This window comes from Haemaphysalis longicornis, unplaced genomic scaffold, assembly GCF_048455015.1.
Source record: "Haemaphysalis longicornis isolate Haplotype H1 unplaced genomic scaffold, Haemaphysalis longicornis Haplotype H1 scaffold_6, whole genome shotgun sequence".
Classification (NCBI taxonomy): domain Eukaryota; kingdom Metazoa; phylum Arthropoda; class Arachnida; order Ixodida; family Ixodidae; genus Haemaphysalis; species Haemaphysalis longicornis.
In genome coordinates this window covers 92,857,706-92,929,794 of record NW_027526407.1, presented here as the reverse complement: position 1 = coordinate 92,929,794, position 72,089 = coordinate 92,857,706, and the positions used below count along the sequence as shown (strand labels likewise).

The following is a 72,089-nucleotide window of genomic DNA, read 5'->3' as shown; positions in this document are numbered from 1 at the left end:
AGCACGAAAGTTTGGAAGCTGTTGGTACTTTAGTGCTGTGATATAGTTTCACTGAACTAGGACTGTGCAAAGCATGAATTCCAGGGAGGAGAAAACTGTTCGTTCTAAACTTATTTTGCACCGCGTGAAAGGAGAACAATTTGTTTTATTGTATCTACTAATACAGACCCAATCCTTCCTAGTGGTTGGTGCGTGAAAACTTCAGCCAACTGTAAAAGCAAGCTGGCGCGTATACCAGAGTGCGTTTAGTAGACGTATAGCACTCACATTCTCAACACTTCATTATAAACGCACAAAGTGCGAAAAGAGGCATTGCCCCTCCATTCACTTCTCTCCATACAATTTGTGACATCACCCATCATGAACGATAAAACCACTTTGGAACACTTCTGTATGCATTGATGTAACGCGAATACTGTGGCATGGGCATGCAAATATCTATTGTATGCGGTAACTATAGTTGAGAAATTTTTTTTGAAACACAGGAATTTTGGGTAGCAAGCATAAAATAGGATGGCTTAAGACGAAAGCTTGGTTTTCTTTCAGGTTTTATTTAAGGGGAATGCCTTCCCCTGTAGGATAAGAGCAGTGAAATTGTGCTTTTGCGTAAATGAGAAAGTCTAGCATACCCTACCTACCACTAGCGCATTTGTGCAGACAGCCAGTGCAGAATATGAACCCCGTCGGGTACTCTACTACGAGCCAGTTATAGTGTTTTTGACCAATTGCAAATGCAATTTATCTGCCCCTTTTCAAGTAGCAGCGCCTCACTGGAATGCTCGGCTGTATGTGGCCTGGACAGATGAGGCTTTATAGTAGTCCGGTCTGCGGTGTCACTATACCAAGATAGCCTAAAGAAGAACCGTTATGATTGGCTTATCATCTTTGTAATATACGTAGAAGACAATCAGAGCATTCTTTTAGGATTGAGATGCTATCAAGTAAAGTCGAACATAGTGCTACGTCTCACTCAGAGCACTCGGTGAGGTTCTATTGAACGTCGCCGAAGATGGCAGGAAAACTGGGGAGATAAATACCCACTTTCGAAATTTTTCCCAGCAGACCATACATCAATGGTCTTCCAGCAGAAGTTTGAAGAGCATTGATACTTGGAATCTTTTATTAGAAAATTATTTTGCGGTTTTTGTATTTGGTTGGTTTTTATAATTTTCTGGTTCAATTTACATAGACGAGGAAGCCGCCCATGATCAAAGCGAGAGGCACTGTACCCGAACCAAATGCGTCACCTCATGTTGAAACAGTGGACAACCGTGGCATCGCGTTGTGGCCATGAAGAAAATAGTTGGGTCATTTTAACAAACAGTCATCTGCATTTTGGACGAGCGTAGACAAACCGTTCGTGGAAGGTATAGTATAGTAGATAGCAAAGACTACAAAAAAACACACTCATTTCGTGTTAAGGAAACAACTATTTTTCAATCTTTTCTTTTAAAAGCTACGCTATGGTGAACACGTTTTAACCAGAAAACATAAAAATACTACGCATGGCACTTTATCTCTTGCTACTTCTGCCAGTGCTGTATGCTTAAGAGTACAGAATGCCAAGCTAGGTCATCTAATAGTACGTCTTGCTGTACGTAGTATTTTTGTGAGAAATGTTTTAGGTGTTACGGCTTATTTCAATACATCAATTTTTCAACGAAGCCCCATCGTTGTAATTCCTCAAGCCATATACCTGGATACCCTATATTCAAATAAAAGCTATCGCGCAATCCACTTATCCTAGAAGAGGTAAAGTTTGCTACAAAAATAAATGAGGGGGCCACAAGAATGGTAATGGTTTTTTGTAGCGACGTTCGAACAGAATCATCTCCGTTGAATACTGTTCACTTGTACAGTGCTCTCTTCAACTAGTGTGTGTTTTTTGCTTAATTCTTGGTTCGTAACTTTCAATATTTACCCTAGCACTCTTGCTGCTTGAAAAAGAATTTCCGCTTAATTTATTCTGGTATAGCTCCTTCTGCAACATCCCAGTTCCTGTTTAATTCTCGGTGCAGTTTGTTGACCTCAGTCAATCGCACCGGGCTGCCCATAATATGACGTACATTCACTGCGTAAAAATATCTTGGGTTTCGCATGGCTGGTGGCTAAAATACTCATTATATAGCTCATTTTTTAGAAGTTCTGGTTACACGTGGGGTAAATGTTATTAAAATAATGCAATTGTTAGAAGTAATAGATATTTTAAGTGGTCCTTCTGGGCACAATAGTGGGTTAGTTAGCTTGCGTATGCTTGATCTGAGCATACCTCCCTCAGAAAATGGCTGTAAGTGTTTTCGGAGGTTTCTAAAGCCTTTCCATGGCTACTCGGTGGTTACCACCATGGCAGCGGGCGTCTCGTGCCACGTTTACCTCCCTATCTCGGCGACACTCCCGTTTTCGAGTAACAGTGCTCAATTGAACTGACAGAGGTTGGCCCTTGGAGGAAACCACCCAAGCATACTTAGGGCCCTCGATTTCGACCAGCTGAATGCACAGCAACTTTGCAGAAAACTTTAAAGCATCCAACGAAGTGCAGGCTTTTGAGTGTCTGTTAATGAGCTGTTATGCAGTGTAAGCGCAAGAATGCCGTGGTCTGTTCTAAACCACTTGGCAAGACTCCACGACGTTGAGATACTCTATAATGGCGTTTTGGACAAACAAATGGTTAAACTCATCAGGTGCTATTTATACCATAGCAGCCAACTCGCACAAAATTTTTGTAAAATGTACGAGGGTTTATTTGTACAACAATGTTAAAAACTGATGAAATTTCACGAAATCTGTCGCGCGAAATTTCGATGCAGACGAAACGTAATGAATCACCCGTAATACAAATTTGTTGAGGTACTAATATAAGAATTCGTGTAGCCAATATACTTGGCATCCAATGGCTTAGTTTCGACGATGACTTAGTTCTTACTGAACGTGTCCGGACCAACTACATCTAAGCTTTCTTCTAAAATTGAGTGTGAGACCAGTGCAGGTGTCAACACAGGATGGAATGTGATGGATGGACGTTAAACGCCTGGCCTACACCAAAAAATAACAGTCAGCCAAATCTCTGGATAGAGCGAGCAAAGATGGCCACTAAGACAGTCCGCTTGCAAAACACAGTTGGTAGAGTGCGTAAGAAACGTGTGAGAAGGCCGGTATTGCAGGCTTATAAGCCGGGGAAATGTGTGCGCCTTGAGTCAATATTTATATTTCTCGATGAGGACCAAACGAACTCCGAATATTCCTAAATATTCGCGAGTGGACATTCTATATTTTTCCGATGCCTAAAACAGAGCTTATGCCTTCAATATCTGCCTTTGCCGTGACGGTCAGTAATTTTTCAATGCACTAAATGAAATCGATTTAACAAACAATTTGAAATGCCATGCTGTCCAATGTACCCACGGTATCTAATAGTTTTAACTTTCAATTCATTACTTGCACAAAGTTAAATTTTCTTTGTGTGTATTTCCCTCTCATTTTTTTGATGAAGTGCTTTCACCATGGAAAGCAGCTGCAATAATCATAAGCGTAGTTTATTCATTGATGCGGTCAATCATGGTAACATTAAGCGCATAGGAACGAGTACCACAAGAGGGCACAGGACACCGCGCTACAAAATCATTTTCTATTTTCAGTGTAATGTTGCCGATTTCGTACACCAGGAACTGCAAAACAAAACTCAAAGCACAAAGCACATAATCTAGAAAGTTGAGAGCAAAGGTGGGGATCATTCTAGCTCGGCTTTGGTTACTAGATGAACCATTGAGGCCTACGATGTAGTTTATTCAGATAACAAATGCATCAACACGGCTTCCATATCATGAATACAAAAACCACTGCCGTTGTTATCGGATAACTTGGTTTCACCAAGTATAAGCACCTTATAACCTTGTCCTTTTTATGTTACTCACCATCAACTACAACATTTTAGATTTTATCTTGTAGGAGCTTCCAGATTTGTTTCTGCATTTACACCTATATGAACTCGGCGGAAACGCTTTAGAAATAAAAAGTTGTTGGCGTTGCTGTGTCACACTTTCTCTGTACCTCTTTGCCCTTCTGCGTTTAATTTTGCAGTAAGTACGATTGCGACAGCCTTAAAAAACGAGAATGTATTACACTTTTATTTGTGCGCAAATATTTTTACTGGAATATGTTTTTTGCAAGAGAATGCCTGCTTGCATTCATCACCATTATAATTATCATCATCATAAGAAACTATCGATGCCCACTATAGGGCAAAGGCCTCTCCCATTATTCCCCAATTACCCCGGTACTGTCCTAACTGCGACCAATTTATCCGCGCATACTTCTTAATCTCATCTCCCCATCTACCTTTCTGCTGCCCATCTACCCCTCTTCCCCTCTACCCATCTACCTTTCCATCTAACTTGGAGCGATGTACACGTAATAAACGACCAGGTTTAGGGGGAATTCCCAGGTTGGAGGAAGTTTCTGCGAATGAGATTTTGACATCCAGCTCAATGCAGCCGTATAGCATCAAAGGAAATACATGGATGTTCCTCAGAAACTTCGCAGTTAAAAAAACATTGTGCTGGTCCAAGATTCGAACGAGGAACCACAGTCGCTTTACCCGGACTCTGCGAAAGTACCCACGCAGAGAGTGCTTGTGTGCCGTCAGCCACATTCTCCTCGTTGTGCAAAGACGTTGGTCGTCTCGCCACTGACCAGAAGTGCCCAGAACGGGGACGAAGACTGCAGCGTAACAAGGAACGAGTCAAAAGGAAGCCACGCAGCCGGTCCCGCAAGCGCACCATAAACACACAACTGAACGACCTCAACGAATTTCCCCAGTGCCTGCACCAGCAACTGCTGATACTGCAGTCAGAGGCGTCAGCCCCGGCCCGGTCAAGACCGTTACCTTCAAAGCTAACCCGGAACCCGGAACTGGCGCAGTTGCTTTACAAACTGAGCTAACAAGCAGGCTAGCCGTTTGCAGAACGAGAGGGAAGTGATAAACATCTTGCAGTGATGAATAGGTTTCAACTTCAATTCGCACTGGTGCTACGAATTTTTCTTCAACTGCGAATTTTCTGAAGAAGCGTATAGCTTTCCTTTGTATTGACTGATTGTAGGATTTAAGGCGCGGATGCAACACAGGCGATGAGGGGCGCCATAGTGGAGGTCTCTCTATTAATTTTGTCCACCCGGGATCTTTAACCTGCGCCGAAATCTTGTACACACGGGCGTATTTGCTTTTCGCCTCCTTCAGAAAAGCGGCCGCCGCGATCAGGAATCGAACCCACGACCTTGTGTTCAGCCGCCCAACGCCTTAGCCACCAACCCACTCCGGAGGGTAGCTTTTTATTGTAGCCGTACGGCTGCATTTAGGTGGATGTCAAAACTTCCTTAGCAAGCACATCCAGGTAAAGATATTGTTCAAGATTTCAGCCACCGCCCGGCCGGTAAATAAACAAAACATTAATGGCGCACAATTGCGTGCGCGTGCCTCGCGATGAACGCCAGCGTTCCCACGAACGTTTATCTAGGCAAGCTTACCTACTTATGTTGAATTCCAATGGCAGATCCGGAGCGGTCACCGTGCTCCACCGCGAAGTGCGCCGACTCCGCGAAGAGCAGGTACTCCGAAGCTTCCTTTGTAACGTAGCCGCTCCCGCCGGAGCAAAGTGCCGAACCGTGACGGGAACAGGAAATACCCAGCATCTTTTGCGTCGCGCCCAAGGTGGAAGCTTCCGCCGTGGTCGCGCCTTCCCCGAAATCGTCTGGTTCCCGCGGTCGCGCTCATCTCGCGCTGCGCGGCTGGAGGAGGCGTAGAAGGTGAGAACTGGGCGGAAGCGCAGACGGCGGCGACATTGGCAACGTCACGCGGCAAACGTAAGCACCCTAAGCAGTTCCGGCCGACTACGCAGATTTCGGCGGAGCAACTTTGCTTGCTCCACGGAGCAATCTCGGCTGCCACGGCGCTCCCGATCTGCCATTGGAACAGGATTTGTTTGCTCCCGATCTGCCATTGGAACGCGTCTGCTAGAGACGGAGCAAAAAAGTTGCTCCGAAAATGCTCCGGATTTGCCATTGGAATTCAACAATAGGGAGATTGGCCAAAATTGGCCAAAAAGGAAAACAAACTTCATTGTTCACCGTAATCGTGGCAAAACTTGCTCAGAACGTGGAAAACACGTCATAGCATACGCCCCTCCAAGGTGATGCCCTTTGGTTATCACTCCCCGAAAAATGAAGATTAGCTCACACCTATAATAACCGTTATAGCGCAAAGGTTGTTGCGGCAGCAAAAGCATGCAATTCGGCAGCAATCGTGGAGTTAAACCTTGGTGATTGTCGGGACGCTTGCACGCGTCTTCGCCACCGTCAAGTATTACGAGTTAGTGTGAGCTTCTAAGTATTTCACCAACAACCATACTGACCGTTATACACTCTTTGCAGGTGCAACAAACGGGCTTGTGAGTATAGCAACTCCCTTCAAAAGAGCCGTTGGTAGCAGAAAAAGAGACAAACTGTCAATATTGTTGATTTCGAGCAGGAAAAGCATTTTAAATCTTTCATGTATTCTACAGCACTGCAAATGTCGCGAGCTTTGTTGATTGTATGGAGGCGTTAATGGCTAAGCGGTTGAACCTTGATCTAGGTCTGGTGGCGTATGAAAAAAATCAAGAGGAAGCACACGACGCCTTAAAGTAACGTAGAGTCGCCGTAGAGCAGATCACACGCACAGCCATCTCTAAGCAGATGGCCCACGCTGGACGTCCGGTTGACTTTCCACTAAATTATTGCCTGTTGGTAAGTGTAGAATGTAGCACCTCCAGACCTGCACATGACACATCAATACCAACACTGCTACATTTGGAAGTTTGATTTCCAAATAACACTAATTTGAGTACATTTTTTAAAACAACGGGTGTCGAAAGGAGCCTTGCTCTATATCTCATGGCGACATCCCAAAATACATTACACATCGCGAAATCACAAACAGCTTATTTAACATGCATCGCCGGGTCTCCATTGCATGACCTGGGTACAACCCATACACGGTGAATTTTTACTAGTTCTATTGCAGCAGACTGGGTAATTTCCGGCTTTATCTATAAAACAGAACAAAATTACATGTACATCAGCGTGCAAGTACGGAAACGCCCTCTCATTATATTTACAACAATCGTTGCACAATCATTTACGTAGGCACCTACTAACAATAAGCCTGTGTCGCTTATGGTTTTTGTACAGTGGGACCCTGCGAAGTCACTTTGCTTTCTCCGCGAGTTTACAGCGATGCAGACGCCTCTCCTATCAAGACTCAAAACTGCTGTGAGCTACCCAACAAAAAAGAAAGTGTACGCTTTTTCACGTGTATTTCTAGGGCGCCTCCTCTCCAAGTTCTTTCTTGGTACACTGCGGATATCCACGAGCATGTAGTGCTGACAGTGTTATGCCACACACGCTGAATTTTGTTTCTGTCCAAAGCGCTAAAGGCAGTTTTTGACAGACGCGACACACAAACTCCACCGTCCTAACTAACCTCGCTTGATATAAACCGTTCCGTAGACCTGTACTATAGCGTAAGCGTCGTAGGCATGGAGTTGCTTCAGCGTCATTTCACGCTCACTGCTGGAAAACGGTTATATGGTTTATCCAAGATGCCCAGCAGATATAATAGGCCCCTTGGCTTTGAGAGCGAATTTGTAGGGTTCAACATAACTACTGACCTATAAACATTGGATATCTCTCCAACCAAGAGCAAACCTGTAAAAACGCATGCGCACCCAAGTAGAAATGGCGTTAGCACCTTGAAATCATTCTTCACTTGTGTGTTCCGCTTGTGACCACACTACAAGATTTTCGAATGCCATTCATGACTGTTGATACGGTCTTGTTTGAGGTGATTGTTCTTACCATGCTGGTTTGTTCAACACACGCGTAGGTCAGAACCGCAGACATCATCTTATAAAATTTCTTTATACAATGCTAGCTATAAATAGAGATATAAAATTTACAAATCTTAAGATAGCCTGCCAGCACCGACAAGAGGGATAAATTCACACACAAAGTACATAGAGAGCGTTGCCACAGTGCAAAAGCAACACCTCTACGTTTCACGAAAGTCATAATATAGGTAATAATATTCGTTTTCAAGTGTTATAATAATTTTATTCCCTAAATAATCTTAATTTTGAAGCTTTCGGATTCATTATAAATATTTTATTACTGTCAAATTCAAGCTGCTGTTAGAAAAAAAATTATTGCTTCATTGTCTCCACAGCGGTAGTTTCCTTGAAGTGTTCGACACAATATTGTAGTTTACTGCAGTTGTGGCCAAATACTTTTCAGCGTCGGTAGTAGTTAGAGGTTTTCACCGGCGTGCCTGAATATCTGTGGCCCTGTTGATGTGCGTGTGTGTGTATGTGTGAGTGCGTTCGCGTCAACACAGACGAATTTGCTTTGCACGTGACTGGGATTAAGATATGATCGTCAGCGAATAATGAGCTGACGGTGCTGAATAAATAACGCGGAAGAAATCGAGGCAAGGGTTTAGTAAACGTCGCTTAATCTTTTCCCTCCCACCTTCCCGTTAATCTGGGGTCATTTCTAAATCGCAACTCCTCCAGGTGGGAGGAGTCTGTGTTGATTGTATGAAACCGGCCAAATTGCATTTGCTAACGGCTAGCCATAGTGCCGATTACTGATTGATTACTTATTATTGTTTTACTTGAATCTTTGCCCAGATGGTGCAGACAAAAAAAAAAGAGTTTCTATGAGTCTCTTCGAGGGGTATCTCCTCGTCACAGAATTGCCTGCACCAGGACGCTCTTCGCGGAGACACGCGACTCTTATTGAAAAAGGGTCACTCATATCTCATTACACGTGAGTCACAGACTGTGAGAGACTACCGTTCACAGATTCTGTAGCGGTTCTGCCATGGCGGTAATGTAATGAAAAAAAGTCAGGGGACACGGGACTCGTTCCCAATGGTCGTCACTGCACTGTAGCAAGAGTTTGGAGGACGCTCCTTTTATGCAAATTCACGTGATTATTAAGCCAAAAGAGTCGTGCCAGTGTATGAGTTGCAAATCAAAAAATGATCAGTACTACTGTCATTAGTTATTGCCGTATATGAGCAATTACGACGAAAGTTTTCACCACGGACCCTCTAGTTACCCCTATTGTCCCAAGAGAGTGAAATGATTCTTGCTACATGACCAGTCTCCCTGTCTTAAGAAGGTACGATCCTTATGGCAGCCAGTCAAATACTTGTGTCACTTTTTCAAGCAAAGGTAGTCAATATAGTCATGAACAGACTACTCTGGTGCTTTTGGGATTTAACTTCAATTATTCCAGCAGCAGCAGCAACATTACCTGAAGTATAAAATATAAACAGTAAACCTCAGTTTCCCATAAATCCGGTCATATTACCATAGCTCACGTCACTGCAAATTAAGCCCACGTGCATGCAGCATAATGAGCCCTTTCATACAAGTGCAGCAAAGCAAACCACAGGTATTTGAAAGATATTTTACTAAATGTGAGTGAGAAGCACATTTAAATAAAAAGCCCACTTAGGCTATCTCCGCTGTTTTAAATTGCTAACGAAGTACCAAGTACCCTAAAAATAATACAGCTACACAATGCCCGTTTCTCTGTTTTTAGGCCTTGTCACAACGGATGTTTCCTAGAATAATAAAATTGCAAATAAACTGCGAGTTTTGTAAAGCCCGGCTTTGCACACCTGCTGCTGCAAGGTTAAACTTGTTTGAAAAATAATGCAATAATTTTGTAGGCTTGATTCTTGCTTGCTGTTTTGCTAACGCAGTGCTCATACATAACAAGAAGTCAAGGAAGTCAATCCAAAGATCTTCACAGACCACGCACCCACTGCCAGGTGTTCCGAGGTCCTTTCCAGTGTGCAGTATCATCGGGTTTGCGAAGACCTCTTCACGGACCTGGCAGAAATAGCAACGAAAAGAATCAAAAGCATAAGTTAAAAAAATGTAATTGTAACAAGCTCTGTACAATTATCAGTGACATGCTAAAAGCCCAGGGTCTGACAAAGAAAGGGCGGGGAACAAGCCCCGTTCCTTCAGGTTTGCTTGCTTCAAACATTTTTACCTTCTTGTGAAATGTTTCATAGAAAGGATCGTATGTACAATATATTAAGGTGCACATGGACAACCCAACAATACAAAGACTTCAATAAGTATTGGAGCCATTTAAAAGACCCTGCTAAAAGCCCAGTGTCTGCGAAAGAGAGGGCGGGGAACAATATTCTGCCTTCAGGTTTGCTTGCTTCAAAAATTCTTACCTTCTGATGAATTGTTTCATAGAAAGGAACGTATGTATAATGTATCAAGATGCACATGGACACTCCAACAATGGAAAGGCTTCAAAAAGTATTGGAGCCTCTTAAAAGGTCCTAAAGCACGAGGGAGGCATACAGATTGCAGGGGTGTGAGAGGCTACTAATATTCACATTTGATGGTATGAAAACATACTTAAACGAAGCTCGAGTAACAAACCTGGAAGTGCGCTGAGGCCCTTCAAGGAGAAAGGGCTGTTCCGTACTGCAAAATTGGAGTGGTGCAACTCAACCTTTCCACTAAAAAGAATTGGGCAAGCTAGTACACAGTTATGAAACAGTCAAGTGTAATTCACACAAAACAGAAGACAATAGGGCAAGCGCACTTTTGCAAATAGGTTTATTGAACTCATCGTCTCAAACAAATACCCTTTTAGTCTGGGCAGCACAATAGTGACACCGGTATTATAAAAAAGGTTTTAAATGTTTGGGTTGATTGTCACTGTGTGCACTTTTTATGATGTAATAAACATCCAAAAACTCCGAACCCATTGCTTTCCTTCTTTTGCCAAGTTAAATTTGACCAAGAGAGGCCTGTAGAAACATCATTCGCAACGAGTGGGTACATGTCAAAGGCCGAATTGCCTAGATAGAAATAGGATGTAGACTTGTCAACATTCAAATGGCACATCATAAATCCATCTCGATTTCTGGACACAAATTGCTAATCGTACTTCTCCTCGCACTTATCCATTGCCTTTGGGCTGTATAACAATTGGCCTGCAGCTTCGATGTCTCCTTAAGTGAGCAACTTTTTATTCAGCAACACTGACTATATTTTCTACTCTGCGTGCGATGTTGGCACTCTTTTAGTTTATTTACTTGAACAGTTTTTATCTTCAATTATGCACGAAGCACTAAGTACTGCGGCTACTTAAGGCTATCGTGATCACACCTAATACTCATAGAAAAGGAACCCGAGTTGTCAGTACAAAGGGCACCACAGCCTTGTTATGTGCGGCTGTTTTCACAAGTTTTAGTGGCACGGAGAAAATAAAGTATTAAAGCACTTGCCTATTTGGATTCATGTCAATGTATTTATTTTTCTTATCCCCATTATTTCTAATTTTTATGGCCTCAATTTTGTATAAAACTTGTTCTCAAGTTTTTCTCCGCCTAGAGAGGCTTTTCTGCATAAATGGGGAGCTATGCGGTAAAGCTGGAACAAAAGCTTTGAAAGGACAAGCCACGATAATTAGCTCTCCCATCCTAACTTATTAAACATACACTCACGTTTTTCTGCATAAAACATTGTACGAAACTCGAAGTTGTTCACCTTGTGTCTTGAATAAATTGCACTTTAGGATCACGTTACCTTCTCCTACAGTTGAACCAATGTACAGGGTACTTTAAAAAGTAATTGAAACAGGTAATAATAAATATCCCAATATATTTGTCTTACCAGCTATTTAAAACCAATAACGGTTTACAGGAACCTTTTCTATTAACGACGACTCCTTTAAAAGCACGGTAATGCACCCAGGAAGTTTTCGAAAGAAAAACAATCATGTAAATGCACCAGACTGTGTTTCATCATTTTTGATGGCCCCTGCATGTCCATAATCACCTTGTCTTCAACTTTAAAGAAGCAGCATGTACGTTCTTGCATGGCATGGTTCGTGTGAAGGGAAGCAAATAAAGATGAGTGCCTGAGCTACATTCACATAGCTTTGTTGTCGGCTAAAAACAAAAGCAAGTACGCGACGCGCACCTTTATTGTTTTGACAGAAAACCGAAAAAACTGCTAATTTTGTTGACATCGCCTGGTACACATTTTAATAAGCCAACAATAACGATTTAAAGATCGGCATAATAAAGTGTTGTTATCATGCAACGTTGTGTGGTTTCATAAATTTCCTGGAATTAATGTGCAGTATTATGCACTGGTGTAGGCAGCATTATCATAATAAGTAAAATGTTTAGCGTTTACTTGTTGCATATGCCTAAACAAATCAGACGACCATAACAGTGCCAAAACGCCACAGTGTTCTTGCAGTGCTCCACGTTGCGCGTTCATGTGACATCATATATTCTGCAGCATTCACTACTCGGCTCTATGCCGTGCATGTGGTGTGTTGCATGTTACACTTGTCAGCAGCATCAATGGCGTGTGATGCTAAACACTACCCATATTTCCCGCTATATATAGCGTGATGTGTGCTGCATGTTACACAGATCAGCAGCCTCAACAGCGTGTGATGCAATACGCTGCACATATTTCCCGCTTTTGCCGGCGACGCCAGCTGGACGAGCGATGCGGGTGCGCCTCCTATTAACGGGTTAACCGTTTCCGCTACACCCTACGTCAGCGAATGCCGTGACCCCCAGGGGGCCGCTCGTCACCCCCTTCTGACGCCCCAGAACTTCCCTGAGGTTCCCGTCACAACCTACGTCACTCTCCTTCGCCCTATTTTCGCTCTCTGTCGCCATTACTGCCCGTCGTGCATGTTCTTAACCAGCCACCGCAAAACCAGACACTGATGTTTTTCGAGGAAAAACCGCGTTGTTTTATCGCCCACAATTCCTCTTGAACTTCCGTCTAACATGCTGTCTGTTTCTGTCGAAAGGAATTAAGCAGAAACTCTTGTGGATACCGGAGCAACTATTCCTGTCATTCATGATGACCTGTGTTCGCGTCTGAGGAAAGTCAAGACTCCGTATGTTGGTCCTTGTTTACGTGGGGCCAATCGGCACATCAAGCCCGCTGCATATCGTAATGTGCGTGTTTCGATTAGAGGATTCCGCCATGGTATTCAATGAGGAGTGCTTTTCCCGTGTGCTCAAAAAGTAATCATAGGATGAGACTTCCTATTCTCTACCTCAGCCATTATTTCCTACTGCCAACCTGCCATTCGAATTGCCAACACTGAAAATCTAAGTTGTCAGGACTTACCACAGACCTTCCTGAAGTTGAATGCCCACCCTAGCTTGGCAGCTGGTAGTGAGAAAATTCTCTCCGTCGTTTTAGAAGAAATTGCAAAAGGCGATGTGGAGGTCATCCCGCCTGCTCGATTTCTTCCGCAAGGTATTGCCATTGTAACTAGTCGTGTCCGATTGGCTATTGAATCAGCAGCACTCAAAACAGTCAATACTACCAATGAGCCCTTCTTACTGCACCGACGGACCACCATCGCTTTGGTGGTCGAGAGTGAGCATTAGTCCGTCGTTTCGGATGGCACCCAGTCCTCAAAATAGCCCTTGTTTGCTTCGCCTCAAGACCTGACAGCTCTTGCTAGCCCCGTAAGTTGCGACCTTGCGCCTCATCAAACGAAACTATTATTCGATGTTCTTGCAGAGCACTACACCTCGTTTAACGTACATGCACCCGCCCTCAAACAAACCACTGTAGCACAGCACTGAATCGAAACAAACGGGTCCACCATAATTCGCGGCCTAACGCACCGCGTCTTCTCGTCTGATAGGAAAAATATTAGAAGGCAATATGGCTGATAAGCTCAAGAAACAAGTTATTCGACCATCGAGGAGTTAGTGGACTTCGCCTATTTTTCTGGTTCGGAAGAGGGATGGTTTCGTGAAGTTCTGTGTTGATTACCAGGCTCTAAATTGGATGCCTCGCAAATATGTGGATCTTGTGCCATGAATAGACGATGGTGTAAATGGCTTGCTGGGCGCAGAATATTTCTCGGGCGTAGACCTTCATTCGGAGTAGTGAAAATTCCTCGTGGCCGAAGCGGAAAAAGAGAAAACAGCATGTACCACTGGAGATAGCCCGTTATGAATTCAATTTATTGCCCTTCGGCCTTTGCAACGCCCCATACCTTTCGAAAGCATGATGAACACTGTGCTCCATGGCTTCAAATGCAAAAGGTGTTGGTGTTATCTAGATGCGATTGTGATTTTTTCGTCCCATTTTTCCAACATTTGGAGCACCTAGATGAAGTACTTTCGTGCCTTTCGATGCGTTTTCAAAGATTATTAAGAAATGTCGATTTACTAGTACAAGAACCAAAGTGCTCGGACATCCCAAATATGGGATTCATCCGGACCCCGGCAAAACAGCCGCTGTTATCAATTTTCGTTTTCCACTTACTCAGAAATACAAGACAAGATTACTTGGCCTGTCATTCTATTTCCGCCGTCGTATATGAAACTTTGCCACCATACCTTCTTCTTTGAAGAGGGTTTTACTCGCCAGTATCTTTCCCCCTAGACGGATGAGTGTCAACAAGCTTTTGAAGCCCTCAAGAACTCTGTTACGTGTGACCCTGTTCTGCGTCACTTCGGCAAAACAGCACGTGCCATAGTGCATACTGATGGAATGGCGGGTGCGGCATTGGTTCTGTTCGTCTACAGTGTAATGCTGTTCTTCGTGGAAGAGTAATCGCGTACGCTATTGGTTCGTTGATACCCGCTCATCAAAAAACACGATCACAGAAAAAGAATGTCTCGCTGTTTTTCGTCTATTCAGAAGTTCCGCCTATACCTACCTATACCGCCGACATTTACCCACTGTCACTGGTCACCAAGCCCTGTGTCGGCTATCAACGCTAAAGAATTTTTCTGGGCCTATAGGCCGTTTGGTCTTGCATTTGCAGCAGCATAATTTTACGATTACGTGCAAGTCCGGCAGCAAGCATTTGAATGCTGACGCCCTTTCGCGTTCTTTCTTATCCTACAGAATTCCCCCTAACTTCTTAAAGTCCCGGCCGGCAAGTTCACATCCACACCCCTCAACTATGCTCCAATGCGCCAATTCTCCACAGTGCTAAGATTTCAGCGGGAAGATACCTCGTGCCGTATTTCGATTAACCGAATCAAAAGATCTGTTCAGCCGCACAGCAGGCGGTTACGACGCAAACTTCGCCTCTTTAAAGTTTTAAACGGAATGCACTACCGCGTAAATCACCATCTTACCGGTAATAACTTGGTGCCTGTACTTCCCCATCGACTCCGTCTTTGCCTACTTAAAGCACTTCATGATCACTCCTTCACTGGCCACCTTGGCTTTGAAAAAACTTGCGATAGTGTTCGCAATCGCTTTTTCTCAAAAGGCCTTTTTTACTTGGCCAGAGGTCATCAAGTACGTGGCCTCCTGTTTCGTTGTCAGCACCGAAAACGATCTGCGTCCACCACCGGCCGATATGATTTAACCACTTCCGTGTCCTTATGCTTCATATTAAGCACGCGGATTTAATTTATGGGCCTTTACCGTGAACATCAGGTGGCTGCCGTTGGATTACAACTGCTGTAGACCTTTTGAGTAGAAATACGGAGACCAGTGCACTCAGATCTTGTTGTGGTGAAGACGTTGCTGAATTCGTGCACCCCAACATCATCCTGCGGCATGGAACGCCTCGAATTTCGTTGAGTAGCCATGGCCGAGCCTTGCTTTCACACAACCTTCGTGAAGTTCTTCAAGCGGCAAATACTGTCCACAAAACAAGTTCGGCTTCGTGCTTTTTTCTACAGCTGAGATACGCTGCAGTGTCTGTCGTATAGTAAATAGGCGTTGTAAAAACTACCGACAGACGCCTAGAGCATGAACTGGTGGCCTTAACAGGACTTCATCGCTAGGTAGCAAAATGGGGGCTTGACACCGCCACAAGCACAATGTACAAGTTTCTGCTCTGCTTCCAGGCAATCGTGTCCTGGCTACCTGACGCCGCCCCTCCCGCCTTGGATACGCTGTCCGTGACCGGACCTCTCCCTCCGTCCTCAACACCCCCCTGGATCCCCTGCGCGCCGCCATGCTGTCACAGCTTCTCCGGAAATCCGTTCTTGGTCGAACCAGGCGCCTTCGCCTGGCAACAACCCCCAACATCGACGTCATCAATCACGGGACCCCAGCAAATCGCATTTAACCCGCCCGACAACACCGGCTGCTTGTGGCTCGACACCGCCACAAGCACAATGTACAAGTTTCTGCTCTGCTTCCAGGTTAGTTATCTCGACTGTGCCAAAGAATACCGTAGCAGTAACCGTTTCCTTTTCGCGGTGGCTAGCCCCAGGGCTCTGCATTGTATTGCTGTTGTGCGATTGATCTCCGATGCGGCGCTTGTCTTGTACTGTCAAACCTGCTCTTATTGCTAGCTGGTGACGTAGAACTCAACCAAGGCCCACGCAAAACTACCTCTGACCCTATCCTAACCGCTATTCAAAAGCTAGAAGCTGGGCAAGCCACGCTACGTACCGAAATAGAAAAGCTCAAGCTAACCCATGAAACACATTCCAACCAGTTGTCCACTCTAACAAATCGACTGCTAGAACTCGAATCCCCACTAAGCAACCGTAACACGAATACCGAAATGACCACTGACGACCAGTTAATCCAGGAAATAGCAACGTTAAAAACCGAAAGCACCGAGTTAAGCAACCGCCTCCTAAAGCAAAACTAAACTTCCAAATTAACGAATGTAACCTTGAAAGGGCTCATCGTATCGGAAACCCCTCTCTCAACAAAAAATGGCCTATCATCGTCAAGTTGAATAATGTCAAACCAAAAGAGAGCATACTATCATGTGGGCCAAAACTAAAAAATACTGACTACGCGATTAGGGAAGACTTCGCATAGGCCACACGCCTAGCCCGGTCCAAACTACTAAAATTCATAAAACCTAAAAATTGCGCGTTTTGAACTAAGATTAGACTAGCTGCTCCTGGGTAAGAAATGCTACATGTACAACCCTGCCACCGATAGCATTAGTGAATGCACAAAGTTTTCGGTTAGCTCTGCGGGTCTTGACGAGCCACCTTTTGGAACTAACAATGGCGTCAAATGACGTAAACCACATTGTTCCACCAGCTTCCCAACTCAACGGCGACGGTTGTCATTCCTGCAGCTTAAGGTCATGTTCACCAACATTTAAAGCGTAATCCCAAAACGCATCGAAATTAACAGTTTCATTGATGACACTGAAGCCGATCTCGTAGTACTAACCGACATTTGGCTGCACAGCAACATCAGTGAAAATGAGGTCTTCCCTTCTAACAAAAATTTTAAACTGTTTCGTCGGGATCGTGTCGGTCGCAGAGGAGGTGGCGTCCTCATCGCTTTCAAAAACACTGTCATCATCGCGCGTATTATAGGACGATAACCTTGAATTATTGTCCATCGTCATACAAAGCCCCGCGATCAAAGCGATTTTCAGCGTCTGCTACCGGCCATCTGACAGCCAACGATCCTTTTGTGATTCCCTCATACGTGCCCTAACTGACATAAAAACCAAACATCCTGACACTCCCGTTTTCTTATTTGGCGATTTCAACTTCCCTGAGATAAGCTGTACTCTGCTTTCGACACCGAACAGAACCACTACTAATGACGCCAACCAATTTATTATTCTTGCTTTAGACTTTACCCTAACCAAATTATATCATGCCCAACACGGGGCAACAACACACTCGATCTATTACTAACCACCTGCCCTGATGACATTAAAAGTGTAAACGTTTGGCCCGGCATTAGTGACCACAGTCTGCTCGACATCACCATACCCCTTCCGTTTGCAAGAAGATCCCCTGGCACCGAACTGATTACAGACTACAAGCGTGGTAATTACGACGCCATTAACAATGAACTTATGCGATTTTATTTTTCCTTCTGTAAAACCTACGAAACACGCACTCCTAATGCTAACTGGGAATGGTCCAAAAATGAACTAATAAACTTAAAAATAAATTTATTCCTTGCCTACTTGTGAAATCTGATTCCAATAACCCATGGTTCATTAACTGCCTAAAACGCCTTCGTAATAGAAAAAAAACGCCTCTACCGAACAGCCAAAGCAAAAAATGAACCACTATCGCGGGACCATTACCAGTCATGTGCGACTCAATACGTAAAAGAAATAGCAGATTCCAAAGATAAATTCTTTTCAACGGACATACTATTCATACTGAAAACTAATCCCAACAAGTTCTGGTGCTTCCTGTCCCCCAAGTCGAAGACTAATCATCTTGAACTCACAAACACGGATGGTGAACTCATAGACAGTGACAAATGTGCTACATTTCTCAACGACAACTTCACATCTGTGTTCACTCCCGTTAACAACGCATCTATCACAGCTCGAACATACACACCATCCAGGGCACAGCCCGACATCCAATTTAGTCTTAAAGGTATAGCCGAAATATTTAGTGCACTGAAGCTAACATCATCTGTGGGTTGCGACGAGATTAACAGTAAGTTCTAAAAAATACTATCCTCGTCTCAAGTGAAATCCTATTTCTAATATTTGATCAATCCGTACGCAGAGGCCTGGTCCCAGACGACTGGAAAAAAGCAAAAATAATCCCCATCTTTAAATTAGGCAATCGCGCTTCACCAGCTAATTACCGCCCTATTTCCCTTACGTGCATATCGTCCAAGCTTCTCGAACACATAATAGCATCTCATGTCATGAGTCATCTGGAAAGCATGAATTTCTTTTTTCCATACCAAAATAGATTTCGGAAATTGAAACACAGCTCGCTGAGTTTGCGCACGACATTCTAGTTAACATGAATAACAACCTTCAAACGGACGCCATTTTCTTAGACTTTGCAAAGGCATTTGATCGCGTCCCACATAACCAAATAGTCTCAAAATTAACTTGCCTTGGTTTACCTACAAACATAATGAATTGGATTCAGGACTTCCTTACAGGCCGCATGCCATTTACGTTCGCAAATAACAACCAATCACCGCTTACAGCTGTTACATCGGGGTTCCACAGGGCGCCAGTCTGTCCCCACATTTATATCTAATTTATATAAATGATCTGCCAACTAACATAAAAAGTAAACTAAGACTTTTTGCCGACGATTGTGTCCTCTACTCTGTAATTAAATGCCCCGACGATAACAGCACCCTGCAAGATGACCTAACACAATCGCATTATGGTGCAATAATTGGCTCATGCCCCTTAACTTATCGAAATGCAAACTAATCTCATTCTGTCGTAAACGCTCCATCAGCCACCACAGGTACAATATAATGCTGTTCCCATATGCTCTGTAACATCGTATAAATACTTAGGTGTTCACATGTCACCATCATTATCATGGGAATCACACAGCGACACAATCTGTTCCGAAGCATCAAGAACTATTGGTTACCTCATACGAAATCTAAAATGCGCGCCAATAGAAATAAAAAAAACTTGCTTATCTAACATTCGTAAGACCAAAACTCGAATACGGGTCATCAATGTGGCATCCATCCCAAGTATATCTGACGACTAACCTAGAATCTATACAAAATCGCAGAGCTCGCTTTATCACCTCCCATATTCCTCCGGTAGCGGCGTCACATCTTTAAAACCGTCCAAGTCTCTTCCGTCACTTCTATGGCGCGGTTATTCGCACGTTTATGCCTCCTTCATGGGGCCTACTATCATCCAAAATCCAGGCATGAATTGTTAAAACCAGCCAACCGCACGTCAGCGCGCCTAAATCACACCCAGCCAATAGCACACTTACCCGGTCGAACATTGGCATTCACAAGTTCATTCTTTCCCAATGCAATAGCCCTTTGGAATTCGCTACCCGACAATATAGTATCATGCACTGACTGCGCATCTTTTCGAAAAAAATGGGACGACCATTATCACCACTACGAACATCAATGCTGATCCGTAATATAGATCCTTACTAGTTGGAACCTGCACAATTGCTCTTGCTTGTCTTTTCTTTTTCTGTGCTTTATTGTCTTATAACTGAACATTTGTATTTGGTAATTTGGTATTAGTTTTCTCTGATCTGCTTTTTTTGTTTTGTTGTTGTTGTTAGTTGTGCTGACTGATGCATGTCAGTCATATTTTTTTTCTTGCTTTTTTGTTGTCTTCCCTATATGTATTTGCCCCCCCCCCCTTATGTAATGCCTTCGAGCCCTTAAGGAACTACTAAATGAAATGAAATGGCACAGGCCAGCACTGAGCTTTTTAGGACAGTTATGGTATGTTGGCTGGCTTGCATGTGCATGTGAGGTTCCTATACCGATTCAGATGGACAGACGGGAGTCAGGAAGAGTAGTTTACCAAAACGTGTGGAGACTGCGGCGTTCACACGCAAGGTTGATTAAAAATATATTCTACTCCCTTAATATTGCCGCGAACCATGAATTTGGTTTGCTTACATATGCTTTGCTTATATCGCCCAGCTGCGCCGTTCTGTGTTATCTGTGTGCCAAGGAAAGCGCGTATTTCAGTCTGTCTCTGATGCCGCTGTGTTATCTCTTTTGATAGGGAGAGCGTTCCGAACTAACTTGAACAGCCCAGAATAATGGTATTGGTTCTGGATGTAATTCGACGGTTCCAGAAACCGTCGCGCCCAAAGATAAATTCTCGCGTAGCCGACGACGCGGCATTCGACTCACCGAAGCTCGACTGCGCACGTCACTTTGTTGACTGCTGAGTTGTAGCCTGTGTATTTTTTGAGTTCTTAAGGGAGCAGAAGACGGTCCAATAAACTTGTTTTTCTTGAAGAAAACTGTGCCGTCTTTGACTTCGTGACTTCTGGTAGTGGTGCTGGATATAACACCCTAAACCCTCTTACAGTCGTCAATCAAGCCTAACTCGCGCTAGCCGCCGACAGCAAGGCCTACAGCCGGCTTTTGCGCTACTGCCAGATAAATTGAACGCGGAAAACGTCAATACCGGTGCCATGAGCAACGCGTCCACGATGACGAACGCATCGAGCATTCCTGTAGTTCGGCGCACGATAAAGATCCCCAGGTGGTCAAAATTAATCCGGAGCCCTCCACTACGGCGCGCCTCAACGCCTGCGTTGCGTCGGCGCGTAAACCCCACAATCAATCAACTCCTGTAGTTCGGTTGACATAGGGAACCACTATCGTTTTTGAGTAACCTACAGAAGATCCTGAGGAATGGCAGCAGCATTTCGAGAGGGTCCGAACGTTTAACCGATGGGATGACCACGGAACACTCAGGCAAGTGTTTTTATACCTTGAAGACTCTGCGTGCATTTGGTTCGAGAAACACGAACGTACGGTGGCAACCTTGGAGCTATTTAGGACCCAGCTCTACAAAACATTCACGACTAAAGTGTGCAAGGAATGGGTCGGACAGCTGCAGCAGACACGCACGCAGCATCCCAATGAGGGTGTGCTTGTGTTTGTTGAGGGCTTAAGCAACTTTATGGTTTTGCGGACCCAGAAATCAGCGAAGAAGAGAAACTATGTTTTCTGATGCGAAAGGTTAAGCAAGAGCTCTCGAATGCCTTTTCCGCAACCCCCCGAAGACTGTGTCCGAATTTGCGTCTTAGGCGGCCGCGTTGGAGAACACGCTTGATATACGAATGGGGATATACGGGTGCCCAATCAATGCGGTGGTTTTGGAAACGATTGCTGCCACCGCTATTAACTCCGACACACAACGCTACACTATCCGTGCAGTGGTGAGGGAGGAGCTGCGGATACTTTTGCCGACGACGCCGCAACCTTAGGTCGCATCTTTGACTCACGTGATCCGGGAAGAAGTCCAACGCGCTTGCGGAACTTCTACGCCGTCGGAACCAACCCGCGAGCCACAGGCTATGACATACTCTGCGGATGTTTTTCGACCCCGCCTTGCTCCAACCCGTCGTCAAGAAGCTCCGCCGTACCGCCGTCCACTCTCGCCGCCGTCCCCACTGCCGCCGCCATCCACCGTACCGCCATCCGCAGCCCAAAACCAGACGCCGAAAAACACCCACGTTTGGAGAACCGCCGATAATCGTCCGCTGTAGTACTACTGCGGAGAGGCCCATCACATCTATCGCCGTTGCCCATACAAGAGACTCGGACTGCGTGGTTACTCTATCGACGCACCTCGCCCTCTCCCTGGGCAACGACCACGTGAGGTCGACGACTACCTTTGTCAAACCAGCCGTGGACCAGCCCGTTTCAACCGTTCGTTATCACCCTACCCATACCAGTCGCCAAACCACCGTAGCAATGCTGACTTCTCACGTGGAAGGTCCCCCAGCCCACGCAGGGGAAACTAAAAACAGCAACTTCGGAAAGTAAGGTTGCACAATGGTGCCAAAATGAATACCCTCCAACGACGCAGCGACTCCGCGAAGACCATGATTCACGACGTGCCCTCAGCCCGATGACGCGATGTAACCCTGACATGACTCCCGAGCACGACAGCAAAACGGCGCGACGCCTGCCCGACATAACCGACTCTGCCGCTGAAAATACGACGAAGGCATAGACGCATAGTGCCCGACCATCAACACGCACAAGCCGAGATACGACGCCACGACACACCCGGAAATCGAGGAAGGCAACGTCCTACGTTCAGCTATCCATCGATGGCTTTGATGTGGTCGCCATCATGGACATGGAAGCCAACTAATACCTAATGAGCGGACCATTTGCGTCTCAGCTGAAAAAAGTTATGACCAGACGGGACTGCCCACACATACCCACAGCAGGAGGCCACCTCTTGAGGCCAAGTTGAACGTTTACATCCCGCGTTACCATAGACGGCACGACGTACCCTGCCGCGTTCGTAATTTTGCCTAACTGCTCCCGCGACATAATTCTCAGAATGAACGTTTTGTCGGACAACGTTACAATAATTGATCTACAGACCAAGCCTATACCTTTTTCCTCAGATCACTCCATGTCGCCGGAACCGAACGCCAAATACCATGCTGCTGTAAGCATCGACGATGATCATGTCACCCTGCCACCCCGCGCCAGCTTGATGATCACCGTCTACTGTGAAAATGCTGCTCCTGACGTTGACGCCACCGTGGAGACTGACCGAGGGTTGCCTCTCGACAGCGGTTTGGAATCGCAAGAGGCATTGCGTGGTTTAAGCAAAGCAAATCCCACGTTTTTGTCGCCAATTTTACCGAGGAACACCAGCATTTAAACAAAGGCGCTGCAATTGCGTTCCTCTAAGAAACGCAATAACCGATCGACGTGATCACAGTCGCCGACTTTAAACACGCACCCAAACATACCTTCAAGCTTCCGCATCCCTTCGACGTAAATTCGCCGCTTCCGCAAGAAGAACAGAACAAGTTATTGGCTCTGCGTCACTACACGGAATGTTTGTTGTTGAACTCACCATTACATCAGACACCTCTGGCGAAGCATCGAATAATAACCGAAGTTGGGGCCCAACCTACCCGACCGTCACTGTAGCGCGTCTCTTCGCACGAGCGGGAAGCCATCCGGACTCAAGTCGACGACATGCTCAGCGACGACATTATACTGCCATCGAAAAGTTTCTGGGCTGCGCCGGTCGTACTCATGAAGAACAAAGAGGGAACATTAAGGTTCTGAGATAACTACCGGCGACTCAACAAAGCCTACAAAATGGACGTGTACCACCTGCCACGAATCGATGACGCCGTCGACCACCTTTCCCAAGCAAAGTACTTCTCATGGATGCATCTAAAAACAGGGCACTTGCAAATTGAAGTGAACGAGAGAGACAGAGAGAGGACTATTTTTAACACCGGACGGTTTTTACGAGTTCAAGGGGATGCCTTTTCGGATGTGAACAGCGCCAGCAACGTTTCAATGAGTCATGGGCATTGTGCTATGCATGCTGATGTGGCACACCTGCCTCGTACGCCATGACGACGTTGTGGTATTCGCCCGGAATTTCGTAGAACACCTTGCAAGGTTGGAGTCTGTACACGAGGGTATTCTCTCGACGGGGTAAAGGCTGAAGCCTGAAAAGTGCCGCTTCGCTTACGATGAACTGAAGTGTTTGGGACACGTCGTTAACACTGCGGGAGTCCTGCCTGACCCGGCGAAAACATCAGCCATAACGAACTTCTTAAAACCGAAAAGACAAAAAAGGCGTGCGAAGATTTCTCGGACTGTGTGCATACTACCGGCGCTTTGTCAAGAACTTCGCCCCCCCCCCCCTGCAGAGCGACACACGCGCCGGCCAAAGGATAGAACCCCTTTCGCCCCGGAAAACGCCCATGAAAAAGCATTCTTCGAGTTGCAGCAACACCTGCAAAACCCGCTCGTGCTCGCTCATTTCGACGAAAACGCCGAAAAGAACGTGCACACGGACGCCAGGTGTATAGATATGGGTGCCGTCCTCGTCCAAAATCAAAGCGGTTGCAAAAAAGTAATCGCCTTTGCCAGCCGTGGTGTGTCGAAAGAGAAACATTACTCAGCCTTTGAGAAAGAGTGCCTAGCAATCATATGGGCCATTTCAAGATTTCGCCCATGCGTCTATGGTATACTAATCAACGTTCTGACAGACCACAATACGCTGTCTTGGCTCACGAATTTGAAGGACCCCTTTGGCAGTCTTGGGCGATGGAGCTGGCGCCTGCAAGAGTTCCACGCTACAATCATCTACAAAACCGGCAGGAAACACTCGAACGCCGGCTGCCTGTCCCGCGCCCCCGTCGATGCACCACCACAAGACTCCCATAACGAACGCGCGTTCTTCGGGGTCGTTACGTAGAGCGACCTAGCCGCCCAGCAGCGTGCCGACCCCGAATGCGCGTTAATATAGACTACCTCGAATGACGCAACGTCATCGGGCTTAGGGTGTTCAAACAAAATCTACCAACATTCAGTCTGAAAAACTGTTCCTTTGAAGAATTTCATCTCCGGAACGGGAACTAAATATCTTTTTGTTATCCCCGCAGACCATGACGAAATTTTGCAACCACTCTACGACAACCCTTCTTCCCGAAATCTCGCCACAGCTCGCACTATTCCAAAAATCAAGGCGAAGTACTACTGGCCCCGCCTTACATTCGTCGCGTCCCACTACACTGGAAGTTGCCTTGAGTGCCAGCGACGAAAAACGCCACCGACAATAACCGCCAGATTGTGCAACCGATCTCCATCCCTTCGAGGCCCTTCCAATAGATTGGATGGCGATTTGTCGGCCCCTTCCCTACGTCGCGATTACAGAACAAGTGGATTGTCGTAGCGACAGACTAGAGGACGCGCTACGCAGAGACAGCCGCTCTTCCGAGAGGGACTGCACTAAAAGTCGGAAAGTTCTTCATAGGTCAAGTTTTGCTGCGACACGTAGCCCCGGAAGTACTTATCACGGACCGCGGTACGGGCTTCACTGCGGAGCTCATGCAAGGAATCTTACGCTACAGCAACACAGATCACCGAAGAACGACAACGTACCACCCCCAAATGAACGGACTAACAGAACGTCTGAACAAGACAATCGCGGGTATGCTGTTTATCTACGTCGAAGTTCAGCACAAGACTTGGGACGTAGTCCTTCTGTATGTCACGTTTGCGTACGACACGGCTATCCAAAAAACTACGCAGATGACGCCGTTCGAGCTTGTCTATGGAACATTGCTGACTACGATGCTTGACGCAAAGCTTCCGCACTTCGAAGGTGACGACGTCAACGCCGACGTCCAAGGATAACCTCAGCGTTTAGAGGTTGCCCGCCAGCTCTCTCGATTTCGCACAACGAACAGCAGGTGGATGCGAGACGCTACAACCTCTAACGCGAAGACGCCCAGTACCGACAAGGGAATGGTGTGCGTGTTTGGACTCCCATCCGACGACGTGGACTCAGTGATAAGCTTCTACGACGGTATTTCGGACCCTACCGGCATCTAAGTGTTGGCAAACTTACCTACAAGGTAATTCCCGATGGTTGTTCCGGAACATCACGACGACGCACGTGGCGCGAAGTCGTTTACGTGGTTTGCCTAATATATTTCTGCGCACAAAGAGGGACTGTTATTTTTTTATTTGTTCGGACTGTCGCTTATGTTAGCATCGGGTCGATGCACTCATAGTGCGCGGGTAATGCCGCCAACCATCTGTTGGGTTTGCTTCTTTATGTTTTGCTTTTATCGCCCGGCTGCGCCGTTCTGTGTTATCTGTCTGCGAAGGGAAGCGCGTGTTCTATTCTTTCTTTTATGGCGCCTGTGTTATCTCTTCTGATAGGGAGAGCGTTCCGAGCTAACTTGAACAGCCCAGAATAATTGTTTCGTTCTGGATGTAATTCGACGGTTCCAGAAACACTCGCGCCCAAAGATAAATTACCTTTCCCACGACGCTGCATTCGACTCGCCGAAGCTCGACTGCGCACCTCACTTTGTAGACTACTGCTTCGCCACCTGTGTGTTCTTTGAGTGTATAGAGGAGCACAAGTTTACTCGAATAAAATTGTTTTCCTTGAAGACAGCTGTCCTTTTTGACTTCGTGGCAATATTCTTATTAAACGCCAGCGCAAATGAAGGTACCAGTTGGTTCCGGTTTATATGAAAATGTATGCATGAGGAGATCATATAATATGGTTTACAATAAAACGGTGTGGTCAGCTGTTTTAAAAAATCCGCCTTCACATCGTTTTAAAACCATGTGAGAAGTTTCAACTACGTGGCCGATGGACACCCACCAAATAGCATTTACCTGGTTTAGTTGCAACCACTCTGTTGTGAAAGTTGTTTCGACAAATCATTTCGCTTTCAGAACAAAAGTTTTTTGGACCACCTGAGCATTCTTACGTAGACTAAATACGAAGTCTCTCAACTATAAAATATGCGTTACTACATTTTTACTACCCGTCTTCCTCTTCTCTGCCTCTTCACGTGAAATATTCGGACAGGAAGACTGCCCGATCTCCACGCTGCAGCATCCGCACAGTCAGACAATTATTGTACGTGCATGCATTTCACGCACGTTCCACAACATGCGCCTACCTCGGTGAAAGATGCTCGGTGAAGTATTTCCCTATCGAAACTACACTGGATGTACAGTCAAACAGCTCTATATTGAAGCGTATGGGACCAGGATACCTGTTCGTTTACTTGTCACTTGGTTATATGCGTTGCACACCTCACTGACCTTGTATAAACCGGATACGCATGCTGATAAAAACTACTGTGGGGCTCAAACTTGAACATGTGACCGCAAGTCAAGAATTATCCTCTGCACAGCAGAATAACGTGCTTATTGCACAACCATGGCGGATGACATTCTGTCAAGGTTCATGGCCTGCTATGGCTTTAGGTCAGGAATTGAACAGATATATACCTGAAGCAAGCCAACTGGCGCAATCGCTTTGCGGGTGGTCCTTGCCTCCTCTTGGCTTGACTCCTCTACACGCCCTTCATAATTGCTCGCCTGATTATTTGTGGCATCCCTTTTTTACAATGACTTTCACGATATCGTCAGTTGGCGGGTCCATGCAAACAAAAACCTGATCATGCACCAAGATGTAATTGTCAGCCGTCAGCACACATATTACACTACACCTCGCACTGTACTTGTTTGTCGATTCCTGCAGCTTCATGGCTAAACTGGATGACTCACGGCCATCAGCACCCCTATCACCTGGACATTACCCTTTGTTTGGTAGTCACACCCGTTATCAATTAACGATTAAGGGATTGGGAACCAAGGAGTTACTTCTTTGATCTGGTCAATTTACTGCAGTAATGTACGATTCAATGAAGTTCAAAATTTATGGTAAGCACAGGAATATAGCCAGGTCATATCGCGTGCTTTGTTGTACAGGCTATTAGGTAGTAAAAGTGTTCATTGTCGTGGCCTTTGAATGTATGCTTGTTCTGGAAAATCCCATTTCCCTCAGAGAAGGCAGGCGAGCTAACGAGTCGTCATTGCAGGCAGAAAATGTAGGCAGAAATGTCGGCAGAAAAAGAAACTCTCTCGACCCTCGTGTACTTCAGTTCTTCACACAAACTTGAAATTATTGTAAAATGACACCCATATTTTTAGAATATAGCCGGCAGAACAGTTATTGTCAGATTACAGTAGGGTATTCTGGAATTAGCTGAAAGTCAACATTCCATCAAAATTCTTTTTCGTTCAAATATGAATCGACATGGGTTAGAGCAGAAAGATCTAAAGAGTGCCTGGCTAAAAATGACCCCGTGTGAGGGCTTGAACGTATGTATTAATTTTACCCCCGAAGGAAATATCAAAGGGAAGATGAGGTAGCTCATAGAAATTTGGTGAAGAGTGATGATACCTTTCCACGCACATTATTTAGCGCATTAGAAATGGAGGTGGCACCCAGTTGGGAACAGGAGCATTCAGTGTATTTTTGGGTCATCCTACTCTTTGTTAACCCAAAAAGCTTGGCGGTCTTTGTCTGAGGTACTGAGTGTATTTTGGTTAACGTAGGGCCTCGCTCAACAATTTTTAGATTTTCTCTATGAAATACGTTAGACAAAAACTTCTGAATTTTATTTTACAAGACTAAATTATCATGCCAAAAATCCGTTCGAGCAATTACTATAGGGCTACGCCGAACATTTTGGCATAAGCTAGCGGGTGATGTAAGGAATGGTTTAATAGGGAGGTTCTTTTCGAACACATTTGTTTGCAGTCATGTCGACATAGTTGATCGTGTACTCTAACAAGTCCTCATACACGGGTCGGTGTTTTTGCCGCGACATTTCTGAACGACCTAAGCTCAGATCTAGTGTTGCAGCGACCGGGTGCCGGCGCTAAATATTGCCTCGTAAAGATTTTCTATTCAGTTGAGCGAATATTGACCCGCCATTGGGTGCAAAGTGTGCAGAACGCTCAATGCCAACCTTTTGAATGTCCTGCTCCATTAGCGTTAAGGGCAAGTTCTCACGCTGCATGTTGAAGTTCTATCCTTTCGAAATAGTCCAAAATGGTTGGGGTATGACGGCCGGCGTGTAAGCATTCCCGGTGATATTACTAGCTTGTTGCCAAAAAGCCCAAAAATTCGTATCTTAAAAAGGGGTTATACGAAATAAACAAACCGATAATATTCCGTGGGCTTGAATTTCATCGTGAATTATAGAACAGTTTGTTCTTGTCGAATATCCGCAACCGAGCAGTTAGTAACTGCTGCCACACGCATCGTTCGCAAAGATAAAAGCATCAAAACATGTCGGGGAGTAGAGTGTGCATTTGAAGTTTAGAGTTCATGTTAAGGTAGAAAAAACGCCTCATTGGGCCAGCTGTTAAGTACTTGTCGCGCCTTCCACTGCGTCATTTCCGCCATGCAGAAATAATAGATGCGAAACCTATTTTTGTTGTGGCGTGTGCAGATATTTTTGGAAGAATAATTGGGGTGACATATAGAGGCAGAGCGTCTTCTCATTGTGAATTCTTTAACAAACCATGGAGATGATCTGCAATACGTCATTCGTAAGTGTTTCCATGTTTTATTTGTATTTAGCTTGTCGTATAAACCGGAGTTGCGTGGCGGACGCCGCCTATTTTGCACACAGTAGACTGTATTTCATTTTGAGTTGAATGTCAAATTCTGTAAAGGCACGCAGGCTCAATAACTCCATGATATAGCAAGAACACCTTACCGTTCCCAAACAGCCGCAAGAGTTTATCTCGTTTAGAGAACACACAAATTTTGCACAAAGTAAAGTCCCTTAAATTGTCGTTCTTAATACTCATTTATTTTTCCGAGGTGGCTTTCAGTGTACCCAGCAGGTTGTCCACCTTTTACAAAACATTAAGTGGCGTTATTATATTTAGCAAAGCACGAATACAAACACCTAATTTCAAAGCAGAATATGTACAATTGTCCATGGTTTGAGTAAAATGTGCGCATTATAACAAACAGTCAGGGCAGGAATCACTTGTCCTATTGAAGGAAGTCAGGCTCACACGGCAACAAATACAACAATAAGGACAAGATTGACGCCGAGGGGCACACGTTGCGAAATTGTAATTTCTTATCTTCGTTACATTGTTCGTTTGTCGGCAACAGGAGCAAGTATATAAAATAGAGGACAAACTGCTAGCTGGAAAGCGCCTGCATAGCTCATACTACTTCTAATGGTAACCTTAACTTGAAATATCTCAGTTTTGCTTCACTTCATACTTCCTGATGCGGCCGCAAATTAGCCTCAAGTTTTCTTCGCGGGCAACATGGCTGTCAAGTTTGGGCTTTTCTGCCTTGTGTATGGTATGTTGGTCAAATCAAAGTGAAATAGTTAGCCAACTGGAGGCCCCCCTCGACCTCAGAAACGTAAGTTATTTATTTGAAGCTTTACCCTCCAGTATAAGAAGCTTGCTTTACTTGTCGAGGCTTGTTTTTGAGGATGATACAAAATGTGGGTTCGGAAAATGGTGTTATGATTATAATTTACGTACAATGATTGACGCAGCTTTTCTATAGGTGAGAAGGCGCGGAGGCAAAATTTCAGGAAGCTAAATAGAAAGGGGCAGTCGAGCTATTTGGCAATATTGCGCTGTTAATTACTTAACATGTTTCCGCGCAAACTGCCCTCAGTTGTCTATGTTATCGTCTAAAACGTTTCTTAGCATTGTAGATGCCAACGTAGAACCGACTGTCGCCTAGCGTAGTACCTTATTCAAATAAAAATCATCTTAGACTAGAATATCCCATCATCATCCTCACCAGCAGCAGCCCGGTAGAGCTGACTGCAGGACAGAGTACTCTTTTAATAATCTCCAGCCACGTTTATCGCCTTCCAGCTGAGTTCGCCAATTCCCCACAAATTTTTCTGGCGGCTGTTTCACGTATATAAATAATAAACTGGTCATTGCAATATTTATTATACTAATTAGGAATCAATACTGCACAAATTGCAGTAGCTTCCTGCAGAAGAGTAATAATGAATACACAATAATGTGGCTGCGTGACAGCCCAGGAAAAACTCACTATTTGCCGTGCACTCGCGTTTTGACACAAAAGCAATATGTGTACCCCAATCCCCGTGCTCCCGATAATATTGCCACGAACCATGCATTGGGTTTGTTTATTTGCGTTTTGCTTTTACCGCCCGGCTGCGCCGGTCTGTGTTATCTCCGTGCCAAGGGAAGCGCGTGTTCCATTCTTTCTTTCTGTGCCGCATGTGTTATCTGTTCAGATAGGGAGAGCATTCCGATCTAACGTGAACATCCCGGAATAATCTTCTTGCATCTACAACGTTCTCGATGCGAATCGACGGTTCCAGAACCACGCGCGCCGAAAGATAAAAAGCCTGCAGAGCAGACGCCGGGGCATTCGATTCTGCGACGCTCGCTGACGCAAGTCACTTTGTTGACCGCTGCTTCGCCGCCTCTGTATTCTTTTGAGTTGTTAGGGGAGCACAAGTTCGCTCCAATAAACTTGTTTCTCCTGCAAGACAACTGCGTCGTCCTTGTCTCCGTGACATCTGGTGGAGGTGCTGGGTACGCACCCTTCATGCCCACTGCAGCCTCGGGAAGCCGCCAAGCCAGTCCAACAAGAGCCAGCCTCCGCCTGCAACATTTACCACCCGAGTTCGGTTTGATGCCAGAAGGGCCAAAGAGAAGGAACGCTGCAACCAACACCATGGTACAAGAAACAACGTCGCCAATCATGCTGCAGCAGCCCCGGGAACCGCCATCGTTCCGGGGAGCCCCCGCTGAAGATCCAGAGGAATGGTTGGAGAAGCTGGAGCGCGTGCGGATCTTCAACAGGTGGGACGATGAAGAAACATTCCGGCATGTTTTCTTTTACTTGGAGGATGCAGCCCGAACTTGGTTTGAAAACCACGAGAGTGCCTTGACCGACTGGACGCAATTCAAAAGCGAGTTCCTTAAGACCTTCACGACCGTGGTGAGAAAAGAACGAGCTGCGATTTTACTGGAAACTCGAACGCAACACCCGAACGAAGGAGTCGTAATCTTCGTCGAGGAAATGAAGCGACTTTTCCGCCGTGCGGACCCTGGAATGACGGAAGAAAAGAAACTACGGTTTCTGATGCGAGGTGTGAAGCAAGAGCTCTTCGCGTGCCTTGTTCGCAACCCCCCCAAGACCGTGTCCGAATTCGCGTCTGAGGCCGCCGCGATGGAGAAGACGCTCGAAATCCGAACGAGGCAGTACGACCGCCCGATCAATGCGCTGGTTTCGGAGACGCTTGGTGCCAGCGCTATCAACTCCGACTCACTACGCGACACTATCCGCGAAATAGTGAGGGAGGAGCTGCGGAAACTGCTCCCGACGCCGCCGCAACCACAAGTCGCTTCTCTTACCGACGTCATTAGAGAAGAAGTGCAGCAAGCGCTGGGAACTTCAACGACGCCAGTAGCACCTCGCGAGCCGCAAGCCATGACCTACGCGGCTGCTGTACATCGCCCTCGCCCACCTGCACCCTATCGTCACGAGGCTCCGTACCGTCGTCCCCTCTCGCCGGCCCGACCACCTGCGGCGCAACCCCCTGCCCCAAGGAAGACCGACGTGTGGCGAACGTCCGACAATCGTCCGCTGTGCTACCACTGCGGAGAGGCCGACCACGTCTACCGTCGCTGCCCCTACAGGAGGCTCGGTTTGCGAGGGTTCTCCGTCGACGCACCCCGCCCCCGAACTGGCCAGCGCCCATCGGAGATCGAAGAGTACCTGTCCAACACCAGCCGTCGACCAGCCCGTTTCAACCGTTCGCCGTCACCCTACCCATACCAGTCGCCGAACCGCCGTAGCAATGCTGAGTTCTCACGTGGAAGGTCCCCCAGCCCACGCGGGGGAAACTAAAAGCAGCAACTTCTGGAGGTAAAGTTGCACGATCGCGGAAAAATGAAAACCCTCCAACGACGCAACGACTCGCGGAAGACAGTGACTCACAACATGCCCTCATCCCGACGACCCGACACAGACCTGACGAGACTCCCGTACACGACGACAGCTATACGCCGCGACGCGCACCCGACTGGACCCAGACGTCCGTTGAGAAGACGACGACAACGACGATGCACAGTGCCCGACCGTCAACACGTACAAGCAGAGATACGACGCCCCGACGAACCCGGAACTCGAGGAAGACTGCATCTGACGTCAAGGTGTCCATCGACGGCTTTGACGTAGTCGCCCTCGTAGACACGGGAGCTGACTATTCGGTAATGAGCGGACCATTTGCGTCTAAACTGAAGAAAGTTATGACCAGATGGGACGGTCCGCACATACGCACAGCAGGAGGCCACCTCGTGACGCCAAGTGGAACGTGCACATCGCGCGTCACCATAGACGGCACAACGTACCCTGCGGCGTTCGTCATTCTGCCTAACTGCTCCCGCGACGTAATTCTTGGAATGGACTTTTTGATGGACAACGGTGCAATAATCGATCTGCAGACCAAGTCAATAACTTTTTCCCCCAATCACTCCATGACGCCGGAACCGAACCCCGAACGACGTGCTGCTGTAAGGATTGCCGATGATCATGTCACCCTGCCACCCCGCGCAAGCTTGATGGTCGCAGTCTACTGTGAAGATGCTGCTCCTGACGTCGACGCTATCGTAGACACCGATCAAAGGGTGCTTCTCAACCGTGGTGTGTCGGTCGCAAGAGGCATTGCGCGCTTCAAGGAACACCAATCCCACATTTTGGTTACGAATTTCACCGAGGAGTACCAGCATTTAAACAAGGGCGCGGCAATTGCATTCCTCGAAGAAGCGCAAGAAGCAAGTGACGTGATCGCGGTCGCCGACTTTGAACGCACACCCGTAGAAACCTTCAAGCTCCCGCAGCCTTTCGACGTGAATCCGGCGCTACCGCAAGAACAACGGAACAAGTTATTGGCTTTGCTGCGTCGCTATAGCGAATGTTTTTCGTCGAGCGCAAAACTACGTCAGACCCCTCTAGCGAAGCACCGAATAATAACCGAAGATGGAGCCCGACCCACCCGACAGTCACCGTACCGCGTCTCTTCACACGAGCGGGAAGCCATCCGGACTCAGGTCGACGACATGCTCAGCGACGACATTATACAGCCCTCGAAAAGCCCCTGGGCTGCGCCCGTCGTACTCGTAAAGAAAAAAGACGGCACATTAAGGTTTTGTGTTGACTACCGGCGACTGAACAAAATCACGAAAAAGGACGTGTACCCCCTCCCCCGAATCGACGACGCCCTCGACCACCTCTGCCACGCGAAGTACTTCTCATCGATGGACCTGAAGACCGGCTACTGGCAAATTGAAGTGGACGAGAGAGACCGAGAGAAGACTGCATTTATAACCCCAGACGGCCTATACGAGTTCAAGGTGATGCCGTTTGGGCTGTGCACAGCACCAGCGACGTTTCAAAGAGTCATGGACACTGTGCTAGCTGGCCTTAAGTGGCACACCTGCCTCGTATACCTCGACGACGTAGTGGTATTCGCCCGGACTTTCGACGAACACCTTGCAAGATTGGAGTCTGTACTCGAGGCCATTCGTACGTCGGGGTTGACGCTGAAGCCTGAAAAGTGCCGTTTCGCATACGAGGAACTCAAGTTCTTGGGCCACGTCGTCAACGCCGCGGGAGTCCTACCTGACCCGGCAAAAACTTCAGCTATCGCGAACTTCCCTAGGCCGAAAGACAAGAAGGGCGTGCGAAGATTTCTGGGGCTGTGCGCATACTACCGGCGCTTCGTCGCAAACTTCGCACGCATTGCAGAGCCACTCATGCGCTTGACGAAAGACAGCACCCCTTTCAGCTGGGAAAACGACCAAGAAAAAGCATTCTCCGAGCTGCAAAAACGCCTGCAAAGCCCGCCCGTGCTCGCTCATTTCGACGAAAATGCCGAAACGGAAATGCACACGGACGCCAGTGATATAGGCTTGGGTGCCGTCCTTGTCCAAAAGCAAAGCGGCTGCGAAAGGGTAATCGCCTATGCCAGCCGTGGTCTGTCGAAGGAAGAGAAAAACTATTCTGCTTCTGAGAAAGAGTGCCTGGCTATTATATGGGCGATTTCAAAATTTCGCCCATACGTGTATGGAAGGCCATTCAAGGTTATAACAGACCACCATGCGCTGTGTTGGCTCGCCAATTTGAAGGACCCCTCTGGCCGTCTTGGGCGCTGGAGCTTGCGCCTGCAGGAGTTCGACGTTACAGTCGTTTATAAATCCGGCAGGAAACACTCCGACGCCGACTGCCTGTCCCGCGCCCCCGTCGACCCACCACCAGAAGACTCTGATGAAGACAGCGCGTTCTTCGGGATCGTGACGGAGAGCGACCTAGCCGCCCAGCAGCGTGCCGACCCCGACTTACGCGTCATAATCAAGTACCTCGAGGGATGCAACGTTGCCGTTCCTAGGACCTTCAAACGCAGCTTACCAGCATTCAGCCTGCGAAACTCCGTCCTCGTGAAGAAGAATTTCAGCCCCGGAACAAGAGCGAATTACCTTCTCGTCATCCCCGCGGACCTTCGTGACGAAATTTTGGAAGCGTGCCACGACGACCCGTCTTCCGGACATCTCGGCACAGCCCGCACTATTGGAAAAATCAAGGCGAGGTACTACTGGCCCGGCCTTACCACTGACGTCACCCACTACGTCCGGAGCTGCCGTGACTGCCAGCGACGAAAAACACCGCCGACAAGACCCACCGGACTTCTGCAACCGATCGCCGTCCCATCGAGACCATTTCAACAGATTGGAATGGACCTTTTAGGCCCGTTCCCTACGTCACGATCACAGAACAAGTGGATTGTCGTAGCGACAGACTACATGACGCGCTACGCAGAGACCGCCGCTCTTCCGAGGGGGACTGCACAAGAAGTGGCAAAGTTCTTTATAAGCCAAGTTGTGCTGCGACATGGAGCCCCGGAAGTCCTAATCACCGACCGCGGAACGGCATTTACTGCGGAGCTGATGCAAGGAGTATTACGCTACAGCAACACGGATCACCGAAGAACGACGGCGTACCACCCCCAAACGAACGGACTAACAGAACGTCTGAACAAGACAATCGCAGATATGCTGTCAATGTACGTTGACGTTGAACATAAGACTTGGGACGAAGTGCTCCCGTATGTCACGTTTGCGTACAACACGGCTATCCAGGAGACGACGCAGCTGACGCCGTTCGAGCTTGTCTACGGTAGAAGGCCAACTACGATGCTCGACGCCATGCTTCCGCATGTAGAAGACGACGACCTCAACGCCGACGTCCGAGGATATCTTCAACGTGCGGAGGAGGCCCGCCAGCTCGCTCGAGTTCGTATAAGGGACCAGCAGCTGGTGGATGCCGGCCGCTACAACCTCCGACGCCGAGACGCCGAGTACCAACCAGGGGATCGGGTGTGGGTTTGGACTCCCATCCGACGACGCGGACTGAGCGAGAAACTTCTGCGACGGTATTTCGGACCCTACCAGATTCTGCGACGTGTTGGCCAACTTACCTACGAAGTGATCCCCGATGGTGACTCCGGCACATCACGACGACGTACGCGGCCCGAAGTCGTCCACGTGGTTCGCTTAAAACCTTTCTACGAACGATGACGAACTTTTATTTTCATTTTCGGACTGTCGCTTATGTTAGCATCGGGTCGATGCACTCTTAGAGGGGGGGTAATGCCACGAACCATGCATTGGGTTTGTTTATTTGCGTTTTGCTTTTACCGCCCGGCTGCGCCGGTCTGTGTTATCTCCGTGCCAAGGGAAGCGCGTGTTCCATTCTTTCTTTCTGTGCCGCATGTGTTATCTGTTCAGATAGGGAGAGCATTCCGATCTAACGTGAACATCCCGGAATAATCTTCTTGCATCTACAACGTTCTCGATGCGAATCGACGGTTCCAGAACCACGCGCGCCGAAAGATAAAAAGCCTGCAGAGCAGACGCCGGGGCATTCGATTCTGCGACGCTCGCTGACGCAAGTCACTTTGTTGACCGCTGCTTCGCCGCCTCTGTATTCTTTTGAGTTGTTAGGGGAGCACAAGTTCGCTCCAATAAACTTGTTTCTCCTGCAAGACAACTGCGTCGTCCTTGTCTCCGTGACAATATCTAGATTGAGCGATCATTGAATTCGAATTCGCATCGTTGGCGTGTCGTTATACACCTAGGCCGTAGGGATTGGACTGCAACAAAGACATGGTACGTAGATTTCGCAGTAGCCAATAATTTGGGTCCAGGTAGTGTCTCAGTTAGAGGTCTTGCCACGCAATCGGCTTAGGTAAACACCACTGCAGGTAATTTCCGCGAAAAACGACTGAGCGGCCTTCAGTGTTTTAGCCGCAATGCTGGCTCTTTAGGCTGCAACTACGACGAGATTATATGTCGGGCACCCCTTGCTATGTGATACATTTGTTGCCCAGTAACGTTTTTGAGTAGTGGAGACAAATCAGGCTGATTGTACGCTATGTTCCTAACAAGGGAAACCCGAAGAGACCTTTTTGCGAACAAACTGCTGAATACGTCGCACTGCGTACCGACTTATGTAATGTCCGGCTGCAAACAAAAACTGAGTGCCTTGAGCAGTCGGTTTTCAAGTGTGAGCCGCCTCTTTGCGAAGTTCGTCGTACACTTGGCAAACGCTGATAACTTCAGCAACCGAATCACGTTATTTGAACAGTGCCATTTGGAGAGCGTGAGAGTCTATGCAATTTAGTATGTGCCTAATTTTTTCAAGCTGACTCATAGCCTTGTTCCTCGTCTTACCCATGTCAACGATGTAATTGCTGTATGAAGTGACGGTTTCCTCGGTTTGCTTGCCTTGTTCGCACAAATGCTGTGTAGCACAGTACTCGGAAAGCCGGGTATCCGAAAACTTCCTAAAAGCTGGTCTGTAAGTCAAATGCACGGAAGTCAGAAATACGGTTTCGAAATCACGTGTTAGCAACACAGGCTAAGGCGAAAATACGTTGTTCAGCTTTACCTTGTAGTTGCAGTTGTGTATGCTCACCCTTTTCTAAAAAGTGAATCAATCCGCCATGCTGTGATGATCAGTGCAGCTGAAAGTGAATGCATCCTGTTGCAGAGAGGGCCAGTGTAGATGATCTGTGCCGCAGAAGGCATATATACGTGGTGCTTCCATGAAGACTTCTTCGTTCGAAGTGTACATCTGCACAGCTCCAGGTTAAGCAAATGGAGGTGCCGACAGAAACGCTAACTCCAGCAAAACTGCTAAGGAGATTATTCGCCATTCTGTTACAAGTGTGAAGGTTTTTTTCGTGGAACACACGTCACTGTTAACAGGGACAAGAAGGGACCAGTGAGCTCAACCTCAGGCAGCAACGGAATGAAAGCGTCCTCTTCTTTTACCTGCGGTATCCTGCATGTATTCATGGGAAAATGTTTGGCTGTTCTGACTAAAGCACATCCCAGGTCGTTGAATCGGTGCACCACATGCAATGCACTGCGAGCGCGTGGCCTGCGGTACATGCAGCGCCACCTGTGTAAGCCCGTGGAAGGTAGGTGCTGTATTGTGGTATACCATGAGGATGAGAGCGTTTTAACCAAAGGCTTGCTGCTTCCGTTTGCCAATAAGCGGGGCTGTGGTTCCCCGCAGCGATAGCGGTGCGCTGCGAGCCTGGAGCGCAGGAGAGCGTTTGTGCGCCGGTGGTAACCGTCCGGCAGTCCGCGCAGCCAATTTCCCGCCATCGTCTGCTCGCCCGCTCTTCTTCCGCGTGCCCTTCCGATGCGACACAGACAATGTGCATGTAAGGCACGGTCACGCTTATATGAATAAAACGAGCGTCTGCACGAAGGAACAGCCAACTTTATTCCATGATATATAAAAAATAGGAGAGCCGACGAAGTAGTATTTCACCGCATCACACGCGAATGTGCCTGCAAATGCGTCTTTCCTTTTTTAGGTTACATCCTGGAATAAAGTTTGCGGTTCCTTTGTACAGAAGTTTATTTTATTCAGATGAGCGTGACTGTGCATTACATTAATATTACTGTGCCGCATTGGAAGGCAAGCGTAACAAGAGCGCCCGCACACGATGTCGCGAAATCAGCTGCGTGCACCGCCGGGTTACAACCGTCGGCGCACAAACGCGTTCCAGCGCTCCAGGATCGCAGCGCCCCGCTGTCGCTGCGGGGAACGAAAGTCCCGCTCACTGGCAACCGGAAGCAGTACACCTACGGTCAACACGCTCTCACCCTCGCGGTATACCCCAATGCAACCCCTAGCTTCCACGGGCGCCCACGAGCGGCGCTGGATGTCCCAGCAGGCACGCGCTCGCAGTGTCGCGTTTCAATCCGTGAGCACTGTATATAACGTATATATATATATATATATATATATATATATATATATATATATATATATATATATATATATATATATATATTGTCGCATCTTGATAAACGGAAATCGCTTAAACGGGACAGTAGCCCGTAAGTTGTTTGGTTTTGTATTCAAATAACGTAAAAAACTTCCGGTAATCGGAACTAAAATTTCTGCATCACCGTGTAAACGGAACTATATTCGAAACTTCTTGTGATACCCATCGGCATGAGAATCAGCTTTTTACAGTTCCGGCTGTTTCGTTTTTGTTTTTTCTTCCTCCGTGTTTTTTATCCTCGTCTCGTAAGTGGTTAACCGTGTTATCACAACGAATGCAACATCGCAGTTCTTGTTCCAGTCGTTCGGTCTCGATTCAAGACGCCGAGGTTACACGGCTCAGCTCCTGCCGCCTCATTCGCGCCATCGTGGGGCTATTCGCCCTTTCTTACGACGTTGCCGTCTTCTAAATACGGTGGCTTGTAAGCACTCGCGATGTTCCGGCCTCTATCCTGAATGAAAATGCAGTTGCAAGTACTCAAACAAAAATAATTGGTGCATTTTGTAGTGCACATCGACTCATTGTTGCCGAATCAACTTTGTGAATGCTCCTCCTAAGCCTCTTGTAGTTTTCTTGCTTTCTGAAAAACTACCGCTATATTCACATTCTAGTGCTGAGATTTCCATGAAATGCCCTTACCAGTGTGCACGCACATATATATGCTCCTTTGCACTTCTATCTCAGTAAACGGAAGCCCTGTTAAACGGACCTAATTTTTTCGGTCCCTTGAAGCCTTGAAGTTCCCTTTATCTGGAGTATACTGTATATATATATATATATATATATATATATATATATATATATATATATATATATATATATGACATCCCGCAGATGGATGGTACAAGGCAGTTGGCCGGAATGGGAGACTAGCCACCAAGAGAAGGTGCGGTGCGACAGCGGTGGACAAGAAAGAAGTGGTTAATAAAGATGTTTGCTCGACGGAGGACCCCATGTCTCCTGCGTTACATATATATATATATATATGTGTATATATATATATATATATATATATATATATATATATATATATATATATATATATATATATGTATATATATATATATATATATATAAATATATATACATATATATATATAGTTAGGAAATGAGGGTCTCATTGAGAAAATACTGAAAGATAGGTCGGCAGTTCACAACGCCAACGGAGCCATAGGGGTTCTGTTAGGATTTTTTACTATGGTTAGTAGAGTTTACATTTTTTCAAAATGAGTAAGAAATAAAGAAAAAAACATGCGCCCAGAGTTGGGACCGAACCCACGACTTTCGATTTGATCTCAAATGCCGCACCAAATTGGCTCTCTGGGCGACTGTGTTCGCCTTCTCTTTCAGGACTATTTATATTTACTAGAACTATATCTCGCCCTACAGGGTCGTAGCCAGCGCCACTCTGACTACACGGGGAGAGGGGGACATTCTTTTCAACTGCCGGAGTTGACTCGAACATGTACAGCTTTTAATGAGCGGTTAACTGGCAGTTAGCCCTCTTATGCTACCTTGGCAACAAGACTCCCAGAACCGAGACGCTCGCTTGCCTTTCGCCGAATATAGGTAGGAAATGAGAGGCTCGTTCAGGAAATATAGAATGATATGTCAGCAAGCTACAACTCTAAAGGAGGCATAGGGGTTGTTGTTAGGCTCTTTGTTACTTTGGTTTGTGAAGTTAACATTTTTTTAAATATGAGTAAGGAAGAAAGTAAGAAAGAAAAACACGTGCCCAGAGTGGGGACAAACCCACGCTTTTGTATTTTATCACGGATGCCTTACCAATTCGGCTATCTGGGCGACTGTGTCCACCATCTCTTTCTGAGGTATTTATATTTACAAGAACTATATATCGCGCTTTAGTGTGATTGCTAGCGCCACTCTGACTAGACGGGGAGAAGGGGACGTTATTTTCAACTCCCGGGGTGCGACTCGAACATCTAAAGCCTGTAATGAGCGGGTAACTGGCGGGAAGCACTCTTATGCTATCTTGGCATCAAGACTGGCAGAAACGAGACCCTCGCTAGGCTTTCGCAGAATAATATAGTTAGGTAATGAGGGGCTCGTTGAGGAAATATAGAAAGTTATGTTAGGCTCGTTTTTTACTGTGGTTTGGAAAGTTTACATTTTTAAGTATGAGTAGAAAAGAAAGGAAGAAAGGAAACATGCGCCCCGAGTGGGGACTGAACCCACGCCTTTCAATTTGTCCTGTGCGGCTACGTCCCTGACTACGTCGTTTCAATCGACATGTGGAAACGATACGATCGTGGTATTTAGGCTGCTATTCTCGCGCAGTTATATCAGGCATTTCCTGGTTAGAGGGCCCGAAATTTGTACGTAATTTCCTTGAGAACCGTCCATTCGCCTTAGCAGAGTGTATCCGGAGTGGAGTTCTGTTATTTACTTCTTAGTGCGTGCCCTAAGGATCTATCTTAGGCTCTGTGCTTTTGAACCTAGCCAACACCCGCGTTGCACGTACGCCCGAACGGGTCTCTGCCGCTCGGTTTGGTATATAAGCTTATAATCTCATGGTTTGGGCAGACGCCGCTGGTGTTTACGACCTTGATAACACCATTGAAAAACCTAAAGGTGCGGCTGACAGCATCAACACTATCCTTCCGACACTTGGACTTCAGATTTTCCCTCAAGAGATGGAATTTCGCATTGTTCACGGTCGCCGTCAGCTCCCACCGGACATGCAAAAGGTCATATATTTGGCGACACACCAGTCTTCCTTAAAAGTGAACAAATTTGTATTTTGCTGTCCCTTTATCCAGGAACAACAGCGCCAAATGTTGGATCAGCCCGCTTAAGCGCAACTTGAAGCCCACGCTTGGTGTCATTTCTCGTATGTCGACAAGTACGGCGGAGCATGCCAGTCAGCCTGCCTTACGCTTACTGAAGAAGTGGCAATGACTCGACTTACGTATGGTGCTCCGGTCTATAAGCTAAAAAATGCATTTTAAACATCTTCACGTTAGTTATCAGACTGTTCGCCCGATTACTCGACTTCCTTGCCATACCCGCATAGAAGCCCTTAATAAATCAGCCCCGGTGCCCCCACTCAAAGTGCTTCTCGAGGAAGCTCGACAACTGCACGAACATCGCCGTTCCTTGACCTGAGAGGGTCTGGCACTTACAGCTACGAGCTCACAATTGGCGCTCCCCCAGGCCCTACGCTGCTTCCCCCTCTTCCATGCCAATGCCTGTCGAGGAACACAGGCGGGAGCCTGCTCGACCTTCAAGAATACTCTGCCCAGCGTTCATGCCATGATCACGGACTTGCTGATTAACTCCCCAGTTCCCGTGCGTTCGGCCCTGATGTTTGACCACAGACATCTCGCTGGCGCACCCATTTGCCGCGGGTGCTATCGCGTGCTGACACGATCCCTTTTGAGGAAATGTGAAAGGTTTGAGAAAAAAGCATTCTGGTCTCCCAGTCACGGTGAACTTTCGGCAGCAAATTCAGAAGTCTATGTTAAGTGCAAAAGCCGGTTCTTCCCCACAGCCAGAGGATCTGTTGTTGCTCCAGCATTGCACCAGTAGTCAAGCTTCGCCAATAGTTTTGTATGCTGGCCGAGCTGTTTTACTTCCGCTAATATTTAAAAATTATAGGGTACGCCTTCAAGTCGAACTATTTCTGCAGACTAGACAATGTGTGCTGTTATGTCTGCTCACCTGTGTTTAACAAACTTTTCACAAAGAATGTTTGCACGTGGTTGCTCCGATTCGGTTTTTTTTTATTTTCGCGCAATGAACGCCCCTCGAACTTGCTGGAGCGATAGGTCGTACATGTGCCAAGTCTAGCAAAGTCCTGCCATGTCTTTTTTTTTGTCTGCTCTAGTTCCGTCACGTTTTTTCTCTCCCGTCTGTGTGCACAGTTTGAAGTTTCAAAATGAGAGGTCGCGATTGAATGAAAAATAATTATGAAAAATGTCTCTGTGCTGTTCATGTGATGTGTGCGTTGATTGCAACGCTAAGCGATATTTACCCTTCATTTTTAATTATGTTCATGACACCTATCGTAAAATTATTGACCCGCAACTTGTTCCGTTTCCTTTGGTGATATATTTTCGCGGAAAATTTACCCCGCGTAATGACCGCACAACTAAATTTTCATTATTTTTTTTCGGAGAAAACGTGCGATAATTACGCGAGTAAATATGATAAGTTTGCAGCGTTTTCTATCTGCCTGTGTATTTAAGTAGCCACAACTGCGTCAGGATTGCAGATGCCGTGTAATGAACTTTCAAAAGGGACACATTTCTGGAATGCACCCCACCATTAGTTTTAAATTGGCTATGGTGTCAGTGGTACAAAACTTATGGAACAAAACTGCTAGAAAATAAGGACAGAGGCACCTGATTTTTCCTTAAAAGCCTTTTACATTGTCTGGGGATATTGCTATAGTTACACCCAGTTGCATGGCTACACGCTAATTTTTCGGACAGCACCATGTGAAAGCAAAGCCACATAAACGACACAATTTATTCGTCTTAGCGACAAGGCAACCATTTCCAAGTGTCCGTCGCGGTTACTTCCAGCTATCGCAACTGCATTGGCCATGAAATAACGAAATCAATTGCATGTGAGCGACAGATGAGCCAGTGTAACGGTTTGGTAAATGTTCGCTAGCGAAAGGATGCCGAAGTTCCCATTGCTTGATTTTGTTTTTTTTTTTTACTTTTTCTAAGCTACTGAACACGACTGATTCACTTTGGCATTATATGGAAGCATTTTACAATACTACATATACGTCGCCTTTAGATCGTTGGTATTTTCCTGGCTGCTCGTGCCGGCGGTTTCAGCTGAAAAACATATCGCAGACGGATTACAACTACACTGTTACCGTGGAACGCATGTACCGAGGATACCAGTAAGCATTACTGTCCTTATTTACCCTGTAGAGTGTTTTTAGTACATTTCCTATTGTTATCCTATACTTCCAGCTACCAAATTTTGTGCCTAAAGCACAAGGTAGCGTGTAGTATTCTGTCGGATCCCAAGTGCCATATATGCAACTGCAAAACACGATCGGCAAATGTTTCGTGTGGTTTGGAACACAACGCAAACTGTTGGACTTGGGGCATGTCGAAATCAAAAGCACTGGATGGAATAAGTTTTTATGCATGTTAACAGAATATATGTTTTAAAATGAACGAACTATGTCTTGACATAATTGTCAAATTTGGGTTAGATTTCTAGTATACGGTAACCCAAACCTAATTAGAATATTGGACAACAAACTAAAATATCTGAATATATGCGGGAAACTCCAACGCCAACTAAGCTGTTTTTATGTGTATTTAATAGTGAACCACAAGTGCACTATTACAAAATGCAAACGGGAGGCTTTGCTGCCACAATTCTTACCTTTTGTGTATTTGTGTTCATTCGGTATGCAAACTCGATCAGCTGCCGCATTTATATTGCCAAAATGAGGTTAAAATTAGAAGGTACAGGTTTTTCAACACAATGAATAGGAATTGCCTAATTAGCAAACATGCGTAAGATTGTGGCAGGTACAAGTCTCTGACATGGGCGTTTCATCTTTCAGTGGAGCAGCAGTCTACGAATAAATCCTAGTGATCCAAGCCTGCTCGCGCGCCCAGCACTACACCTTTTCATGCATAAAGGGGTGACTGTCAGGGTACGGGTGCTTGTCTGTGAGGAAATGAAAGTGTCTGAAACGTCGCACCAGATGCGTTGCAAGAGAAGGGAGCACTAACAGATTCCCTCGGTGGCGTGTGATTTAGTTCCATCGGCCAGGTCCACTTTGGCAACGTTCATTCGCAAAGAATATGCACAGAGAAAAATAGGCACATCGTGTTTTGTGACCATGCGTCTTTGCTCGTGGATTCGCTGCCTGCCTCCCAGGAATATCTGTCGATTACTGGACTTATAATTTCGTTTGACCTAAATGCCATTCAGAAGCTGCCTAGCCACGTCAGGTCAGCGAATACATTATGGAACCAAGCGCCAAAAATGAAAATTTCAAAGCAATGGTCAAAGCAATGCGTTCGTGTGCGTGCATTGTGTGGCTTTGTTGTCTTCTTTCATGCCAATTCATTAAGCGGAGCGCTCTCACATATCAGTTATTGACCCCTTGCCCCTTCGCGTGGTTCGCGTAAGCGAAACCGAATGCGTGGACGCCGTAACAGCCACTGAAAAATAAGGCGGAGTACCGTGGTGCCTTCTGAAGGAAGCTTGAGCCAAGCGAAGGGGCAAGGAAACCAAGATTGCGCCGCGGGACCTGAAGGTCGCTACCACGCAAGGAATGATCTTAAAAATGGGGCGTAATAGAGCATTCTAGACATTCTAAAATTGCAGGCAGTGCGCAGAAAGAAAATCAATATTATTAAAATTCCGCTGAGTGTCTTCTTCCTTCGCTGCAAATGCATACATAAGACAACAGTGCTCGCCCGCCTCGTAGTAATAATATTGTTTTTCCCAAAGCGGCTCCCCTCGCACACTTTCATTTGTCATGTTGTGCCGTCCGAAATAAACATGGCGGGGGTATGCTCAATTCAATTTTGCCACGTTCCAATGATAACGCACTATCTACTGGAGTCAATTATACCCTGCTGAACACCTACGCATTTATGGCAATACGCATAGTGTGTTGCTCCAGTGATTCTGTGTTTCGCAGTAATACTGTGTACCTCCATCTCTCATGTTTTTGACGTCCTGCTAATCAAGCGTCCTTCTAACCACGCGTCCTGCTGCTCAAGCGTCCGGCTAATCAAGCATACAGCATAGAACTCAAAATACGTTTAGGAAGCCACAGGACAAGTTTCAAAACCAAAATATGAATAATGGGGCGCCTGGGAATAATGGTATCCTCACCATATGTTCCTGGTAAAGAATATGCCTGCAAATTATCTGTGAAGTCTAAGAAATATTAGTGTCACTAAACAGATCAACTCGTGCCCAAGACGGTGAGCGCGTACATGAAGGTAATCAATACTACGAATTTCCCGCCAGAGAGGCTGAGCTTGTTGTCAGTATATTAGATAATAATGTACTGCCAGCAGTGCCGGCCATTTTGTTGTTGATGAGTCATGCGATATTGTAGCATTTATGTTCCAGCCTTTTACTTCAACCGGGGCGCTTGGTATTACCACTGCCGAAGATCAAGCGAAACGAGGGCGTTGGACATACTTCTCTTGCTGAAATGATGTTACACGCAATGCCTTTAATACCCATTCCAAACGTCCTCAGTCGTGCACAGCCGCAGAGCAGGGAGGACAAGCTAAGCCTACCGCAGTTGACCGACTAAAACATACAACAAGCAAAATTGAGGCACCCTTGAACTGTCGCAGTGAAAACAAATGTCAAGTAATGAAAACTGCTCAAAGATCATGCAATATGTAGCACACTAGCCAAGCGCAACCGTCAAGCCCACTGAGGCAACAAACATTTCATACCCTCCTCCACCACCAGGTGTAGTGCTTTACGACAACTGTGATGGACATCCACTTGTACAGGGCGGAATGGCGACCAATTCTTTTTGGTGAAAAACCTTTTTCAAGGCATATTTTTATTTATTATCGCGGTCATCAAGCAGTCATGTGTTTTAAATACGGAACACTGTATATATCAGTTATGTATTGATTTTTGCCTCAAAGGCCCATCATGCATTCTTTTTTCTCAAACATTTTGGTCATTTGAACATACGGCAAGGTATAGCAGTTTCGACATGTTTTGTCTAGATAAACGTAGTACAGCAGAGTACTTTAAACTTTTGTGAGGCGGCTGAATAGACCACGAGACAGATAGGTACACAGGCAGAGGATCATAGTTGTTTATTTAGCAGAACAAGGGTGGTACCTATTAAAACACGGGTCACCCCGCGGCGTAAAGTTCGCGCTAAGACTGACGTTGAGGGCGTCAAGGCATGGTCGAATGCCTCAATCGGAACGAGTAAATTGTAGTGCATAGTACCCAAACTATGGAAGCATAGATTTAATTCTGTAGTCTAATTGTTTAAAGAGAGCTCTTAAGTTGTCTCCGCTATCTTGAAAGGACATAGGCTGTGTTTTAGCCTTTACGGATAAAAAACTTCCGGCCTGCCATCATATTTTAGATTGACCGGACGTCACTTCGGGAAGCGTGTTTGGCGAATCGGATGAACTTGCCATCATCAAATTCTTATGTGCATTCCCTCATGGCATGCGGGAACAAAACCATTGTGATTAAGTATGGCCGACAGAGTTGGCGGAGTAACGTGCTGCTGCCGCTTGTGTCACACAAAAACATCATTGCAACGAGGGCCGACAACAACCCGCCATTGCCGTACGCAGCCCAAAACACTTGAAGGAGTTTATCTTGCTTCTTCCGCTTATATCGCTCAGACTTCCTTTTTGTTTATATGCTTTGTTGCAAACATTCAAGTGGAATGTTTATAGCTTGAATGGTGTATTGGTTTCAATAATTAGCATCATTGAACCTGTGTAAATTATTCTTAGTTATTGCAAAAATACCTGTAAAGGTATTAATGTTTTCGAAGGGATGAATATGCCATGTCGCCCTTATATTAGGACAGTGTATAACTTCGCCACAGGATGTTTCAAAACGCAGGACTAAAAATTTTGCTATTTTAACAAAAGAATACAAAATGCGACATGCGTGTCCAGGGGTATTTTATAGATATGAAATCGGTACGGCTTGCATTTTTTTCTATATAACATCTCTTTACGTGTTACTAGATGTTCAGTGTAGCACGTAAGTGGTTGCTCTTCTCTGTGGGCCGTAACTTTAGTACTGCGCGTGTGGTGTGTGGGTGTTGCCGGGTCTGACAGTTCTGTGCGCCTATCTGCGTTTGTTAGTGTTGGTACAAGGTTTTCTGTCGCACTTTTTATTTTTATTTTCTCTAGCTGATGTTCATATGGAGTAGCAGCACTTGCTCGCGGCTTGCTGACTCCTTTTACATCATTAAAAGGCACCCTCTCTCTCACCTAACGTGTCTTCAACCTACTTTATAGGTTCCTTTAAAGAATAAAGTTGTTCGCTTTGGATTCCTTTAAGAGGCGTAAAATTCGCCGATGTTCAAAAAAGCAGAAACAAATAACAATCGCAGATAATTTACCTGGTTTAAAAATAAACTTGGCGTATTTCGCCGGCCATCCTGGAATCATGAGAGTAAGAAAATGACAAATGACCGACAAATTACTTCAAGGAGTCATGTGATACGAACTGCCTTAATAAATACCTAACGTTTAGGCACTTCACTTTCAATTTGGATAATTTAAACAACTGTGTTATCATAAAATCTTGATACTCACATTTTCTTTGTTGCTGTTCTTCGAAACTTCAGTTTTAGAAGTCTGCTTTTCGGACATTTCTACATTTATCCTAATTTTTTTCTGTAATAGTAAAGTGTGCGTTTTTTCTTTCTTTTATCGTCTTTCTCTTTTTTTCTTGTGGCAATGCTTTTGTTTTTATCAGTCATTACGGGATGCGTTATATCACACTGGAAAACCGGGGCCTAGAAAATATTTCTTCTGTTTCTGCATCGGTTTTACTCACCTTATGTTCTCCATTTGTGAAAGAATCGATATCTATACTATTTTACTTCCCGTTGTTTTAAAAAGCTGTAGGAATAACTTCAAGTTTTATTTTCACATAACTTCGGCTTGGGGTCGCTATTTTTTTAGTGAAGCTATTTCTGTTACTTATCCGAAGCCAGGAATTGCTATTCGAAATCGTTGCCAGCTATTTTTACAGAAAACACTGAAGTGTATTGGTTTTTATATTTTCAAAAAAATTGTAAAAAAAACAAACAGCATTTCACTGACATTATACCGCAGAAGAGTTGTAGCACTGTTAACTATATAAAAGTAATTTGCATCAAGCTATCGAAAACGTAATATATCAGAGTTAATTTAGGATATACAGGAACCAGCTAACCTGTACATCTCAAAATACTAGTGGGAACATGTTTTTGTAATGAAAGATGTAAACCTTAGAAGCAATTGCTTGAAAGCCGCAAAGCAGAGGGATAATGAATACCACATGCCATTACGCGCACTGCATAACGGAATGTATGTTTTTTTTCTACATTTGCAGTTGGTATCATTCTGAATACGCCAAGTTTGTCTGCGATGACACAAAAACTGAAAACATTCCATTAGCTACGTCAATGATAGTCTCTGAATATCCCGAAGAGTCAGGTGAGCTGAACACAGTTTCCTAATTCTCGCGTTTTCGAATCAAATAAAAATGCCATAAAAACCGACCTACTGGTTTTCAAAGGCATAACCGAAATAATAATCAGCAAACTATAAACTCCCACTTGCCTTGAAATACGAGAGCGCAGCAAGCTCAGCAAAGAAAACACGCAGTTGAATGATGACAGTCGTTTTAAATCGGAGGGCGTAATAAAAACGACTTATTCTGCTTTACAACTTCCGTAAATCCTTCCAAATTAAGATACTAGAAATTCAGGAGTGATAATAATACTCGGTACCGTTTGTTCACCTGGTGAAACCTCAAAAAGCAGCTTTTGTTTTGTTACGGTGGCCCTAAATATTACACATACCGACTTATAACTTCAAAATTTCAAATATTGAACATTCCGTGCGGCAAAAATTTTATTCAGAGTCTACAGTGGGGTATTCATAAATGTAAGAAAGGACAAAGGCAAAAGCAGTGGCCTGCATTAGACTCCTTGACGACATATATAAGTGATGTACAGCAGGATTACACTGTACAACCCAAGAAATGGGTTCCCAATCCGATAGGGAGTGAAACAGAGAGGTACCATCTCCCCAAAACAGTGCACAACATTTTCAGATGGGGTACTCAAGAAGCTTTATAGGGAAACACGGGATTCAGGCTCAACAGAAAATACTTCAGTGATTTGAGGTTTGAAGATGGCATAGTATTGCCAAGTAGGACTGCATAACACCTGAACAGAAAGCTGATGGAACTACACATAGGAAGCATGGACGTGGGGCTCACCGTAAATATAAATGAACCGAAAGCAAACAGCAATAAGCATGATAAAAACGCCCTCCTAAGCTCAGAAGCCGAAGCGCTAGAACAAGTAAATCAATATAACTCTTTCCGGCAAGTGGTTAGCGAGATCCCAACTATGAGAGAAAAACTTGGCGGAGAGTAGGAAGGGTGGGGCAGGACTAGGCAAGCGCTCTCAGAAATTAAAAAGTAAGCTACCTCTACCACACAAAAGAAAAATACAGTAATACCTATTTAACTCGAGCTAGGATATCTCGAAAAATCGGCTAAGTCGAAATTTTCCGAGGCACCGAACCATTTCCTATACGTCCCATGTATTCGTAGCCCTTTATTTTGAAGTATTTTTGCGTCAAACTGCGGATATCTCGAAATCTTTACTGAGAGGGGAACGAAAATTTCGCCGCCGCCGACCGTTTCACAAGATTCGTACGATGCTGCCGCGCATAAGTCCCTCGATTTCTTTCTGGTTTAGCCACGCCTATCACAAATTCGATGTTTTCCCCAAGCGTGAAGTCTGAGCCTAGAGGCATATAAACTTCGTCACGCAACCCTGTGGCACGTCATGTGACGGTAGAGACATGCGCAAAGGTACAGCAGTATGCGCGCGTGACTGGAGAACTTTTGAACGCCGAAATCGTTGAAATAGCCGCAAAAGGAGGGGACGGGGAAGACGGGGGGGAGGCGATGACGACGAACCTCCTCGAGAGGTGCCGACATCTCCCGAAAAGGGGAATTTGCTGCGCTTGCTGTGAAATAAGGTGGAGTGCAGCGGCGGGGAAGATCGGCTGATGATATGCGTCAGGCAGCTAGAAGATTCTTACTAGGCCCGAGTGCGACCGCAAAGCAGACCAGCATTACGCAGTTCTTTTATGCTAAGTAAAATTGCAGGGCTAGAAAACCCAGCCCGTGATCGTCTCCTGTGTGTTCTTTTTCTCTTTAAAACCTTTATGAAAAGGAAGATTGGAAGCCGCTGGTGAAGAGCTGCTAAGTAGCGCCTTTTTGCAAAGAACTCGACATTTCATGGCAATTCGTGCAACTTTGCTTATCTCGAAAATCCGCTTATCTCGAAATATTTCCCAGTTTTTACTACTTCGAGTTAACGAGGTATTACTGTATACAACAAGTGCGAACTGCCGGTGAGGACATGAGAAGCAAAACTGAACTAAATCTTTGCTATGCTCAACGGGCCATGGAACGAACAATGTTATAAAAAACACTCAGGGACTGGAAAGAAGCTCCCGGGATCACCAACATACTCGAGTAGAATATGAATTACTTCAAATAAACAAAAATAAATGCACCTGGTCTGATATTGAAGTGAACAAAAGTGAAACTACGTTATCAGATTGGACACCAAGTCATGGTTCTAGTTACAGCGGAAGGCCAATATGACGACGCACGGATGAAATAGGAATATTCGATGGCCAACACTGGACCTCAGCAGAGTAGGAAAGGAGCTGTTGGAAGTCAATGCGAGAGGCGTTGGCCCTACATTGAACCTCAGTAGGCTGTTTATAATAATTATGATGGTGAATAGGATGAAGTTTTTTTCGCGCAAATTTTAAAGAGCATCCTGTCGAAATTGCTGAAAAATTGTTTCAAAGTGAGCCATGCCTACAGATAATGTCAAAATTCGCAGAACTTTTTTTCCACTCTAATAACTGGTTCAAGATACGCTTCGATGCAGTATTAGGTGTTAATAGGTGATTAGGTTATTATTGATTAGGCGATTAGGTTATTATAGGCAGTTATTAGGTGTTAGCATTAATAAAATAATTAAAGCGTGCTAGGTATGTGATGATACAAAAATATCCATATTTGCTGCAGGCAATTTTAATGTTTTCTTTATAATGCAACGAGAATTTTTAGTTCACGCCGAGATATTCACTAGTCTCAGACTTTTTGATTTGGCTCTGCCTTCCATCGGTTTTATTCATTTATTAAACCTTGTTGCAGGAGAGGAGAACACGTTATGGTTCCTTCTGTTTACACTAAGCGTTACTCTGACAGGGGAGGCTTTATTGTTCGACTTTTTCAAGTTGTGTTTTCGAAATATGATTTATTCTGTCAATGTTTCGACCTTGGCAGTAGAACCACCATGTCGTCTGTGTAAATTACTGTTTGGTCATTATCTCCACATTCAGCAGATCATTAACAATTATTGAATTGAAAGCTAACACCAAAACAGAGCCCTGTGGTGTTCTATGCATTACCGGTAGCGATTAACTGACTGGAATACCTATTTAAACCCATTGCGAACAAAGTTAGCTTCAAAAAAAATCGGAAGAGCCACAAAAACCTTCAGAATTCTGCTTTTGGAGACGTATATTATGGTCTACCGTATCGAAGGCTTTATTTACGTCTAAAACTACCCTAACAACATATATCGGCATGATTCATTCTGGCGTGTATTATATTTTTAATGGTTCTGACAGCCGCGGTAGTACATTTTGTGGCCGAAACGCACGTTGGTGGGATGCTAAGTGGTCCTATTTTATTAAGAATACTAAAAATTGCTTACCTTCATGATTTGCGTACAATTTTATAGCACTGAGTCTGCAAATGGTCCTATAGTTTTCAAAGGCGTTGTATGCACGTTTATATAGGTGTTATTCTAGGATTTATAACTCGCCTGATTTAGCCCGTCATATTGTGCTGCCATAAATATTTTTTATAAATTTTTTATAATTTCATTATACCATTCTCAGTGGACCATTAACACACCACAGAGCTTTTTGCGTTGGCAATACAAATATTGTGGAGGTTATCTGAACCGCAGTTATTTGAAGGAAAGCAAACGAGTTAACAGTCGGAGCTGGCGAATTTGTTTGATAGAAAAATCGCAATGCTTGATTGCGGCCGATGTTTCTGAAATACTTGTTGAAGTAGGGCGGGAGCTGTATTTGTGGTGATTATTACAAAGCGTTATCAGATGGACAAAGCGTACATGGTTTTCTAAGAATACAGACATAATTATTTCTCAAAGCGTTCTTAGATAACTTGATTGCAAACAATCATGCGGGTATATTACTGCTTTTCAGTGCGGCGTAAAAGGGCGACGGCTGTGTTTCTTCGGTTGTTATGCTGGTTCGCAATGGGTGTTTTCTTTATTTTGTTTGTGCTTTCGGCACCCGTAGTGTTTCGTGTCCACAGGTGCAAGGACACTGAATAATGTGCAAGGGCTCGTTGGTTGTTAGCAATCTTTTGAGCGCGCAATTTTCGGTCTCATGTACTTGCTCACTGCATTAAAAAACAATAATAGTTATTGTTAATGTAATTGCCATGTCGAATATATTTTCTTCCTGCAGACAAACGTTCGCGCAGGCACAGATCATTGACTTGGGTTGTTGGCATATACAGTGGCTTCGGTTGCTCGCGGTCGCAAAGGACATGTATAAAGTCAAGGTACAGGTCCAAAATAAAAGACTAGTCATCGTGTGAACGACAGCGTGCAGTGTCAAAGTTACACAGAATGTAGTTTATGAGTGTTCTACAGTGGTGCTGCCCTACAGATTGTCCACCGAATGGTTAGCGAAACTGTGGGACTCGAATACTGTTTTACACGCTGCGCCACTTTTTCAAAGTAGGTCGACGTTCCTTAGCCCACAAGGTATGGCTTTTCTTTTCTTTGTTGCGATATTATGTACAGGGTGTTGCGACGATAATTGGAACACTTTAATATTTTGCCCCGAGCAAACCACCCCTCTGTTCCGGCTCAAACTTTACCCGACGGTCGCATTTTGTGGTCTGTTTTGTCAGACACCAGAAACAACGACGGTGCTTACCTGTTTATCCTGAAAATAAATAAACACGATTTTCGTCTATGGGAAAATGGCGGCTGATTTGGACGTGCGAGCCAGAAAACCAGGTTTTCTGATCGTCTGCTAGCTCATTTCTAGGCGCATTTTCTGATCATCTGCTGCACCATTTGGCTCCTTCCTACCGTGAATCCCAAACGTGCGTTTCGCTCAGCATACCCCAGGTGGTTTTGTCGTTCCAACATCAACTTGCGCTGGCTCGCTGGCCCATAGGCGAAAGTCGTTTTTATTCATTTTCAGAATACACACGAAAGTACCATCCCTTTTCCCGCTACCAAACAAAATAGACCAGCTATTCCGACCTTCGTGAGAAGTTTGAGCTTGAACAGAGCGGCGGTTCGCTCATGAAAAAATTTTAAAGTGTTCCAATTATCCTCGCTACACCCTGTAGAAGGCTCTCAAGTGTGTTGACAAATGAATTGGTTTTAAAACTTGGAGAGCAGTAGAAATTCCTGCAAATGTTTTGTTAACGAGCGAGACGAAGAGGAATCCTTATTCTGATTTTAGTAGGGTAATAAGAATACACAGAGTTTTAATTTACAATAATTTCTTATAAATAACCGCACCTCTTTCCTATGGTTGTTGTCTGTACGCATTAACAAACATTGCACCCGGACGTGTTGATCAATTCAGGAGGCTTAAGCCAAGTTTCCCTCTGAGGGAAGTTTGTCGAATTCAAAATTTCAGGCACCTAGCGATTGCTGAAGCGTGTTTATGTTCTGTTAAAGTGCATATGTTGCAATGTAGGATGCTAAACTTGCAGCTTGAATTGTAACAACTGGTCAGTTGAATAATGGACAGAATGGCGGGTAGCACCGGTGGTGCTACAAACTATTTTTCAGAGGTCGTTTTCAGGGCGATGCAAATTATTGGGGAGATATGCATACATAAAATCTTGCCATTTTTATACCATAACAATTTCCACTCCTGCTCTGTGCGCAAGCGTATGGCGTTCCTGGACAGAAAGAGTTTCTCGATACAGAGGTGTTCATTCACTTGCTGGCTGTGGCTTGGGAAACTGAAAGTCGGCTGAAGTTAGTATTTTTTTTCCTCGAAGCTTCGAGCCTCCCACTGCACAAGAATGAAGAGAGATACCAAGCAGTTACATTTGACCTCTTTATCTTCTGATGGCACCCTCTAAATGACGTCAACCTTTGAATTCTGGATCTCGATGTTCCGATCAGTGCCTAGGGCCTGAAATTTGTGCTCCACCTTCCCTTTTGGAGCAAATGGCACTCATCACTTTTTATATTATTTGGTCAGCTATACTAATTTAGCCTAACCATGTCTGCATTCGCGGCCCGCAGCTCTTTCCTAAGTTCTTATTGTTCTATTTTCAGGCATTCATTATATTTACAAAGACTTCGAACATCATTAAGACGCACTGCAAAGTTGTCTGGAATGTGTCGAGAATCTACCAACAAACCCCAACGGCTCCTTCACTTCCTTAACATCGATGTCTAGTTTTAAATATGGTAGAAATATCTTAGAGCCCTTTACCGAGCTCTCTATTGTAGAAGGAGTTTTTATCACACACGACCACAATCACAAAATGCGCTTACTGGCAGGTTGTGTCGGAGCTTGCCCGAGGAGCTCACTGCTATCACGAGCGATCCACGCGGCCGTTTCTTCATTACCAGCGTGGTCGAATGCGCTGTCTGCAGCCTTACACTGCACGCAGGCACAGGAGTTGGCAAGCAGAACACAACAATACAAATATCCATTGCGGTGCAGCGATGGTTACGGAGGTCGCCCGCCTAGAAAATACGCACACGGCGCGGCGCTTAGTGGCAGGTTGCGTCAAATCGTGCCTGGTTTTTCGCTGATATTGCCGCGACAATGGCCGGAAACAGCAAGGTTGGCCTGAATGCTTTTTGGTTGATTGGAGATTAGGACGCCCACAACCCTTAATTTTTATAGCTCCAAACAGCAAAAGAAGCCTTATTCCTTTGTTTGGCTGTTGGGACAGCTTCCGCTGCGGCTTGTGGTTTGTTCTGGATTGTTGTGACTAATTAACCCTTCATGTCGCATGAGACCTCGCCGTGTAATATGACACACGGTGGGTGCTAATTGAGTAGCATTGTGGGCAGAGTTAGAGCTTCTACCTGGAATCTTTGAGGCAACACTGGTGGCACAGTGCAGTTCGCAGCCTAACAGTTACGCATGTTGTGTGCGTGAATTACATCAACAGGACTTCGATTTGGGGAAGTTGGTGAACGTTCATGATTGAAAACCGGTGAGAAAAAAAACAGCACAAAAAGGGAACAAGAAATGAACAGGACAGCGCTGTTTACTGTCAACTAGTTTATTTTGTAGAAAATACTGGTGATATACATACAACAGTCTCCCAGGTGGCGGGAAGATATTGCAATGAATAAGCAGAAACAAAATCACAAACACTCATTTGCACAAGTGTAATCTATCGCTCTACGTTACCTTGCGAAGGGGTCACTCACATAAGCATATTCCCGGTCGTGCACCACTACTAAGGGCTTACTTATACATAGGTCGGCAGATAGTCTTATTTGAAACGCCTAGATTATTTCTCTGGCTGTCTCATATCGGTGTTTCTACAACGAACGCCTCAAATATTTCCCTTGTTGTTTTATCTGTGTGTTTCGACAACACAGTCGTTTCTGCAAAACTGGTGCTCACCAATACGACCTGCAGTATTTTGTCAAATTTGGTCTGTGGATTCCCTTTTTATAAACGCTGGTGCTCCTACACGCTGGTGTTAAGGCACACCGCGGTTTTTCCCACGTATATATCAGCACACCGAAATGGCCACATATACACGGCACCAGTTGCCGATTTCACAAATGGCTTAGAATGATTTATCAAGCATACATTTTTTGTCCTTGTATTCCGGGACGCTAAGCTTCCGTCGGCGTACTGAGCTAGTTTCCTAATTTCTTTTAGGGCAGAGAACACCACGTCGACAGCGTATCTTTTTGCCACGTTTTTAAGGTATGAGACAGCCCGTGCTTATCGGTACTACAGCGGGGTAACCTGTCCTGTCTACTGCTGTGTACTTCTACACAGCACTGTTCTCTCTACTTCTCGTTCCTTTTTTGTGCTGTTTTCCCGCGCTGATTTTCAATCATGAGCGTGAATTACTTGTTTTCCTTTGTTAACCGCCATCGCCGCCCCCCCCCCCCCTGAACGGAGGAAACAAATAATCAAATAACAGGTTTCTCGTCCTTAAAAAAACTTATTGTTACAATCACCCTGAGTACAATGGAAGGTGTTCCGCGATAAATGAACGAAATGCGATTGCACTAACAGGCACACTCAAGCAACGATATCATTCCTTGGCAGCTGAGAACACCCAAATAAAAAACTTGGGTGTCAAGCCTCGCTGTTGTTATGACCTCTGTTAGGTCGCTAACCAGATATAACGTCCGCGAAGTGCCCGACTAAACATTTTGCTTACGCCTAGCGAGCCGTCGTAAATCAGTTCTCCCAATTCTAAAGTGAGGAAACTTCTTCCTTTTTAATAGACCAGATTTAGGTAGAGTGTGTTTCGGTGAAGGAAAGTTTGACGTCCACCCGAATGCAGCAATACGGCTACAAAAGAAAGCTGTACAGCTTTCTCAGAAACTTCGCAGCAGAAGAAAAATTCATCCAGGCCGAGGATTCGAACCAGGGACCCCCGCTTACCCGGAGCAGTCGCTCTACCAACTGAGCTAACCAGGAGTGCAGTGGTTTGTAGCACGAGAGCGAATTGATCAACAATTCCAACTAAAGTAGAGGTGTTAATCGACCAGATTTAGGGAAAATCCCCAAGGTGAAGTAAGTTTCTGTGAAGGAAAGTTTGACATCAAAGGAAAATTATACAGCTTCCTCAGGAACCTCGCCGTTGACAAAAAAACTCTTCCTGGTCCAGGATTTGAATCTGGCCGATTAGCACCTGTTATTTACTTCGAGTTGTTCATCAATCGGTTCTCGCAATATAAACGACTAGCCTCCTGGTTAGCTCAGTTGGTATAGCAACTGCTCCGGTTAAGCGGTGGTCCCGGGTTCGAATCCTGAACCAGGACAAATTTTTCTTAAACTGCGAAGTTTCTGAGAAAGCTGTATAGCTTTCCTTTGTAGCCGTAAGGCTGCATTCGGGCGGATGTCAAACTTTCCTTCACACTTCATAGTTGTGGAATTTCCATATTCTCCAGAGTCGGAAATGTATCTGCACTCACCTGGTGCTTTGTATTCGTCTAATATGGCTCGTACTAATTATTGTAGGCACACACCTCCTGAGCAAACAAACCTTTCATAAAAGACCACTCGTAAAAGATGTATTGGCACTACAGAAAACAAAGGCCTCCAAGTCTACCTTTTTAAACTAAACTACGAAGCCCAGCAATGGAATCGGCACAAGGTGTACCTGCACGGACGTATCAAACTTTGAAGACAACCCCAAGAGTTTCTGTCGTCTATACGATTTACATAAAACGCCCTGCATACTTACCACCCTAACACAAATTATCTTATGCCGTAGTCAATTGTCTCTCGACTTATAAACAAATATTCGTTCGAGGAAGTAAAGAAGGCGTTCAAAGAAACAAGGATAACTTAGGACCAAAGTTGTTTCAGCTGAACTTTGTGCGCGCTAAGTTTAAACCAGTTCAACTTTGGCCTCTTCTCTTTTTGTTGTTTTATTGCATGTCCATGCACTCGCATACACTGGTTTTCACTGTATCACAGATGCTGCGCACAAGCAATGCCTCCCTGAATTCTCTTCGCGCAACACCCCGCAAACCACCCGGACATTTCTCATTTTTCTGAAGGGTGACACAAATCGCAACGTTTCCCTCTGCTGCATTAAAGCAACGCGCACACGCCCTACACTGCACACACAAGTCGAATTAATCTCACTAAACGTCTTACTACTGTAACGGAGGGACTTCAAAGTAGACAAAACTTCATGACACCTTCGCTAACAAGAGCTGTATCCTAATAAAAATATGCACGCCTTCGTTTACCGTACAGAACTGTGCAATGCGATGCTTTCTATTGAATTCCTTGGTTGTCACCTGAGTTAGTTTTTGATTTGCTGATGGTTTGGACTTTATGTCGCGTAGCTTAGACCTTGATCCGCACGCTTTGTTACTTTTAATTGCAGCTGCGTTGAACTGTGGCTTGGTCAATTTCAATTTTCACAAAGAAGCCTACAGCTTCGACCATTATTGTCGTTATACGGTGGGGAAGGTGATATTTGTCCAATTTTCCACCCCTATGACCTCCCTCTAACGCAAACAGCTTTGAATGTTTTAAAATGACGGACGCGGATAGACCTTGGCTTCGTAACGCTGAGAACCATGTTCAATAAAAAAACGCGGGAAGCTTTTTTTCTTTCACACATCCTGCAGTCGCCATCATCGCTACAGATAGGTGGCTTCCTGCAGTGAATTTTTAATACGACATACGCCATCAGAAAGGCATAGAAAGCTCAGCTGCAAAACGTCAGCCTCGACGTAGCAACCATCCATGATGCCGTTGTCGCGAACCTCACTCTAGATGCTTTCGTGGCGTGCTGAATATTCCATTGCATTTGGAGAAATACACGTGGGCAAGTTGCCGCTGAAGAGTTTCTATTGCACTGCAAACGGAAATGCTACCCTTTGTTTTCTAATCGCATTTGTTCGGCATGCTTTGCGCTGAATAGGGAGATATTGAGTGTTTTCAAAGATCGTCATTTACTTTTACAAATTTGTTCGTGCAGGGCATGCTATATCTACAATAATGAACGTGTATCATCTGACTGCCATTGCACAGATCCGTAAAAAATAAGCTGAGCGCCGGCGAAGAGAGATTTGTGCGAACCATCGCTGGTCGCCCATCTATGGTCATCTCAAAGCAAGCGTTATGGTGGCACAGAATCGATTCAAGAAAGATCACGTGGCGATTCACCGGCTGCACAGTGGTATGCTGACCGCGGCTTTGGCGCCTGAAACAAGTTCACGAGGCGGCCTGTTAAAAACATCGAATTGATTGTTGTGGCTGTCTCGCTACGATCGATTATCTGATTTTTTTTTTGTTTCTACCTTACCTATGAAGAGTTTGTGGGCAATGCACATGCGGGTAGTTTTCAAACCGAAAATTGTGAACCGTTGCTCCTCCGTAAAGGCTGTCCGTTGTTTAACTCCTCCGTTTGCGGTGACAAATACCATTATTTCTTTACTGGAGTGAAACACGCAACCATCGTAGTACCACAATCATATCTCTGGAAAGATGTTTACGATTTTGCAGACGGGCATATACGACACAGTACCCCGATCCGCGAAGTCTGTATCAACTAAGGCCACTTATCCATTCAGAACTAAAACTGAGTGGTAGTGTCTACAATGAAATCTGCAATGGCAAACACGGGCATCTCCATTCCTAGACACATTCATTTGTAGTAGCTTCGGATGTCGGCTGCTAAAAGAGACGAGGTAGCCGACGTTGTGCAGGTACCCAGTTTCAAAGCAAAAAGACTATTTTAAAAGGAGGCATACGTCCAGTAGGGCCCCTCACAAAGAAAAGGAGGGCGACCACCGCATACTCCTAAAAGAGACCGAAAAAAGGTCTCTCGGCGAGCAGATGTACAGATCGACCACGAAACCCGCGCCGTGTCCTCAGCCCTTCAGGCGCCTCTGAAGAGTTGCCGAGACTAGCCGGGACGAGAGTAACCGACGACTTGACTCCAGGCCCATCGTCCGACATGGCTCTGACATGCGTGTTGCGGGGCCATGCATCACCAAGCACGTCATTGTCATCAGTGGTGGCAAAAGATTTTTCAGTGTAAATTGTCAACGCATTCTACATTCGCGTTACAAATATCACCTCGCCCAGGCTTCGACAAGCACAGACGTCTTCGGCCGAGGGGAGGGGATGTCATGGGACACTGCGGCCAATCCCCATGGCACCGTGCCACACAAGCAAAGACCCTGACGACAAGGATGAAGATCTGTAAAGGGGAGAGGGTGGGCGCAGCGTGCTCGAGTACTGGTATGGCCACTATATAAATAATGTAAATACATCGCTTCACCCCATCTCAATGTTCCCGTTAACTCTGTCCTGTCGCCAGTTAACAATATAAAAGAAATAAAAACGGGAACAAACACGTCAGAAAGTTCACAATTTTTGTCTAAGAAATGCGCGATGTGTGGCTGGAAACACGAATTGACCTATCACCAGAAGCCATAAAGTTCATGCAGGGGTAGCGTATTGCGCCCGCGGACGAAAGCGCCAGTTTCGCAGTCCCGCACGCCTGAGAGACAGAAGAGAAGCCGAACAAAGGAAGCGTTAAGAAGTGTAATTTGCAAATGGTAACGTAAGTGGTTATACTGTTTAAAAACAAACAGGAAGATGATTTTGACCTATAAAACATGAGTACCAATGCGCCTACTCAGACGGAAGGGCACCGTTTCAACCTTAGGTACGAGGCACCATTCACGAGCAACGCGGTGTTTGTACCTTTCGATACTGGATTCAAGTACCGTTACCTACAAAGGGCGCAGTGAATGAAGTGTGAACTACGAAGCCGGCGGTGCTACGCTTTTCTCGTTCCCCAACGCTTTCACAGCAAGGACAGAAATGAATTCTCACAGGAGGAAGACCCGAGGAGTCATTAGTAATTGGTAACGCCAAAGCCCAAAAAAATGTACGGCCGGAAACCCTTCAACACGCAAACGCTTTAGTTCAACGCCGAGGATGCGGCTTTGAACTTGATAATATATGATTCACAAACTTCGCGTGCATGATTTGTTTTTAAACTGGATTCAATACTGCTGTCTTCAAATGATTAAACAAATGGCCCCGGATTACAGCATGACGGGACGAACGAAGGTAAAGAAGACACTTAGTGTACGCCTTCTGATTGTTAGGAAAGCCGGAGGCGATCAATCGTCAGTATTAGAAAACGGAATAGGAAAAAAGTTGTTTTCTCCTCCTCCTCCACACACCGAACTCACCACGTAGCTTAAAGTGCCAGCGCTTCGGGCACGGCACAAACTCTGGCGGCGGAAGATTGACGCGCGCGAAATGTGCAGCACAAGACCACCCAACCGAGAATTGCGAATTGGGCACCCAGGGACCGCCCCCAGCCTATTCCAGGACTTGCGAGAAGTTTGAGCAAACAAAAGCGCGTCATCCCTATTTCATATTTGCCGCGCTTTTGAGGCGCTTTTTCAAAGAAAGTGCTACGAGTTGTGCCACGCCTCCGCCAGATGGCGCCACGGGTTCCGCGACCGAGAGATGACTCAGTGAAACATCCCCCTCGCGAGGGGCACGATCAAATGCAGAGCATTTCCGGGGGCGCACGACGTTAAGTAGTTTGCGTTACTTTAATGTTGTTGCACTTGTGGCAACTGCTGACGAGAGAGCGCTCGTCAGCAGTAATTTGAACGAGTCAACGATATAAGGCGCGTTCGTAGTGTCCCATTCTGTGTCGGCTTTGTGGCGCAGTGGGTAGAGCACCATGTACATTGCGTTCCGCCCGCAGGCTCGAGGGATCGAAAAGGGGCACCGGATAGTATTTTTTTATATATATAGTAGGGAGGGGTGCCGTGCGGACTACGGACGTCAACGCGGGTGACATCGTGAGTTACTGAAATGCTCTGCATTTAGAAGAATGGGAGAGCAAAGTACACACGCAAGCTTACCTGCTCAAATTGATTAAAATGAAATAGTATCAAAGCTAACAATTGTACAGCAGCCTTTCCCCCAGAGCATAATGATTAGGATGATGACGGTTTAATCGGAGGAAAGACAAGTAAGTTTGCCGTAACTTTCATTCTCGCCAAACGACGCCGACCTAAATTTATAGATAAGGTAGCACTCTCGAATCTCGCGGTCGTGATGGGTTTTGAAAGTGAATTCGATGATTGTGGCTATCACCTGTTCCAGAGAATATCCGGGCGGGTTCGCATGCCCTAATACAGGCAACGAGGGGCTGCTTTTTGCATGAGAGCGAAGATTGATATACCTCAAACGGAAGGGTGTTTCAGTGTGGCTGATTTATTGTTTGCCGCAGAGGCAGCATTCATGCGGGTTACAGCGTTGGTGGAGTCAGAGTTACAATTGCATACTTCTTTAACACAATATTTTGAAGCCGTACTTGCCTCACTCCTGAACCAGTTTTTTTTTCGAAGCCTTTCCAAGTATTTTCGAAGTATTTCGAAGCCCGAGGAATACCTTTCACCCTGTTTATTTTCCAAGGCATGCAACTAGTAGTTTGCAGTGGGCTGATGCTGGATTTAGTGAGAGTCGCCCATGTCCTTGCTACACCAATGAGCAACGCGTCGTGGCTTGGAAAATGCTAATTTTAGGCATTCACTTTCAACAAGAATAGTGTGATGCTTTCTGAGCATGAATGCAACTTTCGAAGAGGAGGCTGACTAGGTCAAAACGAGGTTTGTTTGGGGATTAGGGATAGTAGCTTGTTAGCGGAGAATGCAGGTGTGCTTCAGTTGGTTAGCTCGCCTAATTGCGTCGTCAATTAACTACTTTTGGTACTTTTGATTCAAGAGCTTTGGTCTTTGCTATCTTTGTCTGCATCCTCTAATTACCTTGCGAGGTGATCACTTTTTATTGCTTCGCAATTTCTGGTACCAGCGCCCATCTACTACCTGTACTGCAAGTCCGAGTAGCTTTAAACGTGGTGGCTGAAAATTCACGTCTATATAGCGAAAAGACCGGTGCAAACATGATCTTCTAGGCAACGCTAATAAAATGAAACTGACCAACGACAAATATCAGTCGTATTGCGAGCCAACAGGTATATTTTATTTAACAGACGCATTTACGTTTCCGATGAGCTCTTAAGAAAACTGCTTATTTTCGTCGTCTTACCTTGTTTCTACCGAAAACAGTCTTCTTCCTTAACGTGACACCAATATTGTGTTTTCAATAGGCGGACTTTTCAATTGAAAGCTGATTTATTAGTTAGTGGTGCTTCAAGTATGCCTATTTTTATATTGCAGATATTATAAAGTACGGGTATGGTGAGATTACACTTTTGTACTCGGATCCAAGCCCTCATAATTGTAGCATATTCTTGTTCAGACATAGATATTATGAAGCCAATCGAAATAGTGAGTATGCAAGTCTAGACGAGATGTCTACAAATTACAGTATTTCTTAAACGGCGGTACTTTTCCACGGCGTGCCCGAAATGGCACTGGTAAGAAATTACAAAAAAAAACAGAGATTTCGTTTTATCTTCATTTGAAACACTTTTAGTGCTTATCCACCAATTGTTGCAAATGTGACCAAATGGGAGTAGGCATTACGTGCGTGTAAAAAGGTCGAACAGTTTATTATATTGTCACTAGAAAGAAGAAAAATATTTTTTGTGGCGCAATAAAAATTTGCCAGAAGCACCACATAAAATAAATACTTAACGAAATCGAATATGCAAAAATTCAGCCCCGTAATAAAAAATGCTTGTTAAAAAGCTGTTCTAGAATAACGCGTCGCCGACAGGTTGAAGTAGCATTACAGACACTGAACCATCAGCAACTAGCAGTACTGTTATATGGCTGCTGCAAAGATGGAGCGATACGTGATTGATGAATAAAATGTATTTAAAAGATCAGACGTTTTATTCAAAGGAGGTCATAACGGTGCTGCAATGGTTGCTGGAAGATTTAGTACTCTTGCAGTTTGAAGTCCCGAATGTCCTGTACACACCAAGCGCCATTTCCTGCTTTGCCTCAAAACATTTATTTATTATGCAGCAGCCAGAAGAGCTATACTCGGTGCCTCAGCATTTTGGGGTACCTTTGCGGGTTTTGGAATAGATACCCAGCGTTCTAGACTCAACAATGATACTATTTTTTGAATAGCCGTGATTTTGCTTAGTTTAAATGTCCTCGTGAGTAAATGCTGGGTATTCTTTCCATAAATAAAAGAAAATTGGTGTCTTTTAGATCGCATTTGAAGTGGGGCACGGCTTATCAACACAATTTATCACGTGTTGCATCGCACCAGAAGGGCGGGGTATGAAACCACATTATAACAGAATATCACCCAGTTGCTCTTCGCACGCTGTTTCTGTGAGCATTCCTTTCCCAGTGACACGGTGCCCTACTTGTTATTGTGAAGCCCACACCCAGAAAAATATTCTTACGTGGTGCAGGACCGATACGAGACCGACCAAGGAAATGAGTAGCGATTTGTTTGCACTATGTACATGGCGGCCATCATAGGGTCCACCCAGGCTGTGCGCCTCACAGATGGTCGTCATCGTCACAGGCTGTGACAACAGAGCACCGCCCCACTGCAATATCCATCGTCGTCTCGTGACTTGGCCCCCGATTGCAAGAGAGCGTTCCGGTCGAAGCGGCTGTACATGGAAGGTAGTGGCTAAAACGGAAGATGAGATGAGAATACGCATCGCAGTACAAGCTGTCACGGATGACGATTATTGTCGTGGCCCACGAACAGCAGTACCCACCGACGTCATAAATAATCGTCCAGAGCCTTCGGGGCCGTGCCCGAGGTCTGGGTGTGGGAACGTCCTCGTCTTTAGGTCAGGTTGCGGCAGGTCGGGTCGTCCGGCCTCGGTATGTCATTGCAGGCGACACGAGGCTGGGGAATCGTTGCTCCCATGGCTCGCCCGTGCTGGGGCGGGCCGACGCGATATAAGAGCCATGATGAGAGCACTTGATAAGACGAGGCGGTGTGAAGCTCAGGGTGGGGATGTGTGTGACACCAGTGCGCTCCACGAAGAAAAAGTTACGTTGCGGCAGGACACATATGACACGAACTATGGTAGATGAGGAGCAATTTATTTACACTCTCTACATGCTGGCCATCAGAGAGTCCACGCAGGCTGTGCGCCAAAGAGAGCTTCGTTGTCGTCGGAGGCTGTGACAACAGAGCAACGCACCACTGCCAACTTCATGGTTGTCTCGCAACAATTGATGAGCTACATTCAACAAAGCCTAGAAATTGTTCACAGGTAGGTTTCTCTCCAGTAAATCTGTTGCACATAGAGTGATATAGACTGAACCGTTAGCACGTAGACTGAACTGTTATTTTACATGTGCTTGCATACTAGTTGCTTCGAAGTGGATGTCAACAACCATTCAGAAATTAGTCCCGCGTTAGCGCTGATAAATGTGTATATTTAGTGAACGCTTGTAGAAGGAACAAGAACAAGGATGGCTGGTAATGAGATGGTCCAAAACAAAAAAAAGTAAAAAATAAAGCACCTTTCTTTGTTTTTGTTGATGCGAATATGATATGGTAAAAAGTCATTTCTGCAAAACTTAGGCCACCACTTACACGATGTAACGCGGCGGCAGCAAAGAAGTGACAGGAAGCATGGCTCACAATTTGGAGCGGTTTATTTGCAAAATAGGCATGCTAAACAAGAGAGAGCCCGCAAAGGCTGCGCAATGCATGCAGCATCTTCTACTTAGACGTTGCGGTTGCGGCCCCATGTGACATTGGTGTCATCGCCAACTTGTGACACCATATGCATTTATATATCATAAAAACACATTGCGGCAGGGGACTAAGATGTGGTGAAAAGAGGACGGAGTGCACTGAAGAAGATTAAGAAGAGCTAATTTCGACGTTTCTTCACAGACAAAAAAGTCGAAATATGCCTTTTTTTCAGATATCAATAACTATCTCCCTGGAATTTACTTATGTATGTATGTATGTACGTATATGTATGTATGTATGTATGTATGTATGTATGTATGTATGTATGTATGTATGTATGTATGTATGTATGTATGTATGTATGTATGTATGTATGTATGTATGTATGTATGTATGTATGTATGTATGCATGCAGATCTATTTCACAATGTATTACCTGGTTATGATATTACTAGAGGAACACTGAAAGAGGCGTCCGGTTTATAATGAATAGCCGAACAACATACACACCGAAGACCTACTGCAGGTTTTTCCACGGAATTTTCGGAATATGTTGCGCGTCTTTTGGGGTAAACGTTGTGTTTCATGTTTCATTATGGGCAAGATATCACATGCACATGGCCTAATGGATATTTACTAACAATCACAGACCACTACAGCGGTTTTGTTCGACCCCTTGGTGCCGTGTGCTGAGCGTCTCCGAGATGGTGAGAATTACCGTCTGCTTGTGTAGCCCGACGACAGCAGACTTTGCCAGCGTATTGTCATGCGACCAGATTACACTTTCGATGCGTGCAGATGATATTATTAGGGAAATATAGCTTAACACTGCAGTACAACACTCATTGTATAAAAATCAGAGTGGAAATGGCAATTAGGTATAGCGTTTTTATCAAAGAAACTTCTGAAGGCTTCGTTACACGAAGAGCAGACCATACTTCTGGCGTGAGTTATTGGCAGTGCTCCTGCAGACGGTTACCCCTCAGCACGCGGCCCCAATAAATCAAGCAAGACCGCTCTCTTGGTCTGCGCGTGCTATTAAATGTTCATAAACCGTGCTATCAAGACAAGGACGCCATAAACCATGCTATTAAGACATTGATAACTTCTACTCGCCTGCCAGTAATTTCTGGCCTTCCGCAGGGAACTGTGTTGGGGCCTGTGTTGTTTATAGTTTACATCAATGCGATTGCTGCCGTAGTAACGGATAAAGTTGAAATTAAAATGTTTGCCGATGATTGTGTGTTGCTTATAAAAATTACTGGCAAAGAAGAACAAGAGCAACTTCAGTTTAACCTTCGTAATATTCAGTCATGGTATGATAAGTGGGGTATGAAGCTCAACGCCTACAAAACTGTTTAGGAGGATAACCAACAAACACAGGAGCGTGCCCTTAACGTATACTCTTCCATCCCGTCCTTTATTCGAAATAAATGACTATGAATATCTTGGGGTCACACTGACAAATAAGCTTTCTTGAAATAGCCATGTATCGAACAAATGTGTATTATTATTTCGTAAGCTTTGCCTTCTCCGGCATAAGTTAAAGGGTGCTCCTTCAGATACTAAACTTCTAGCACATACTTCCATCATCAGACGCCGACTTGAATGTGCATGCACAGCTCGGGACCCTCAAAATAAATATTCAGGCTTAGAAAAGGATCCAGCAAAAAACAATACGTTTTGTAACTTTAAATATCGTAACAGCGACTCACGCACAACTTTAATGACGACACTTGGTATTGAATCCCTCGAAAAGCGTAGAAAAGTTCCGAGACTTAAGTTCCTTTTTAAGCTATATAACCAGCAGCTTTTATTGAACCTTGAGACATTCCTACAACCTTTGGGGACACGGCTAACAAGACATCGACATGAAAAATTGTTAACACCTTATAAAGCCACAACTAATTTTATAAAACTTGTTCCTGTACGACAACAAATTAGAACAGCTTGCCTTTGTTATCACTACAGTGTACTCATAGCATATGTCTATTTTATTGATTATTTAGTATTTTATTGATTATTTAGTGATTGGTTGCTTGATTTGTGTAGTGAACAGTTTTTATGTATTTTTCTTTCCATGTATACTTTTTTGGTTATCTAGCGGTTCCTTGATTTGTGCAGTGGATTGTTTTTATGTATTGCTGTTTTCATGTGTGACATTTTCTTGCCATAATGCGCGGCTACACTTTTTGCTGTTTATTTGATTGTGTTGTATACGCTGTATCGTCAGTCCTGGTTGGGCCCAAACTGAGCCTGCAAAATGTACTAAATAAATAAATATGATAATTATAAATTCTCACCTAATGGATTAAGAAAGACCACGTTTTTACGACCCCCTCCCACCTCCGATAAATTCCGCAAAGCCGCGCCTAATTCCCCCCAAAACACTCCTGAACAACGTTTTCATAGTTGAAATAATTTGATTGGACAACCTAAAAACTTGGTTGGTACTTGTTAACATTCGTGTAACCTGGACTAAATTAGATGACACGTAAAATAACTTAGATGGCGATTGAAATAATTGGCTTGTGCCTGGATTAAATTGCATGGCGATTACATTTTTTGAGAGGGAAAAACTGTAGACGCTTCTTTTCTACAGAATCAGTCCGCTCTTACTAAAGAAACCTGTGGTCATAATGACGTACACATCTTGTTCAGTGTAGATGCTGTCAATGCGTTGTTACAGAACATTTAGCTGTTAGTATTTCAGAACGTGTCTCGAGGAGATATAATAATTGCGTAATATTGTATAGTAGCCCGAGATCAAAAACTAATATGGAAACACCCACAAGAAAAGGATTCTCCGTCTCCCAGTACCGCGCACCATAATTCAAGACAACAACAGAAACAAATCGTCAAAGTGTTCGAGTCATGTGGGTTGTCCTCTGCGAAAGCAAGATTTAACCATCCTTTTTACAAGAACACTCTACTGTGAATTGTTTGCCTCGTTCAGTTTTATGAATTGCAATGGCCTTTGTTTTGTCAAGTAGCGAAATGTTTGTTCACAGTAATATTTTGTGAATTCGAACCCAGGGTAATCAGGTAAGGACGCAAGGTATGTTTGCTGTACATACTTGTTTTCTGACTCCACGTAACGATTTCGTAGTATTGTGGAGAGACAAATACAACGAAGGCAGGACCAGGGGGCAGAGGAAGAAGAGAAGTTTGAGGAACATAATAAAAGGATGGTTCCCAAGTTAACAGCCACGGATCATTAGATTGGCACAGTCGACAGGATTCCAGAAACGGACACTATGTTGATTACTCTGCATGCCATGCGACACTCAAGAGGCGAGTTTTAGTTCTCGTCATGCGAAGTCACCGACGAAGTGCCGTACGACTTGCCCGAGTGGATCACAACACCACAACTCTGTGACTGGGTTTTTAAGAAGTCCGGACAGACAACCAAGCACCTGACTACCCTGACTTTTTCAAGCTCAGGGGCATGCTGCCCTAGTTCCAGGAACATTTCATGGGTCCAATCATGAGGGGTACCAGGGAACGCGAACACGACACCAAGCGTTTACCTTACCACTATGGACGTAAGCCTTCTTCTGATTCTGCAAGAGCAACAGCAGCTGGCAGAGAGGCAACAACAGCTCATGGGCAATCTCATAGCTACGGTCCAAGCTCAACAAAGACCGCGCACAGAAATGGTGACGCCGTATCGGTTTGACCGCGGGAGTTCAATTCCTGAGGCTTGAATTCGTTCCTATGAATATGGATCCTTGAACTCCCGGCACGGAGCTACCGACCGAGTGGAAAACATGCAGCTGTTTTTGACGGGACTCGCAAAGAAGTGCTCTGAGCTCCACTTGTCCACGTACACTCGAAGGCCAGCTGGAAGGCAAGTTTTCTCGCAGCGTTCAAAGAAAGCCCTGTCGACAAGTAGGACCATGCAATGTTCTATATATACCGATCGGGCAAACTCTTGGAGTATTTTTATGAGAAAAGGAGCCTACTGCAAATAGCTGATTCTAATCTCCAAGAGTCTTCATCTGTGCTACTGATTATTCACGGGTTACCTAAGGATCTCCAGAAAAGGTGCAGCTTAAGTCCCGAAAGGCAATCGAGGAACTTTTGGAGTGTTTTCAAGGCTTGGGCATAGGTGCGCCTCCAAGAAATCAGAGTACGCGACGTTTCAATTTCGAAACCAGGCAAAGGTCACACAGGTCTTGAACTTCCGAAATATCATCGGGTACACAAAGAAAATCGTACTGAGGCCATGGTGTTATAAACCTTGCGACGACGGCTTCTGGCGTACCTATCACAAGATCAGGAAGAGCTTCACCTGGCCACACATGAAAAGAGATGTAAGCGCATACGTCTGCTCATGTCAGTCATGCAAAGTAAACAAGGTCAAATGCAAAGAGAAAAGAGATTCTATCAAAAGGTCATATAAAAACAGAAAAGAGATGCTATGACTTTGCCAGCCCATTCAAAAATACCATTTGAGAGAGGCCATGTCGATTTTGCGGAACTCAAAAAGGCGAATGGGCAAGAAGGACACAGTCTTGCTTATTGTGTATTGATGATTGATTCAGGATAGTGGTGGCAAAACCAGGAAAGGCGGACGCAAATAAAGTAAAAGCTCTTTTGAATGGAGAGATTTTTCATGGTGTAAAATACTTTCTACCTGACAAAGGACCTGCATTCAAGAGCCGAGCAATGACATGCTGGGAGGAAAGCAAGGGCATCAGACTAAAGTTTGTAGCCCCATATCACCACGCGCAACGCTTGGTAGCAGACCAAGCGTTCCGCCTCTGCCAAAACCTATTAGTGCAACGCTTTTGTGAAGATGTGGAATCGGCAATGGCTACAGTAAAAACACAGTATACCGTAGTTACGGCAGGATTCCATGCTAAAGTAGGAAAGATACAGGAAGGAGAAAAGGCAGTTGGGAACTATGGTCTGGGCTGTAAAAATAGCAGGGGGTAACTACTAGTTGAGTACACAGAATGAAATATTCTACGCATCATGAATACTGTCTTCTGAAAACAGTGAGCCGAAAGTGGACGTGGAGGAGCCAGAATGTGGAGCACAAAAACGAAATATACCTGATATTATGCGGTAACCCTGGCGTCATGCAAGATGTGGGAGTGGTCGGAATGGTTAGGTGTGGATACTACCGTATGTAAGATCTCGAAGGAGGAGGCACCATAACAAGCTATTAGGTAAGAAGCCTTTCAATGAGCTAAGAGTAAGACGTAACGTTGAGGAGTTCAGAATCGCGCTGCAGAACCGATATTCAGTTCTTACGAATAAGCGGAGTTACGACACAGGAAGCCAGTGACAATCTTGAACTCATTATTATAGAGTGTGCAGTAGAAGTCGGGGCTGCGATGGCTAGACAGGATACTGGTAAACTTACCCAGGAGATGAAAGATATAATGAGAAAAAGGCAAACCATGGTAGTCTCCAACCCAGCATAGTGAATAGAACGAGCGGTGCTTTGGAAGGTATTTAATTAACGTAAGACAGCTGTCATACGGAAGTATAATATGGAGAGGGTCGAATACGCTGTAAAGAACGGAGGTAGCCTGAACGCAGTGAAGAGGTGTCTTAGTGTGGGGAAAAATCAGATGTATGCACCTAAAGACAAGCAAGGCAATGTTATCACAAATAGGGATAAAATAGTCACAGTAGACGAG

The 72,089-nt window shown here is 45.3% G+C and overlaps 1 long non-coding RNA gene across 1 annotated transcript; it reads left to right on the top strand.

Moving 5' to 3' along the window:
• The first annotated feature begins 30,037 nt into the window (after positions 1 to 30,037).
• LOC144141764 (uncharacterized) lies at positions 30,038 to 49,437 on the top strand. The gene is made up of 3 exons (XR_013316697.1): positions 30,038 to 30,258; positions 43,960 to 44,141; positions 49,334 to 49,437. It is a non-coding gene; the product is annotated as an uncharacterized LOC144141764 (long non-coding RNA).
• Positions 49,438 to 72,089: the final 22,652 nt, after the last annotated feature.